General features: G+C 39.3%; 5 protein-coding genes and 1 pseudogene across 6 annotated transcripts; 5 read left to right on the forward strand and 1 right to left on the reverse strand.

Annotated features, from left to right (window-relative positions):
- Positions 1-12,414: 12,414 nt before the first annotated feature.
- LOC147505472 (chromatin remodeling protein SHL-like) lies at positions 12,415-12,975 on the forward strand. Its single transcript, XM_086605557.1, has one exon. The coding sequence runs from the start codon at positions 12,415-12,417 to the stop codon at positions 12,973-12,975; it is 561 nt and encodes a 186-aa protein (XP_086461683.1).
- A 4,427-nt stretch (positions 12,976-17,402) lies between these two features.
- On the reverse strand, positions 17,403-21,315 carry LOC147505473 (26S proteasome non-ATPase regulatory subunit 2 homolog B-like; annotated as a pseudogene). Its single transcript, XR_015220608.1, has 10 exons — positions 21,209-21,315; positions 20,043-20,167; positions 19,772-19,895; positions 19,609-19,697; positions 19,393-19,520; positions 19,001-19,292; positions 18,712-18,941; positions 18,234-18,290; positions 18,038-18,151; positions 17,403-17,941 (listed from the first exon to the last, which is right to left on the reverse strand). The product of XR_015220608.1 is annotated as a 26S proteasome non-ATPase regulatory subunit 2 homolog B-like (transcript).
- Positions 21,316-31,588: 10,273 nt separating this feature from the next.
- Positions 31,589-32,388, forward strand: LOC147505474 (uncharacterized). Its single transcript, XM_086605559.1, has 3 exons — positions 31,589-31,959; positions 32,068-32,266; positions 32,377-32,388. Exons 1-3 carry the CDS (start codon positions 31,589-31,591, stop codon positions 32,386-32,388), a joined length of 582 nt encoding a protein of 193 aa, XP_086461685.1.
- A 900-nt stretch (positions 32,389-33,288) lies between these two features.
- LOC147505475 (chromatin remodeling protein EBS-like) lies at positions 33,289-35,002 on the forward strand. Its single transcript, XM_086604140.1, has 3 exons — positions 33,289-33,437; positions 33,795-34,197; positions 34,358-35,002. The coding sequence occupies exons 2-3, from the start codon at positions 33,817-33,819 to the stop codon at positions 34,973-34,975; spliced, it is 999 nt and encodes a 332-aa protein (XP_086460266.1). The 5' UTR covers positions 33,289-33,437; positions 33,795-33,816; the 3' UTR covers positions 34,976-35,002.
- A 6,007-nt stretch (positions 35,003-41,009) lies between these two features.
- LOC147505476 (chromatin remodeling protein EBS-like) lies at positions 41,010-42,972 on the forward strand. The gene is made up of 2 exons (XM_086604141.1): positions 41,010-41,574; positions 41,686-42,972. Exons 1-2 carry the CDS (start codon positions 41,155-41,157, stop codon positions 42,313-42,315), a joined length of 1,050 nt encoding a protein of 349 aa, XP_086460267.1. The 5' UTR covers positions 41,010-41,154; the 3' UTR covers positions 42,316-42,972.
- Positions 42,973-68,278: 25,306 nt separating this feature from the next.
- LOC147505477 (uncharacterized) lies at positions 68,279-69,313 on the forward strand. The gene is made up of 3 exons (XM_086605560.1): positions 68,279-68,773; positions 68,828-69,013; positions 69,062-69,313. Exons 1-3 carry the CDS (start codon positions 68,279-68,281, stop codon positions 69,311-69,313), a joined length of 933 nt encoding a protein of 310 aa, XP_086461686.1.
- Positions 69,314-72,089: the final 2,776 nt, after the last annotated feature.

The following is a 72,089-nucleotide window of genomic DNA, read 5'->3' on the forward strand; positions in this document are numbered from 1 at the left end:
TTTTCAAAGTTTTTATATTGACTTTATATGTTTGGGAATCAAAGTAATGTCATTTCCTAATTTTGAATCTGACAGGTTCACATGTAGTGACTATCAGCAACTGGTGGCTATTTGAAATACAAGTTCCTCTTAGAAGATATATAGTTACTTATGAAGACTTATGTTTTTCACATCACATTTCATCTTATAATTTTTTGAGATTTTCAAAGTTTTTATAGTGACTTTATATGTTTGGGAATCAAAGTAATGTCATTTCGTTATTTTGAAATTGACAGGTTTATATGTAGTGACTATCAGCAACTGGTGGCTATTTGTAATACAAGTTCCTCTTATAAGATATTTACTTATGAAGACTTTTGTTTTTCACATCACAGTTCATCTTATAGTTTTTTTATATTTTCAAAGTTTTTATAGTGACTTTATATAATTGGGAATCGAACTAATGTCATTTTGTAATTTTGAAACTGACAGGTTCACATGTAATGACTATCAGCAACGTACTAGTGGCTATTTGAAATACAAGTTCCTCTTAGAAGATATTTACTTATGAAGACTTATGTTTTTCACATCACAATTCATCTTATAGTTTTAAGATTAACTTGTAACTGACTTGTAACTGTCATGGCGTTAGAAAAAGCTAACTGACTTGTAATTGTCAGCAACTACTAAAGTAGTGAGATTTTTCACAATATGAAGCATATGAAAACTAAGAAAGGTTTTGTAGCTCTTAAAATGGATATGTCTAAAGCCTATGATAGAGTAGAGTGGTCTTTTATTGATAAGATTTTCCAGAAATTGGGGTTTAATGAAAAGTGGAGGCTTCTCATCTCCCAATATTTGTCTACTGTCTCCTTTAAAGTGCTTTTGAATAGGGATCCTTTGGAAACTGTTATTCCTATCAGAGGGCTGAGACAGGGAGATCCTCTCTCCCCTTACTTGTTCATCTTGGTCTCGGAAGCTCTGTCTAGGATGATAGCTTCAGCTGAGCACAAAGGGGAGTTATATGGGATTAAGATTAAAAAAGGAGCCCCACCTATCACTCATTTATTGTATATTTGATGATCTTATTTTGTTTACTAAGGCTAATCTTACTGAAAATGGGAATTTGAAAAAGATTTTGGAAGATTATTGTGGGGTGTCGGACAAAAATTAATTATGAAAAGTCTAGTTTTTATAGCAAAGAGGAATGTGAATAATAAACATAAAAAAAATTTGAAAAAGTTTTGGAAAATGAGGTTTTTTGAAAGGAAAGATAAGTATCTAGGGGTTCCTATAGTCCTCTCAAGAAATAAAATAAAGGATTTTGATTACTTGGTTGATAAAATTCAAGGGAAGATTAAGGGATGGAGGGCTAAAGTTCTTTCCTTGGCTTAAAGAACTACCATCATCCAGGCTGTTGTACAAGCCACACCAATTTTTGCTATGACTACTTATCTTCTTCCAGCTTCTACTTGTGAGAAGATAGATAAGGCCTACAGGAATTTTTGGTGGCATGGTACAGAGGATAGTAAAAGCATCCACACCATGGGGTGGGATAGCATTTGTAGCCCTAAGGCCCAAGGTGGCCTAGGATTCAGAAAAACTCAAGATATGAATAAAGCTATGCTAGCCAAGTTAGCTTGGAAGGCTTTCACAGATAAGACTTCCCTGTGGGCAAAAACTTTTATAGCAGTATATGGAAGGCATTGGTTTGATGTTAAAGAAAACCCACCCCCTAATGATTCCTGGTTCTGGAAAGAGATACATAAGGTGCCAGTAACACTCACTGATAGGTGTGTGTGGAGTATAGGAAAAGGGAATGAGATTTCCCTGATGACTCAACCTTGGCTGAGCATAAACAAAAGGCATGTCAATATAAGTGAGCTGATGCCTATGAGGCAAGAGCTCCATAATCTTAAAGTTAAGGATATTATGCTGGAGGATGGGAGAGGCTGGGATACAAATAGGGTTGATCACCTATTTCCACCAGTTGTTAGCAATCTCATCAAGTAAGTGATCATCAGGCCTAAGTATGGTGATCAGGATAAACTCAGGTGGATGGGTACTAGAAATGGTACCCTTACTGTTAAGTCAGCTTATCAGAAGCTGATGGGAAATCAAGAGATAGCACAGTCCTCCTCAATCAACATGAGGATTGTTAAAGTTATCTGGAAAATACCTATCACAGCCAGTATACAGATCTTTCTTTGGAAGTTGTATATGGGCAGTCTTTTTACTGGAGATTTGCTTAGTAGAAGAGGACTGAAGGGTGACTTCTCTTGCCCCTACTGTGGAGAGGTCCAAGAGGATCCTGTTCATCTGTTCTTTCAATGTTAATGGGTTCAGTCGATTTGGTTTGGTTTGGTTTGGTCTGTTCTTTCAAGAGGTAGTTGGTAATACTGTAAGGGAGTGGCTGGATATGTTTGTTGAGTGGACCAAAGACCAAGATGATGGAGTAGCAGAAAAAGGGATTTTGGTTATGATCATAATGCAGGAGCTTTGGGATACAAGAAACAAAGTGAAGTTTGAAGGCAGAAGCAAGAATAGAGAAAGTTTAATAAGAAGGACTTTTGCAATGTGGACCATGGCCCAAAATATCACCGAGATATCCAATATCTCGCCGATATATCTCGGTAAATTGGTACACCGATATCGATATTTCCGACATATATCCACCGAATATTGAACCCCTTTTTTTCCGAGATATATCGGAATTTCCGATATGAAACTTTATATCGCCGATATAATCGATATTTCCGATATAATCGATATATATCGGTTGACTTTTTGACCATTTTTAAATATAAATCCGATATTTCCAATATATTTCCGATATTTCCGATATTATATGTCTGATATATCTGATATTTTCGATATTTTAAATAGTTTGGACTGGTCACAAAAAAAAACCGATATATCCGATATATCTCGGTTTTTGGGTACACCGATATATTAACCGATATCGATATTTTGGGCCTTGATGTGGACTAGGGTCCTTAAGGCATTCGAAGGCAAACAGGGAGTTGGTAGTCAACAGTCCCAAAATAGGGTTTGAATACTTTTAAATAATAGTCTTAGTGAAGATTTATTTCCTATAATTAAATTAGATACAGTAATAATAAGATTTGATGTTGCTTTCTTCAGGGATACTAGAGATGCCACAGCTGGAGCTATGGCATGGGACAATGAAGGAGGTCTAATAGGAGCAACTTCACGGAGATTTACAGCAAGGGATGTAGAGGAGGCAGAAATGGTGGTAGTAGAGGTTGCAGTAAAGCTGGCTATGAGTACAGGAGCTAACTCTTTCTCGTTCGAGGGAGATAGCAAGCTAGCTATTCAAAATGCTGTAAACTCTTTTGAGTCAAATCTGTGTAATTGGAGACTTGAACCTATAAAACTTGTGGTAGATGAGGTCTGTAGGTCTTTTGGGTTCTACAAGTTCCATTGGATTAGTAGGAAGGTTAACACGGAAGCTCATGAGTTGGCTAAATGGGCAGTATAGGGTCAGGATGTAAACCTACTGCCAAAACTCTTGATGGACTCTAGTGTGGTTCCAATGATGTTTTAATATATGGTTATGTTGTTAGCGGGAAAAAAAAAAAAAAAATTGTATTGGATAGAGAAGTCTTTTAGAAATAGTACGTATACCTTTTATTTTTATTTATTAATTTTTTAACGTAGAAACCTTATTCATAATAAATTATTAGGGGCGTCTTACAAATTGAGCTGCAAGTCCTCCTTTTCTCCTAAATACAAATTCATTAGGAAGTAAAAAACTAAAGACTGGGAATAAATGTCGAAAGGAAGTTCCATCAGTCGATTTGACAAAATGCTTGTTTGAACCGCCAATTTAGTGGGCAGATAGGAAAGCATGTTGACAAGGATTTCATCTGGAAGCACACTAATGTAATCAGTCTGTGTCTCCATAAAATTACATCAGATTGTGAACAAATAAACTTGTACGTCACGTCTCCAAATAAACTTGCCCACTAAGTTAATCGAGCAAAGTCTCTTTTCTCTCGCACGCCACGTCAAAAAAAAAAATGGAGCAAAGTCTCCAAGTTAATCTTAGGGTAAACACACCACCTTTTCAATCTATCAAGCATTGATCAAGGATTAATGTTCAATTTTTTAAGTCTAGTTTTTACTATCTTTTCATATCATACATACTCTCTTTAAAATACATCTCCCTTCAAAGCTTCTTGCACCTCTTCTCTTCCTATGTTAACACCACCACCACCTCTCTCACTAGCACCTCTTTTCTTTCCTCTATAGAACTCTCTTTCTCATTTACCATGGATAAGCATATTAATGAACAAATGCTTGAGCTTGAAGCATCTTTTAGTAGGGTTTTATCTCTACCGGGTGCGAAGATCACGGAAACAAAATTCCCACAAGATGTGTGGGATGAACTTGTAGAGCATGGGAAACATACAGGCGCTCAACCCAAGAAGCTACACCAACTTTCACCAGCACTTATAACCAGCAAAAGAACAGTCACTACCATTGTGGCTGAAGCAGGAACCATTTTCCTTGACACATACCAAACATGTGGGAGTTATGCTAGAATCAAAGTAAAGGTAAACCCTTTTCTCCCTTTGGTATTGGACAACAATTCCAAACTTCCTAATGGAAAACAGAAAATGGTCATTTTCCAATATGAGAAATCCAGTCCTATTTGCTTCAAATGTGCTATGCTAGGACACCTTGAAACACAATGTCAGAATCTGCTAGCAGCAGACAATCCAAAGGGTTGTTATTGGTTCTTGGAGGGGGATCATACAACTATGATTCAGTCTCCACAAACGAAAGCATCGCCAAAGTAGGCGAAACTGGCAAGAAGAAATGTTGAACGGATCAGCCAAGAATCATCAGGAAGTCAGCTGGTTGCAAGAAACCTTTTGCTGGACCTAGAAGCAGTGGAAGAAAAAGGAAGGTAGTAAGATAGCAGAAATTGATGCGAGGCACAGGATCCTTCTTGCTCCAATAGAACCGTTGGGCAAATAGCGTTAAGGATAACCAAGCACACGTTACGGTTAGTCAAGAACAAACACATGGCCGAAACATGTGCTTGGTCTCAAGTGTTCGGTGATAGAGACTTTTCACAAAGGCTCTAAAGAAAAAGCGGTTACGCACAGTCTACCTATTGTACTGTTGGAAAAGGCTTTTGTCTTTGGTGCTCTAAAATTAAAAGAGAATACAACTGAGAGAGAAGTCAACATCAATGAGAGAGGTAAGTCTCTAGACCAAACACCTACCCACGTGACTCCAAACGGTCCAAAAGTATCAAAGCCTATGCCTCCTAGGGCCCGCTGGAACCAAAATCATATTCATATGGACCTAATAAGTGAGACTAGCCCAATAAGTAGTAGTTTGGGCTCTAATTTTCCAGGAAATACTAATGAGTTTTTCTATACTGCCCAAAACCTATTCCTTTCTCCACCAAATACCCAAAAGCAAACCATCTATCCAAATATCTTCAAACCCCCATCGTCAACGCCCCCTATATTTCTAGTTACTCCTGGGATGAGTGATTGGTGGGAACTCACCCCTATTGCATGCCCACTAGCCATGGGTCACACTGAAGTTGTGGGTAGTGCAAGCCGATATGCTCATCTTTCAACCATTGCGAGGCACCGTCTTGAGATCGTAGACACACCAAATGATTTACTTGGCTCGGCAGAACTACCGGAGGAGCAAATGAACCTTGCAAACGCAGTCGCAGTAGGAGAGAAAAGGGACTTTGAGCACCTTCTGCTCGGTCATCAGGTTTGCAATTTATATATCTTTTTATGTTCAACTTTGAAAGCTTGGCATTTATATGATAATCACGGGATCCTTATCATAGTAATACCATCTTTTGCATATTGTTATTTCATAAGCACCGCTACATGCATGTATGTTCTTCTTAACTTAGGCGCTCTTTTTAGTAAGGTCATAATAGTAACTAAGAAAAATCTTTTAAAGAACCTAACTACTTGTTTAAATATATATTTGCTTGTGTCAACATGTTTTTATCCTTTATGTTTTAAGTTCATATGTATACCTTGGGAGCAAGCTGATGTGGAGCAAGAAAGTCTTCTTTCCTTGGGTTATGAGTCAGGTTCTGAGAATTGTGGTACTCAGCCAACTCCTTTAGCAGTTGATGATACTACTGTGGTGCGTCGGTTAGAATTTTATGGGAATTGCACTAAAGTAGGGGAAAGGTCAGATGTACAAAGCAAGCGAAATGAGGAAAAAGGTCAAGAAAAGGGTAAGGAGGTGTCGGAAGGTACGTCAAGCAGTGGGGGTCTGTGTGGTCCTCCCCCAGGTTTCGCGGTGGATGTGCCTCAACAGCTACCTCAAAAGCAATGATACACGCCTGGAATTGCCAGGGAATGGATTCCTCCACGGCAGTTCAAAATCTAAAGAATCTAGTACATCAGCATCAACCGGACATTTTATGTTTATCTGAAACTAAAGTTAGTGATAGTAGGGTAAGTATGTTAGGTAAGGTTATTAAGTATGATCACGTCTTCTGTGTTCCTGCTGCTGGGAGTCGGGGAGGGCTTGCTATTTTGTGGAAGGAGGGGGTGGATCTGGAAGTGATGGGAGCAACAACCAACCAAATCTTAGGTAAATTAAGCAATTATTACAGTAACGAACCTTGGTTTTTTTTCCTTTGTGTATGGTGAGCCTAATGCTAGTCTTAGGCACCGATTCTAGACAGAATTAAGGGATGTGGCACCGTACATTCCTGGTCCTTGGCTAGTCTTTGGAGACTTTAATGCTATTAAGTCCCTTGATGAGAAAATAGGTGGTAGATCTGTTTTTACAAAATGCATGATAGATTTCAATTCTGTTATCGATGATCTTGGGTTGGTGGACCTGGGGTATAAAGGTCCTAAGTTCACCTGGAATAATAATAGAAGGATAGCTGATAATATTTTGGAACGTTTGGATCGCGCTCTAGCTACATCTGATTGGATTAATATGTTCCCTAATATGCTGGTTCATAATATAGCTAATGCTACTTTTGATAATTTATCTCTGAAGATTACTCTAGAAGCTTGTGAAGATAAAGCTGAGAGACCTTTTAGGTTCTACAATATGTGGTTGCATGATGATTCTTGTATTCCTACTATAGATAAAGCTTGGAACTCTGTAACTCATGATTTACCTGATTGGAAAGTGATACATATGTTAAAAAATACTGCTGAGAGTCTTAAAAAATGGAACAAAAAAGTTTTGGGGAATATTTTCTATAACATAAAAAAAAAACTCAAAAAGATTTAGACAGAGTTTTACAAAAGTCTTTTAGTAATTCAAATCTTGAAAAAGCTAAGGTTTTAAAAAGTCAGTTGTTTGATTGGTATGAAAAAGAATAAGCTTTTTGGAAACAAAAATCTAGTCAACATTGGATTAAAGAGGGGGGGGGGGGGGGGGGGTAGAAATACTAAGTTTTTCCATTTATCTACTATATATAGAAGAAGAAAGAATAATATAGATAAGGTTAAGGATGATAATGGGGTTTGGCAAGAAGGGAGAGTGGGGGTTGGAAGTACTATTAATGAGTACTTTGATAATATTTTTGAATCTGGAAATCCTATAGATAATGAGGACATTTTTAATCTGTTTAAACCTTGTATTACTGATAGAGAAAATCAGATTCTTACCGCTTGTCCTTCTAATGATGATATTTGGCATGTTGTTAAGAAGTTGGGAGATCTCAAATCCCCTGGCCCAGATGGGTTTTAATGTATTTTCTATCAGCAATGTTGGAATGTGGTTGGGGAAAGTATCACTAATTGTGTTAAAGATTTTTTTATTAATGGTAGGATGAATGCTAGATTTAATGAGACTTTTATTGCTCTGATTCCAAAGATTTCTAATCCTGATCATATCTCTAAGTTTAGACCTATTAGTCTATGTAATTTTTGCAATAAAATCATATCTAAACTTCTGGCTAATAGATTAAAAGTACATATAAACAAAATAGTTTCTCCTTTTCAAAGAGCTTTCATAAAAGGTAGGAATATAGAGGATAATATAGGCTTGGCTAGTGAGATTTTCCATAATATGAGGCATATGAAAACTAAAAATGGGTTTGTAGCTTTAAAAATGGATAGCCTATGATAGAGTTGAGTGGTCCTTTATAGATAAGATTTTCCATAGATTGGGTTTCAATTAAAGGTGGAGACTCCTCATCTCCCAATGTTTGTCTACTATCTCTTTTAAAGTGCTTTTGGATGGGGCTCCTCTCGAGACTGTTATTCCTAGCAGAGGTCTGAGATAGGAGATCCTCTTTCCCCTTTATCTGTTTATCCCGGTCGGAAGCTCTATCTAGGATGATAGTTTTCAAATTTGAACACAAGGGGGAGTTACATGGTATTAAGATTAAAAAAGAAGTTCCTCCTATCACTCACTTACTGTATGCTGATGACCTTATTTTGTTTACAAAAACTAATCTCAAAGAGAGTGGGAATTTGAAAAGGATTTTGGAAGATTACTGTGAGGTGTCTGGTCAAAAGATTAATTATGAAAAGTCTAGCATATATAGCAGTAAGAATGTGAATAATAAACATAAAAAGATTTTGAAAAAGTTTTAGAAAATGAGGTTTTTTGATAGAAAAGATAAGTATCTAGGGGTTCCTATTGTACTTTCTAGAAAGAAAAGAGAGGACTTTGATTACTTGGTTTGCAAGGTACATGGGAAAATAAAGGGATGGAGGGCTAAAATTATTTCTCTGGCTGGAAGAACTACCCTCATTCAGGCTATAGTACAAGCCACACCTATTTTTGCAATGGCTACTTATCTTATTCCAGCTTTTACTTGTGAGAAGATAAATAAGGCTTGCAAGAATTTTTGGTGGCATGGCACAGAGGAGAGTAAAAGCATCCATACTATGGGGTGGGATAGCATTTGTAAACCTAAGGCTCAAGGTGGCTTAAGATTCAGGAAAACTCGAGATATGAATAGAGCTATGATAGCTAAGTTGGCTTGGAAGGCTTACACTGATAGAATTCTCTATGGGCAAAAACTTTCATGGCTGTATATTGAAAGAATTGGTTTGATGTGAAAGAAAACCCACCCCCTAATGCTTCCTGGTTCTGGAAAGGGATACATAGGGTGGCTATAAAGCTCATTGATGGGTGTATATGGAGTATAGGGAAAGGGGATGAGGTATCCCTGATGAATCAACCCTGGCTAAACATAAATCATAAGCCACTCACTATTAGTGAGTTGGTGCCTATGAGGTCTGAGTTACAAGATCTTAAAGTAAAGGACATTATGCTGGAGGATGGTAGTGGATGGGATACAAATAGGGTTGATCACCTATTCCCATCTACTATAAGCAATCTCATTAAGCAAGTTCTTATCAGACCAAGTTATGGTGGTAAGGATAAGCTAAAATGGATGGGTACTAGAAATGGTACCCTTATCATTAAGTCTCAGATATCATAAGCTTTTGGGAAACCAAGAGATAGCAGTCTTCTTCTTTTAACATAAGGATCGTTAAAGCTATCCGAAACTCCCAATCACATCACCAAACATACAAATTTTTATCCGAAACTATACATGGGAAGTCTTCCAACGGGATTTACTCAAGAGAAGAGGGATGAAGGGAGATTTCTCTTGCCCTTTATGTGGGGCAGAACAAGAAGATCCTGTACACCTGTTTTTTCAATGTGAATGGGCTAAATCGATTTGGTTTGCATCTAATCTTGGGGGCAAAGTAGAAAAGTTGGCTGACAATACTATAAGGGAGTGGCTGGACATATTCATACAGTGGACCAATGACCAAGATGAAGGAGTTGCAGAGAAAGGGATACTCGCAATGATCATATTGCGGGGAGATATGGGAGACAAGGAATAAGTAAAAAGTTTGAAGCGGGGATCAAGAACAGAGAAAGTTTGATAAGGAGGACCTCGACAATGTGGACTAAGATCATCAAGGCCTTTGAAGGCGACCAGGGAGTTGGGAGTCAAAAGTCCCAAAATAGGGGTTACATACAAAATAATAAATGGCTTAGTGAGGATTGGGAACGATAGTAATAAGATTTGATGCTGTATTTTTCAGGGAAACTGGAGAAGCGGCAGCTGGAGTAATTGTGTGGGATAATGAAGGATGTCTTAAAGGGGCAACTACTAGAAAATTCACAACAAATAGATCTGAGAAAAAGCTTTAAATGGTGGTTATAGAGGCTTGATGAAGCTAGCAAGGAGTCTGAGGAGACAACTCCTTTTGTTCGAGGGTGATAGTAAATTGGCTATTCGAGAATGTACTTAACACTCGGAGTCAAACTCATGTTGTTGGAAATTAGAACCTATTAAACCGATGGTAGATGATGTATGTAAGTCTTTTGGTTTTGTAAGTTTCATTGGATTAGCAAGAGGCATAACACGAAGCTCATGAACTAGCTAAATGGGTTGTTCAGTATCGGGGATGCCAACCTCCTCCCAAAACTCTTATTGGATTGTAGCGTGGTTTGCTTTTTATGTTTTAATATATATATATATATATATATATATATATATATATATATATATATATATATGTGTGTGTGTGTGTGTGTGTGTGTGTGTGTGTGTGTGTTGGAAAAAAAAAAAAAAAAAAAAAAAAAAAAACAAACAAACAAACAAACAAACATCACATCACATGCATGCACTCATACTTCAAAGTTACATCAATTTAGATAGCTTAATAGAAACTGATTTTTTCCTGCTCGGATAAAATGACAAGTGGAAATCTACAATTTAAAACCAAGAATGCTAGACCGACCCACTTATTTGACCTACTATTTGGACCTCTTGTTGTTCAAAAATCATAATCATTGATTTACATAGAGATACATGTCCGAGTGTATTGCAATGCAATGCAAAACCAACGTTATCTAAATAGTGAGTCGTAATAATAGGTCTAAAAAGTAGGTCCGTATAGCACTACTCTTTAAAAACTATATATATTTGTGAACTCACAAACCCCACAAAAAATTGACACCTGCAAACACAAGAAACCGGTAGATTTCAGCAATCTAAAATTTCAATTCCTCGTGTATTACAAATTTACAACTAAGAGACTAATTGTAAAAGTTTTTCGTGCAATAAAATACACTAACATAATTCCTTTTAGATCATGGTGATTTTGGAATATATATAAAGTAAAAGTGATCATCAATTTCTTGTGCTGGGTTGTACACCCAAGTAGAATTGACCAATGTCAGTCAAAGTTCAAAGTTGACCATAAGTTACCTCTTCAGGAAGCCTGTAACCTGACACTCTTTAGGAAGCCTAATATAACTTACCCTACCATTTCAAAACTGGGAAACCCACTCCCACCTTAAACGGCTTACCCACTTGCTACTACTGTCACCGCTTTGCTGAAGAAATGTGGACAAAGTTGCTGCCTTTCTAACCTTCAGCCGTAGCTCATTTGTTTCTTCTGCTTGTGGTTCATCATATCACATTCCTCAGAGGTACTCAGTCATCTCTACTTAATCATGTTACTCTATTTGTTTGACTATTATCCATGTTCTTATTAGCTGTTAGTTAAGTCTGTCTCAATCTTGTTTGGAGTTGGTATGTAGAATCACTTTTTGTTTGATGGACATCATGTTGATTTAAATGAAGTTTATCAGACAAAATAAAAACATTTCAGTAGTACCATTCTTATTAGCAGTGACGCCGACGCATAGATACTGTGGGTGCCAAAGAACACATTTGGTGCAAGTATGCATCCATAGTGAATTACAATTGGCATAATCTTGCACACAATTAAGTTCTTTTTATGTATGGTGAGCTTCTATGCTTATCGGACTTCTTTTTTTCAATAGAAACACGAGATCTTTGCAATCAATGGAACAAGAGATGGTTGTTGAGGTATACAAGGAATGCCAGAGGAATCGTGCTGCTGGGAGAGGTATGCATGCAACAGATGGATGTCAAGAGTTTGTTCGTGACAATTCAAAACTTAACGGAATGTACTGTGAAGCTTGCGGTTGCCACCAAAATTTCCACAACAAAGTTTTCATACAGGAAAGACGTCTAAGTGGTCAGGCAAATATGAAACAAAGTAGAAGCAGTAAGGTAAAAATGGAGTCACAAGTTTCAGTACAGGAAGCTCAAGGTGCGAAACCAAGTAGTAGTAGCAGCCAGGTAAAACTGGAGTTAGAAGTTTTGGTACAGGAAAAAGCTCAAGATGATCAGGCAAATGCAGAGGAAAGTAGTAGCAGCCAGGTAAAAGCAATTTCAAAACATAAGAGGTTATGTTGATTTTTTGCGGTTTGTTCATGATGTGAAAAATGAAACATGGATCTTTATCTTTAAGTTTTTCTGCTGTTTCTTTTTGTTGGTTTTCTTGTTGTTCCTGGTTGAAACAATGGTAAAAAAAGAACAGCGAGCCAAGAAGAAAACTACGCTGACTTCCTATACCATCAATAGGGGGGTTTGCATTAATGTTGGAGATAACGTTATCATACAGCCCTCCCAAGCGGGGCGCACTGTCACGGAAGGGTAGAGTGGAAGGTTTCAGAGAAGATCCAACAGATGGAGTTCAAGCAATGATCAAATTCTATTTTAATCCAGATGATGCTGAATATGGAAGAAGATCATTTCATGGGGAAAAGGAGGTGTTTCTGTCGGATATGACAAATGAGGTGCACGGAAAATCGATCAAATGCAAAATTAATGTATACCACTTGGATGAGTATCTTCAGCTTCGGAGTCTTAAGCAGACAGATTACTTCTACCGGATATACTATGATTATGAAAAGCAAACATTTAAAACTGTTGCATCGATGGGTGAAGTAATGGAGAATGGGGATCTGCGCGTTTATTGCAAGTGTTGTATGCCTGAGAACCCGGATGAATTTTGGATTGAGTGCAATGGGTGCTGTGACTGGTTCCATCCTCATTGTACTGGTACAACAAGGGAGGAAGTAGACAAACCAGGTTATACATACTTTTGCCCCGACTGTTCTGCTAAAGGTACTGATTGTTCAAAACTGATTCACTGAAAAGAGACATATTTTCCTTTGTGGTCTCTTCTCCAAATTTTTGGATGTGCCTTCCTAGTCTTTCTTTTGTTTGTAGTTTACATGGTGGATACTCTGTAGCCAGATGTCTGCGATAAACATTTTGTGTAGTATATATATAGTATATCAGATGTCACCTGAAAATGAAATACATTTGCCTTGACAAACACAAATGAAAAGTTCAATGTATAGTTTATACGGTGGAGGTCACACCTGCTAAGTTTGAAGAATTGGTGTCAGAGGCAGAGGCAAGAAACAATTTGATTCAGTTTGTTACGGGATTGGAGGATGTTGTAAAATTGATTGAATGTAACAACGCAAGAACCAGACCGCAGATTAATCTGGCAAGAGCCTGCTGTGTTGTAGAAATATTATTCTAATTTGATACTGGGGGTCTTAACTGAGAAATATTCATGGACAATATTTAGTTGGTAGAAACAAGATCATTTAGTTGGTAGAAACAACTTGGTCTTGTTAAAACAACTCTACTGGGGGTCTTAACAAGACCAAGTTGTTTCTACTGGGGGTCTTAACAAGACCAAGTTGTTTCTACCAACTGAGATCACCAGCATTCACTAATATTATTCACAGTCACACTTCACATCCATAAGATCACACAAATTCACATATTTTTAGTTCATTCAATTCCATAATGCATCTTGTTTAGTAATCACTTATTTACTGACCTCACCTTTAGTTCCTACTCCACGATTTGCATTTCACATATTTGCCAAATCACATATACCCGTGTGCCTCTTTCACACCGAGTACCACTACAAGACATGTCCCAAGCGGTGATATCGCCTCCATGAACATATTTACACCTTGCAAACTCGTAACTTGTGAGTCACAACCATCTTTGGACTTTCCATTCGCATAATCACAGCCTCTTATGGGCATTCAATATCTCAGGTCATTCATGGCACATTCAATGAATACCTTGGGTCATTCCCGCCACATTCAATGAATACCTATCATACACTAACAGGTTATTCATGGCACATTCAATGAATACCTTGGGTTATTCCCGCCACATTCAATGAATACCTATCATACACTAACAGGTCATTCATGGCACATTCAATGAATACATTGGGTCATTCCCGCCATATTCAAAGAATACGCATCATACACTAACAGGTCATTCATGTCACATTCAATAAATACCTTGGGTCATTCCCACCATATTCAAGGAATACCCATCATAATACTAACAGGTTATTCATGACACATTCAATGAATACCTTTCTATCACATGACATCTCAAGTCATAATATATCATTACCAAATCCTGATGAGGCGTGAAGAGTTCTAAAGGTGTGGTTGACTCGTTGAAAATATTATTCTCAGCTCACTTATCACTGCACTAGCATTAATCATGCACAACAATTGATCACACGTGCAGAAAGCTATTTTCATGCATCAATACAAATCAATCACGCATTTAAATATCATTGAACGCTACACGAATTGTCATCAATCAAATACAATTCAAACAACCACAATCACATACACAATTAAATACTAACATTATACGCATATAGTTATCACAAAAACTAATATATAATATATAATATAGTGGCTGCCCCTCATATATAAAGCTGCCTCGTGATCCAATCTTTCAATATTAGAATCAAGCCTTACGTAGCTCTTAACCAATACATATCAACATCCTTGTATGTACCTTTAAAGAAAACAACAATTTATACTATATAGAATCACATACAATAAGTTTCAAATACTCCTACAATCATATACGTAAAGTTCCATATCTAGAGATACACTATGAAGCTTTAAATCCAAAAACTCACAATCATATCTTTCTCTACTTTTTGATTCTAAAAAAACGATCTTATGAACCATGTCGGTTCCAAATAAAACCACAGTCTAAAAGTAAAGTACAAACATTATATAAAACACCTAAGAAGAATTTAAGAGACTCTTAGTTCATGACTAGACATATTTCCCAAAATAGGTTCATGCACATAAAGGATAACGTGATAGGTTTTCTAGCCAACTAGTCAATGCTATAGTTTTTCCTACATTCATCCAAATTACATGTAACTTAATTATTTAGAAACTAGGGTATTTTGACATACTTTTTCATGTAGAACTCGAAGTCCCAACCTTAGTCCATCTAGAAGAAAACTTAGGTTGAAAACGGTAAAAATCCTAATTTCAGCAAATTAGATTTCTGACGGACTATCTTCCGAATGGCATAATTCTTTCCACAGGTATCCAAATGTATTGAGGCTTTTTACGTCGAAAAGCTAACACATAGAAATTACTTTCTTATGTTTTACAAAAATATTCAATCTCATTCTAAATGTGCCAAAACTAGGCTCGAACACAGTGCACAGAAACTAATTTCTGACGCACTATTTTCTGTCAGTCAAACTTCTAGACGTCATAATTAATTCCACGGGCCTTCGAATGTGATGAGGCTAATTGTAATAGAAAGCAGACTTCCAGATCTTACTCTTTTATGTTTTATAAAAATTCTAACTCTCACCCTAACTATTTGGACTTGAACACAGTGCGTATAAACTGATTTCTGACACACTGTTTTCTGTCAACCAAATTTCCAGACCTTATATCTATCTCCACAGACTTTGGAATGCAACGAGCCCAATTGGGTTGGAAAGAAGACTCAGAAAACTCACTTTTTTATGTTTTGGAGAGAGTTTGAATCGAACCCTAACTATGTGAAAACTTGATTCCAAACCAGGCACAGACCGGATTTCAACAGTTAGAAAATTCTGACGTGCCAACTTCCGAAGGGTGTAACTCCATCAACGTAAACCAAAATGCTATGGGGATTTTTGAGTTTGAAAGTGGACAGCTAAAACTTAGTTAACATGCTTTAATCAAAACCTATATCAATTTCTAAAGACACTGAAAATCGTCTCCAAATCAGACAAAATTCCTAACTAGAACAGGAACAAAACAACAATATTAGAACTAAGTGTACGCCAATTTAAATACTTATCTAATTTAATAGAAGGGTTCATTGCTCATATAGGTCTTTTATACTAAAATAAAATTAAGAGATAAGTTTAAAACTGATGTAAAGGTTAGGCTTATAGCCTTGTATAAGTCTGACTTGTAGGTTCATTATACAAAAGAGAACCAATAGTTAAAGAGATTCAAAACTAATATATAGGTTAAGGCCCATGCACATTAATGTCTGACTTAGTTTAGCTTAACCTTATTATAACTAGGTGAGCAACAATTTAAGGTGTACCTCCTAGGTAGTCAAAACAGTTCCTGTTTGGACTTACAGAATTTAAGTCTACATATTCCTACATAATCATCACCACTTATTTCATATTTTAAATATCATGAAGGTTGCATAAGTTGTTACAATCAAATATTCCTTAGATCATCACCGACCATATAAGACACTTCAGTAGCAAATAATTCATACAAACGCTTCAACTACTTACTTCTCATACATATATATATATATAAGTCATTTATAATTCATAGACACTTCAAATGTTTATTCTTATATCTATAAGCCACTTCAAAAGTAAATAAGTGATGCAGACACCACCGGCCATATAAACTCATTTATATCAAAAGAAATCTCAACGTCAGTAACTTAACACAGTATAATGCATATAATAATCAATCAATTAAATTTTAAAATAATAAGGTTTAGACTACTCACTTGCAAATTAATCGGAAAAGCGAAAACCAGCGAAAATAAACGAAACCGAAAGTCACACCGTTCTGCAAAGGTTGTCTTCTCCCTCCGGCTTTTATCTCTTTCACAACCGTAAGCGCTCTCTCTCTTTTAGAGCACGTCTCTTCTCTGTTTGTTTTCTTTTTTCTTTAAAAAAAACTCTCCCTAAAACAAGAACGAGGGTTTGGTAAAACCAAAAAACCCCACTACACCAAAACAGCTTTTTTGTGACGCCTATTTGGCGTCACAATTAATATTTGTGACGCCAAATAGGCGTCACAATTTAGGCGTCTCAATTTGCGTCACAAAAATTTATGACGGCATATTAGCGTCAGTAATTTGTGACGGCATTTTGGCGTCAGTAATTTTGTGACGGTATTTTGAATTTGTGACGGCATTTTGGCATCAGTAATTTTGTGACGGTATATTGAATTTGTGACGGCATTTTGGCGTCAGTAATTTTGTGACGGTATTTTGAATTTGTGACGGCATTTTGGCGTCAGTAATTTTGTGACGGTATTTTGAATTTGTGACGGCATTTTGGCGTCAGTAATTTTGTGACGGTATTTTGAATTTGTGACGGCATTTTGGCGTCAGTAATTTTGTGACGGTATTTTGAACATAATAATACTGCCATATATTTAGAAACTACCTGCAAGTGCTCTAATCACTACCATACAATTGTTTCCATTCATCCATCCACATCTGATTACCACACAAATAAAAGAAGAAATCTTGTATTAAAAATATTTAATATATATAACATTGTATTCTCAAAAAACAATATAATTGTAACCCTGCTACATGCGTAGTCCCACATAGTAAATTTCACTCGACAATTATATTAACACACCTACACTTACAAAGAACCAGTTCTAACACTTACAAGGAACCAGTGGACAACAACTTATAAATCGACAAGAAATACCAGCCCACCATAGTTTGTCTTCATAGCCTTCTTTTGAACTTCTCTCAGCCAAGCTTAATGCAGGCTCACTACAGAATCTAACATTGAAGAATTGACTCTATACATACTGCCTTGTAACAAACTTGAATTGCTCCTTGTAACAAACTTGAATTGCAGAAGAAGCTTTACAGATCGAAGCTTCTCTCCTTTACGGTTGAAGAGTCTCATCAAAATATCTAGCTTTTTCACGTAAGTGGGCAGAGAGAGACCAGCCATTTTACCTTATTTGCATCGAAAATCCCTGGATTTGTAAGACGGGTAATCTGGGTCAAGAGACCTTGAGCAATCCGTACCTATACATACAAGATAACAAGAAGCGATCAAATAATTAAAACAACCAAAAAGTAAAATAAATGAACAAACTAATATAGTTTAAAGTAGCATCATACACAAAAGAGGAGACTAGCTTCTTTGTAGTAATAACTAGAGAGGTTGCAAAGCATGCCATCAATTCGAGCATTGTTGGTACCAGCGCCAATTAAACCCAGTGAGATGATTGCCGGCTGCAAAATCAACTCTATAGTCAATATTAAATCATTATAAGGTCACAACATGGATGGTGTTTTATGCTACAATAGAACAAACCATGGCTACATCTGAATCTGAGTCATGACTAAATCTGCTTAGGGTGTCCAACATTGACTGATCCAAAGACCCATTTAACATGTTAGCAAACCAGAAAACATAAAAAGAGAACATAAAGGAGTAAAAACCACATGTTTCTCTACCATGAACTAGAAGTTGGTCCAAGTTAAAATTTTTAAAAAAAGTAAGAAGTGCTTGAATATTGAACACCGAAGTTGAAAATTTCAAATAACATAGTGAGTAACAACCTTGATCAATTTCTCAACTCAAGCAATGTAGTCTGTTTGTATTGCTCACCCCTGGGCCTTGCTAGGGTGTACAAGAGAGGGAATGCCTATACCCAGTCTCATTGGTTGTCATGTAATTTCCATTATCAAGTTATTGATGGAATGTCATAATAATAAAACCGATTAAAAAGAAACAAAACAAAAATCTGAAAAACAGCCTTAAATGTTAGTGAAGCAAAAATCATTAAAACCACCTTTGGGTTGGATATGCCCAAAGTAGTCCAAGAGCCAAAGGGAACAGCTCGACGAATATTATGCTCTCCGTCTTTTGCAACAGATGCTCCGTGAATGTATCGCCATCTCAAGACCTAGTTCCTCAGCCATAGCAACCATAGCAATCCCAAGCACAGCCGAGGTCCCTAATGGGTCTCACCCTTATCCTTCTCGGATGTTGTGCACGATTGTCCGAGAAGATTCGCACCTGTTTGGATAAAGAAAGGTATCTTGTTAATGAGACTAATGGTAATCTTTAAGAAATACTTGGTTAAACAAGAAGGGATACCTTTAAAACATTGCCAGTTCTAGCATATGCACAAGACAAAAGAGTCATATCACAATATTTCCTAATCTTCTCATTAAATGTCTTCGAAACTTCAGCAGTGGCTTCCACCCTTGTTCTAGGACCCGGTGTATGCAAGACCCAGTCCCAGTCCCATAAATATTTCCTAATCTCATTCTGGGACCCGGCGTATGCAAGACCCAGTCCCATAATGGCTCCAATACGGATGGTTGAATCTTCTCTATCTATATAATCAGCGAGAAGTGCCAATGCCTAAAAGATGAGATTCAAAGGTCAAAACAACTACAAAAGAATAAGAAAAAAAGGTATCACAAAATATTTTAATGAATATAAGCAGCAGTGAAGTACTAACAGGATCACAATCATTGTTGACGATGCCAACTCCTAGTAATGCACTTGCAATAATATGGTTGTCATTGCTGTGGAAGTACTTGTCAATTTGTGCAAGACAAGAGTCAACATCCCATAAAAAATCATACCCTACAATCACAAGTATAAACATTTTTTAATTTTTTCGATTAAAAGCACAATGATGACGCATAAACTAATTGGTGATGAAGCAACATACAAGACTTTGTTGCAGCACTAGCTTTCCCATGTTCCTTGTTCTTGAAAAGCCAACTTCTGCAGAGCCACCACTTGAAGAATTGGAAGGTACTCGTCATCAACTTATCCGGAGAGCAAGGAAAGAGTCAGCAAAATGTCTATGTAACATTATATTGGCATTCTACTGAGGTCATATCTTACCCGACCAAAACCGCATTCACAAATGCATTAACAAAAGTTCTTTGCCAAGTTTTGTCCGGCCGAGTCAACACTAGCACCAGCACTTGCCCTTCCATCAATCAAGTGCACCTAACAAACAAGACCACCAACAAAAAACAATAAATCTCTGACAAACGACATGAATTTAGATTACGGTTTAAATTAGAACTCTTCTTCTAAGAGATTGGAAAAGAAAGATGAAAAGGATTAATAGTTCCATTCTTTAGAAACCAATACCTTATAAGATAGCGAGCAAGGTTAAGATAGCCTTCACTCAATTTAGCATTGTTAATAATTTTTTGCATTACCTCCCTCTCATCATAATCTGCAACCATATCTTCATCAAGCACGAAATCAACACCCTGGACCACAAACAAGTGTAAGCCAATACACAACTGAAAACATCCTATAAAATACAAACTACTAATAAGTGTCCGCTGATGTCATTAAAATGTATGTCTCTACAAAATTAACCAGACTAGAAGGAATATCGAGGTCTGGATTACAAACAAGTGTAAACCTACAAGTCATCATCAATAAATTTTCTAGCAATGTTTATAAACAAAAGCTTAGTCCACCTTTTGGAATAATATTTGTTAGTTAAACATTTATGTCATACCATTTCTTCAAAATGATATTTATTAGTATTTCAAAGATATTGAGGTCGAAGCACCTAGCGAAGTATAGTATTTCAAACGCAGTCTTAAGCTGTGAAGTATTAGCAATAAGTCAATAATGAGTTAAAACTTACATGTCGAAAGCAAGAATATAGCAAAGCCGCTTCTTCAGTAGCAATCCTATGACAAAAAATATAGCGGGTTGAAGTTTTGTCCGTGTATTTTTAATCTACTCCCCAATGTGTATAGCATAAAATAATACAACACAATGTAACATAGAAAGTAAAACCAATAAATAGTCCAGCCTACCACCAACTCTTGCCCATCAACTTTAAATTTGCTTCCCATGCGTAATGCACGAAGAAGACCTTCAGCGGACTCAAACTCACAAAACCCAAAGCCTCTTAGAGCTTCATTGCTTGGATCTTGGGCACGTTTCCAACTCTTTACAGGTCCACAAAGCTACACGAGAAATAGAGGCAATAATACTTAACGGCAAAAATCTTCATTACATCCCACCAACCATTACAACATCTTCTCATGGATACCACATGCATCCCTTAGCTAACCCACCAAGAGGACTTTCCACTCCCTCTCCGTATCCTTTCTAATTCAACTTCCATCCCACCAACCATTATTACAACAATAAAACAACACACCCATTACCCTATTTAAACTTAATTTCACATAGATCACAATGTCTAACAATCATATAACACAATATAAACAATAGAATTATTATTACACTATAACGAGAGAGGTATGAGGCGAAACGAAAAAACCCACCTGGAGGAGGAATTGGCCCTTGCATATTGGAATAGCCATTGGGCATTTTTCCACCATATTAGGATTGTTCTTATAATAAGTAACACCTCCACCCATAGGTGGCCTTAACGAAAACAAGAACAAAACCCGGTAATGCGGTGGGTCACATTACTTGAACTTGAAAATTAGGGTTGTGAGGATTAATAGGAGTGAATTGAGGAGGATGTGGGAAAGAAGGAGTATTTATGGGACGAAAAGAAGGTGGTTGAATGAAGGAAGGGAATTGAGGATTAGGGAAAGGGATTGAGGGTTGTGGAGATGGGGAATTAGGATCTGGTGGTGCGGGTTGTGAATTTATGATCAATGGGGTTTCGTTAGTTTTGGTGGATTCGGGTTTTGGTGTTAGGGTTAGGGAGGGTGATGGTGATGGTGACACCGCCATTAATTTTTTTTTTTAGAAGAAACGAGGAGGAAGAAAAAACAAACTGGTTTTCTGTAGGTCGTGTGTACGTGGAATTCGAACAGGTCGAGAAAGGTGGAGAAGAAGGGTTTCTCATTTGGTGTTCTTAAGTTGAGGTCGAGAAGAAATCGAAATCTTCGGACACAGTTTCATGTTGACGCCTCGTCCTGTCGCACATGCCCAACACGTGCCTTGGTATCTTTATTGAAATTAAATTCTTTGACGCCACCTTGCCGTCAGTATATTTTCTAAACATTTTTTAAAGAAATTAAATGAATTATTTGATTAATTGTGACGGAAAAACCCACACAGTGATGCTATAATGGCGTCACAAATTTTCTGACACCTATTTGGGATTTTCAAAGTTTTTATATTGACTTTATATGTTTGGGAATCAAAGTAATGTCATTTCCTAATTTTGAATCTGACAGGTTCACATGTAGTGACTATCAGCAACTGGTGGCTATTTGAAATACAAGTTCCTCTTAGAAGATATATAGTTACTTATGAAGACTTATGTTTTTCACATCACATTTCATCTTATAATTTTTTGAGATTTTCAAAGTTTTTATAGTGACTTTATATGTTTGGGAATCAAAGTAATGTCATTTCGTTATTTTGAAATTGACAGGTTTATATGTAGTGACTATCAGCAACTGGTGGCTATTTGTAATACAAGTTCCTCTTATAAGATATTTACTTATGAAGACTTTTGTTTTTCACATCACAGTTCATCTTATAGTTTTTTTATATTTTCAAAGTTTTTATAGTGACTTTATATAATTGGGAATCGAACTAATGTCATTTTGTAATTTTGAAACTGACAGGTTCACATGTAATGACTATCAGCAACGTACTAGTGGCTATTTGAAATACAAGTTCCTCTTAGAAGATATTTACTTATGAAGACTTATGTTTTTCACATCACAATTCATCTTATAGTTTTCAAGATTAACTTGTAACTGACTTGTAACTGTCATGGCGTTAGAAAAAGCTAACTGACTTGTAATTGTCAGCAACTACTAAAGTAGTGAGATTTTTCACAATATGAAGCATATGAAAACTAAGAAAGGTTTTGTAGCTCTTAAAATGGATATGTCTAAAGCCTATGATAGAGTAGAGTGGTCTTTTATTGATAAGATTTTCCAGAAATTGGGGTTTAATGAAAAGTGGAGGCTTCTCATCTCCCAATATTTGTCTACTGTCTCCTTTAAAGTGCTTTTGAATAGGGATCCTTTGGAAACTGTTATTCCTATCAGAGGGCTGAGACAGGGAGATCCTCTCTCCCCTTACTTGTTCATCTTGGTCTCGGAAGCTCTGTCTAGGATGATAGCTTCAGCTGAGCACAAAGGGGAGTTATATGGGATTAAGATTAAAAAAGGAGCCCCACCTATCACTCATTTATTGTATGTTGATGATCTTATTTTGTTTACTAAGGCTAATATTACTGAAAATGGGAATTTGAAAAAGATTTTGGAAGATTATTGTGGGGTGTCTGGACAAAAAATTAATTATGAAAAGTCTAGTTTTTATAGCAGTAGGAATGTGAATAATAAACATAAAAAAAATTTGAAAAAGTTTTGGAAAATGAGGTTTTTTGAAAGGAAAGATAAGTATCTAGGGGTTCCTATAGTCCTCTCAAGAAAGAAAATAAAGGATTTTGATTACTTGGTTGATAAAATTCAAGGGAAGATTAAGGGATGGAGGGCTAAAGTTCTTTCCTTGGCTTAAAGAACTACCATCATCCAGGCTGTTGTACAAGCCACACCAATTTTTGCTATGACTACTTATCTTCTTCCAGCTTCTACTTGTGAGAAGATAGATAAGGCCTACAGGAATTTTTGGTGGCATGGTACAGAGGATAGTAAAAGCATCCACACCATGGGGTGGGATAGCATTTGTAGCCCTAAGGCCCAAGGTGGCCTAGGATTTAGAAAAACTCAAGATATGAATAAAGCTATGCTAGCCAAGTTAGCTTGGAAGGCTTTCACAGATAAGACTTCCCTGTGGGCAAAAACTTTTATAGCAGTATATGGAAGGCATTGGTTTGATGTTAAAGAAAACCCACCCCCTAATGATTCCTGGTTCTGGAAAGAGATACATAAGGTGCCAGTAACACTCACTGATAGGTGTGTGTGGAATATAGGAAAAGGGAATGAGATTTCCCTGATGACTCAACCTTGGCTGAGCATAAACAAAAGGCATGTCAATATAAGTGAGCTGATGCCTATGAGGCAAGAGCTCCATAATCTTAAAGTTAAGGATATTATGCTGGAGGATGGGAGAGGCTGGGATACAAATAGGGTTGATCACCTATTTCCACCAGCTGTTAGCAATCTCATCAAGTAAGTGATCATCAGGCCTAAGTATGGTGATCAGGATAAACTCAGGTGGATGGGTACTAGAAATGGTACCCTTACTGTTAAGTCAGCTTATCAGAAGCTGATGGGAAATCAAGAGATAGCACAGTCCTCCTCAATCAACATGAGGATTGTTAAAGTTATCTGGAAAATACCTATCACAGCCAGTATACAGATCTTTCTTTGGAAGTTGTATATGGGCAGTCTTTTTACTGGAGATTTGCTTAGTAGAAGAGGACTGAAGGGTGACTTCTCTTGCCCCTACTGTGGAGAGGTCCAAGAGGATCCTGTTCATCTGTTCTTTCAATGTTAATGGGTTCAATCGATTTGGTTTGGTTTGGTTTGGTTTGTTCTTTCAAGAGGTAGTTGGTAATACTGTAAGGGAGTGGCTGGATATGTTTGTTGAGTGGACCAAAGACCAAGATGATGGAGTAGCAGAAAAAGGGATTTTGGTTATGATCATAATGCAGGAGCTTTGGGATACAAGAAACAAAGTGAAGTTTGAAGGCAGAAGCAAGAATAGAGAAAGTTTAATAAGAAGGACTTTTGCAATGTGGACCATGGCCCAAAATATCACCGAGATATCCAATATCTCGCCGATATATCTCGGTAAATTGGTACATCGATATCGATATTTCCGACATATATCCACCGAATATTGAACCCCTTTTTTTCTGAGATATATCGAATTTCCGATATGAAACTTTATATCGCCGATATAATCGATATTTCCGATATAATCGATATATATCGGTTGACTTTTTGACCATTTTTAAATATAAATCCGATATTTCCAATATATTTCCAATATTTCCGATATTATATGTCTGATATATCTGATATTTTCGATATTTTAAATAGTTTGGACTGGTCACAAAAAAAAACCGATATATCCGATATATCTCGGTTTTTGGGTACACCGATATATTAACCGATATCGATATTTTGGGCCTTGATGTGGACTAGGGTCCTTAAGGCATTCGAAGGCAAACAGGGAGTTGGTAGTCAACAGTCCCAAAATAGGGTTTGAATACTTTTAAATAATAGTCTTAGTGAAGATTTATTTCCTATAATTAAATTAGATACAGTAATAATAAGATTTGATGTTGCTTTCTTCGGGGATACTAGAGATGCCACAGTGCTGGAGCTATGGCATGGGACAATGAAGGAGGTCTAATAGGAGCAACTTCACGGAGATTTACAGCAAGGGATGTAGAGGAGGCAGAAATGGTGGTAGTAGAGGTTGCAGTAAAGCAGGCTATGAGTACAGGAGCTAACTCTTTCTCGTTCGAGGGAGATAGCAAGCTAGCTATTCAAAATGCTGTAAACTCTTTTGAGTCAAATCTGTGTAATTGGAGACTTGAACCTATAAAACTTGTGGTAGATGAGGTCTGTAGGTCTTTTGGGTTCTACAAGTTCCATTGGATTAGTAGGAAGGTTAACACGGAAGCTCATGAGTTGGCTAAATGGGCAGTATAGGGTCAGGATGTAAACCTACTGCCAAAACTCTTGATGGACTGTAGTGTGGTTCCAATGATGTTTTAATATATGGTTATGTTGTTAGCGGGAAAAAAAAAAAAAAAAAAAAAAAAATTGTATTGGATAGCGAAGTCTTTTAGAAATAGTACGTATACCTTTTATTTTTATTTATTAATTTTTTAACGTAGAAACCTTATTCATAATAAATTATTAGGGGCGTCTTACAAATTGAGCTGCAAGTCCTCCTTTTCTCCTAAATACAAATTCATTAGGAAGTAAAAAACTAAAGACTGGGAATAAATGTCGAAAGGAAGTTCCATCGTATCGATTTGACAAAATGCTTGTTTGAACTGCCAATTTAGTGGGCAGATAGGAAAGCATGTTGACAAGGATTTCATCTGGAAGCACACTAATGTAATCAGTCTGTGTCTCCATAAAATTACGTCAGATTGTGAACAAATAAACTTGTACATCACGTCTCCAAATAAACTTGCCCACTAAGTTAATCAGAGCAAAGTCTCTTTTTCTCTCTGCCACGTCAGCGAAAAAAAAATGGAGCAAAGTCTCCAAGTTAATCTTAGGGTAAACACACCACCTTTTCAATCTATCTCGTTACTGATCAAGGATTAATGTTCAATTGTTAAGTCTAGTTTTTACTATCTTTTCATATCATACATACTCTCTTTAAAATACATCTCCCTTCAAAGCTTCTTGCACCTCTTCTCTTCCTATGTTAACACCACCACCACCTCTCTCACTAGCACCTCTTTTCTTTCCTCTATAGAACTCTCTTTCTCATTTACCATGGATAAGCATATTAATGAACAAATGCTTGAGCTTGAAGCATCTTTTAGTAGGGTTTTATCTCTACCGGGTGCGAAGATCACGGAAACAAAATCCCCACAAGATGTGTGGGATGAACTTGTAGAGCATGGGAAACATACAGGCGCTCAACCCAAGAAGCTACACCAACTTTCACCAGCACTTATAACCAGCAAAAGAACAGTCACTACCATTGTGGCTGAAGCAGGAACCATTTTCCTTGACACATACCAAACATGTGGGAGTTATGCTAGAATCAAAGTAAAGGTAAACCCTTTTCTCCCTTTGGTATTGGACAACAATTCCAAACTTCCTAATGGAAAATAGAAAATGGTCATTTTCCAATATGAGAAATCCAATCCTATTTGCTTCAAATGTGCTATGCTAGGACACCTTGAAACACAATGTCAGAATCTGCTAGCAGCAGACAATCTAAAGGCTTGTTATTGGTTCTTGGAGGGGGATCATACAACTATGATTCAGTCTCCACAAACGAAAGCATCGCCAAAGTAGGCGAAACTGGCAAGAAGAAATGTTGAACGGATCAGCCAAGAATCATCAGGAAGTCAGCTGGTTGCAAGAAACCTTTTGCTGGACCTAGAAGCAGTGGAAGAAAAGGAAGGTAGTAAGATAGCAGAAATTGATGCGAGGCACAGGATCCTTCTTGCTCCAATAGAACCGTTGGCAGCAGCGAACGTTAAGGATAACCAAGCACACGTTACGGTTAGTCAAGAACAAACACATGACGAAACATGTGCTTCAGTCTCAAGTGTTCAGGTGATAGAGACTTTTCACAAAGGCTCTAAAGAAAAAGCGGTTACGCACAGTCTACCTATTGTACTGTTGGAAAAGGCTTTTGTCTTTGGTGCTCTAAAATTAAAAGAGAATACAACTGAGAGAGAAGTCAACATCAATGAGAGATGTAAGTCTCTAGACCAAACACCTACCCACGTGACTCCAAACGGTCCAAAAGTATCAAAGCCTATGCCTCCTAGGGCCCGCTGGAACCAAAATCATATTCATATGGACCTAATAAGTGAGACTAGCCCAATAAGTAGTAGTTTGGGCTCTAATTTTCCAGGAAATACTAATGAGTTTTTCTATACTGCCCAAAACCTATTCCTTTCTCCACCAAATACCCAAAAGCAAACCATCTATCCAAATATCTTCAAACCCCCATCGTCAACGCCCCCTATATTTCTAGTTACTCCTGGGATGAGTGATTGGTGGGAACTCACCCCTATTGCATGCCCACTAGCCATGGGTCACACTGAAGTTGTGGGTAGTGCAAGCCGATATGCTCATCTTTCAACCATTGCGAGGCACCGTCTTGAGATCGTAGACACACCAAATGATTTACTTGGCTCGGCAGAACTACCGGAGGAGCAAATGAACCTTGCAAACGCAGTCGCAGTAGGAGAGAAAAGGGACTTTGAGCACCTTCTGCTCGGTCATCAGGTTTGCAATTTATATATCTTTTTATGTTCAACTTTGAAAGCTTGGCATTTATATGATAATCACGGGATCCTTAGCATAGTAATACCATCTTCTGCATATTGTTATTTCATAAGCACCGCTACATGCATGTATGTTCTTCTTAACTTAGGCGCTCTTTTTAGTAAGGTCATAATAGTAACTAAGAAAAATCTTTTAAAGAACCTAACTACTTGTTTAAATATATATTTGCTTGTGTCAACATGTTTTTATCCTTTATGTTTTAAGTTCATATGTATACCTTGGGAGCAAGCTGATGTGGAGCAAGAAAGTCTTCTTTCCTTGGGTTATGAGTCAGGTTCTGAGAATTGTGGTACTCAGCCAACTCCTTTAGCAGTTGATGATACTACTGTGGTGCGTCGGTTAGAATTTTATGGGAATTGCACTAAAGTAGGGGAAAGCTCGGATGTACAAAGCAAGCAAAATGAGGAAAAAGGTCAAGAAAAGGGTAAGGAGGTGTCGGAAGGTACGTCAAGCAGTGGGGGTCTGTGTGGTCCTCCCCCAGGTTTCGCGGTGGATGTGCCTCAACAGCTACCTCAAAAGAAATGATACACGCCTGGAATTTCCAGGGAATGGATTCCTCCACGGCAGTTCAAAATCTAAAGAATCTAGTACATCAGCATCAAGCGGACATTTTATGTTTATCTGAAACTAAAGTTAGTGATAGTAGGGTAAGTATGTTAGGTAAGGTTATTAAGTATGATCACGTCTTACGCGGTTCCTGGCCTTTGGGAGTCGGGAGGGCTTGCTATTTTGTGGAAGGAGGGGGTGGATCTGGAAGTGATGGGAGCAACAACCAACCAAATCTTAGGTAAATTAAGCAATTATTACAGTAACGAACCTTGGTTTTTTTTCCTTTGTGTATGGTGAGCCTAATGCTAGTCTTAGGCACCGATTCTAGACATAATTAAGGGATGTGGCACCGTACATTCCTAGTCCTTGGCTAGTCTTTGGAGACTTTAATGCTATTAAGTCCCTTGATGAGAAAATAGGTGGTAGATCTGTTTTTACAAAATGCATGATAGATTTCAATTCTGTTATCGATGATCTTGGGTTGGTGGACCTGGGGTATAAAGGTCCTAAGTTCACCTGGAATAATAATAGAAGGATAGCTGATAATATTTTGGAACGTTTGGATCGCGCTCTAGCTACATCTGATTGGATTAATATGTTCCCTAATATGCTGGTTCATAATATAGCTAATGCTACTTTTGATAATTTATCTCTGAAGATTACTCTAGAAGCTTGTGAAGATAAAGCTGAGAGACCTTTTAGGTTCTACAATATGTGGTTGCATGATGATTCTTGTATTCCTACTATAGATAAAGCTTGGAACTCTGTAACTCATGATTTACCTGATTGGAAAGTGATACATATGTTAAAAAATACTGCGAGAGTCTTAAAAAATGGAACAAAAAAGTTTTGGGGAATATTTTCTATAACATAAAAAAAAAAAACTCAAAAAGATTTAGACAGAGTTTTACAAAAGTCTTTTAGTAATTCAAATCTTGAAAAAGCTAAGGTTTTAAAAAGTCAGTTGTTTGATTGGTACGAAAAAGAATAAGCTTTTTGGAAACAAAAATCTAGTCAACATTGGATTAAAGAGGGGGTAGAAATACTAAGTTTTTCCATTTATCTACTATATATAGAAGAAGAAAGAATAATATAGATAAGATTAAGGATGATAATGGGGTTTGGCAAGAAGGGAGAGTGGGGGTTGGAAGTACTATTAATGAGTACTTTGATAATATTTTTGAATCTGGAAATCCTATAGATAATGAGGACATTTTTAATCTGTTTAAACCTTGTATTACTGATAGAGAAAATCAGATTCTTACCGCTTGTCCTTCTAATGATGATATTTGGCATGTTGTTAAGAAGTTGGGAGATCTCAAATCCCCTCGCCCAGATGGGTTTTAATGTATTTTCTATCAGCAATGTTGGAATGTGGTTGGGGAAAGTATCACTAATTGTGTTAAAGATTTTTTTATTAATGGTAGGATGAATGCTAGATTTAATGAGACTTTTATTGCTCTGATTCCAAAGATTTCTAATCCTGATCATATCTCTAAGTTTAGACCTATTAGTCTATGTAATTTTTGCAATAAAATCATATCTAAACTTCTGGCTAATAGATTAAAAGTACATATAAACAAAATAGTTTCTCCTTTTCAAAGAGCTTTCATAAAAGGTAGGAATATAGAGGATAATATAGGCTTGGCTAGTGAGATTTTCCATAATATGAGGCATATGAAAACTAAAAATGGGTTTGTAGCTTTAAAAATGGATAGCCTATGATAGAGTTGAGTGGTCCTTTATAGATAAGATTTTCCATAGATTGGGTTTCAATTAAAGGTGGAGACTCCTCATCTCCCAATGTTTGTCTACTATCTCTTTTAAAGTGCTTTTGGATGGGGCTCCTCTGGAGACTGTTATTCCTAGCAGAGGTCTGAGATAGGGAGATCCTCTTTCCCCTTATCTGTTTATCCTGGTCTCAGAAGCTCTATCTAGGATGATAGTTTCAGCTGAACACAAGGGGGAGTTACATGGTATTAAGATTAAAAAAGAAGTTCCTCCTATCACTCACTTACTGTATGCTGATGACCTTATTTTGTTTACAAAAACTAATCTCAAAGAGAGTGGGAATTTGAAAAGGATTTTGGAAGATTACTGTGAGGTGTCTGGTCAAAAGATTAATTATGAAAAGTCTAGCATATATAGCAGTAAGAATGTGAATAATAAACATAAAAAGATTTTGAAAAAGTTTTAGAAAATGAGGTTTTTTGATAGAAAAGATAAGTATCTAGGGGTTCCTATTGTACTTTCTAGAAAGAAAAAGAGAGGACTTTGATTACTTGGTTTGCAAGGTACATGGGAAAATAAAGGGATGGAGGGCTAAAATTATTTCTCTCGGGCTGGAAGAACTACCCTCATTCAGGCTATAGTACAAGCCACACCTATTTTGCAATGGCTACTTATCTTATTCCAGCTTTTACTTGTGAGAAGATAAATAAGGCTTGCAAGAATTTTTGGTGGCATGGCATGAGGAGAGTAAAAGCATCCATACTATGGGGTGGGATAGCATTTGTAAACCTAAGGCTCAAGGTGGCTTAAGATTCAGGAAAACTTCGAGATATGAATAGAGCTATGATAGCTAAGTTGGCTTGGAAGGCTTATTAATCGATAGAATTCTCTATGGGCAAAAACTTTCATGGCTGTATATTGAAAGAATTGGTTTGATGTGAAAGAAAACCCACCCCCTAATGCTTCCTGGTTCTGGAAAGGGATACATAGGGTGGCTATAAAGCTCATTGATGGGTGTATATGGAGTATAGGGAAAGGGGATGAGGTATCCCTGATGAATCAACCCTGGCTAAACATAAATCATAAGCCACTCACTATTAGTGAGTTGGTGCCTATGAGGTCTGAGTTACAAGATCTTAAAGTAAAGGACATTATGCTGGAGGATGGTAGTGGATGGGATACAAATAGGGTTGATCACCTATTCCCATCTACTATAAGCAATCTCATTAAGCAAGTTCTTATCAGACCAAGTTATGGTGGTAAGGATAAGCTAAAATGGATGGGTACTAGAAATGGTACCCTTACTGTTAAGTCTGTATATCATAAGCTTTTGGGAAACCAAGAGATAGCACAGTCTTCTTCTTTTAACATAAGGACTGTTAAAGCTATCTGGAAACTCCCAATCACAGCCAGCATACAAATTTTTATCTGGAAACTATACATGGGAAGTCTTCCAACGGGGATTTACTCAGTAGAAGAGGGATGAAGGGAGATTTCTCTTGCCCTTTATGTGGGGCAGAACAAGAAGATCCTGTACACCTGTTTTTTCAATGTGAATGGGCTAAATCGATTTGGTTTGCATCTAATCTTGGGGGCAAAGTAGAAAAGTTGGCTGACAATACTATAAGGGAGTGGCTGGACATATTCATACAGTGGACCAATGACCAAGATGAAGGAGTTGCAGAGAAAGGGATACTGGCAATGATCATATTGCAGGAGATATGGGAGACAAGGAATAAAGTAAAGTTTGAAGGCAGGATCAAGAACAGAGAAAGTTTGATAAGGAGGACCTCGACAATGTGGACTAAGATCATCAAGGCCTTTGAAGGCGACCAGGGAGTTGGGAGTCAAAAGTCCCAAAATAGGGGTTACATACAAAATAATAAATGGCTTAGTGAGGACTTATTTCCTAAAATAGAATTGGGAACGATAGTAATAAGATTTGATGCTGTATTTTTCAGGGAAACTGGAGAAGCGGCAGCTGGAGTAATTGTGTGGGATAATGAAGGATGTCTTAAAGGGGCAACTACTAGAAAATTCACAACAGTAGATGCAGAAGAAGCAGAAATGGTGGTTATAGAGGTAGCAGTGAAGCTAGCAAGGAGTACAGGAGACAACTCCTTTTTGTTCGAGGGTGATAGTAAATTGGCTATTCAGAATGTACTTAACACTCTGGAGTCAAACTCATGTTGTTGGAAATTAGAACCTATTAAACTGATGGTAGATGATGTATGTAAGTCTTTTGGTTTTTGTAAGTTTCATTGGATTAGCAAGAGGCATAACACAGAAGCTCATGAACTAGCTAAATGGGTTGTTCAGGGTCAGGATGCCAACCTCCTCCCAAAACTCTTATTGGATTGTAGCGTGGTTCTGCTTATGTTATATATATATATATATGTGTGTGTGTGTGTGTGTGTGTGTGTGTGTGTGTGTGTGTGTGTGTGTGTTGTGTGTTGAAAAAAAAAAAAAAAAAAAAAAAAAAAAACAAACAAACAAACAAACAAACTTGTACATCACATCACATGCAGTCATACTTCAAAGTTACATCAATTTAGATAGCTTAATAGAAACTGATTTTTTCCTGCTCGGATAAAATGACAAGTGGAAATCTACAATTTAAAAACCAGTAATGCTAGACCGACCCACTTATTTGACCTACTATTTGGACCTACTGTTGTTCAAAAATCATAATCATTGATTTACATAGAGATACATGTCCGAGTGTATTGCAATGCAAACCAACGTTATCTAAATAGTGAGTCGTAATAATAGGTCTAAAAAGTAGGTCCGTATAGCACTACTCTTTAAAAACTATATATATTTGTGAACTCACAAACCCCACAAAAAAATTGACACCTGCAAACACAAGAAACCGGTAGATTTCAGCAATCTAAAATTTCAATTCCTCGTGTATTACAAATTTACAACTAAGAGACTAATTGTAAAAAGTTTTCGTGCAATAAAATACACTAACATAATTCCTTTTAGATCATGGTGATTTTGGAATATATATAAAGTAAAAGTGATCATCAATTTCTTGTGCTGGGTTGTACACCCAAGTAGAATTGACCAATGTCAGTCAAAGTTCAAAGTTGACCATAAGTTACCTCTTCAGGAAGCCTGTAACCTGACACTCTTTAGGAAGCCTAATATAACTTACCCTACCATTTCAAAACTGGGAAACCCACTCCCACCTTAAACGGCTTACCCACTTGCTACTACTGTCACCGCTTTGCTGAAGAAATGTGGACAAAGTTGCTGCCTTTCTAACCTTCAGCCGTAGCTCATTTGTTTCTTCTGCTTGTGGTTCATCATATCACATTCCTCAGAGGTACTCAGTCATCTCTACTTAATCATGTTACTCTATTTGTTTGACTATTATCCATGTTCTTATTAGCTGTTAGTTAAGTCTGTCTCAATCTTGTTTGGAGTTGGTATGTAGAATCACTTTTTGTTTGATGGACATCATGTTGATTTAAATGAAGTTTATCAGACAAAATAAAAACATTTCAGTAGTACCATTCTTATTAGCAGTGACGCCGACGCATAGATACTGTGGGTGCCAAAAAGAACACATTTGGTGCAAGTATGCATCCATAGTGAATTACAATTGGCATAATCTTGCACACAATTAAGTTCTTTTTATGTATGGTGAGCTTCTATGCTTATCGGACTTTTTTTTCAATAGAAACACGAGATCTTTGCAATCAATGGAACAAGAGATGGTTGTTGAGGTATACAAGGAATGCCAGAGGAATCGTGCTGCTGGGAGAGGTATGCATGCAACAGATGGATGTCAAGAGTTTGTTCGTGACAATTCAAAACTTAACGGAATGTACTGTGAAGCTTGCGGTTGCCACCAAAATTTCCACAACAAAGTTTTCATACAGGAAAGACGTCTAAGTGGTCAGGCAAATATGAAACAAAGTAGAAGCAGTAAGGTAAAAATGGAGTCACAAGTTTCAGTACAGGAAGCTCAAGGTGCGAAACCAAGTAGTAGTAGCAGCCAGGTAAAACTGGAGTTAGAAGTTTTGGTACAGGAAAAAGCTCAAGATGATCAGGCAAATGCAGAGGAAAGTAGTAGCAGCCAGGTAAAAGCAATTTCAAAAACATAAGAGGTTATGTTGATTTTTGCGGTTTGTTCATGATGTGAAAAATGAAACATGGATCTTTATCTTTAAGTTTTTCTGCTGTTTCTTTTTGTTGGTTTTCTTGTTGTTCCTGGTTGAAACAATGGTAAAAAAAGAACAGCGAGCCAAGAAGAAAACTACGCTGACTTCCTATACCATCAATAGGGGGGTTTGCATTAATGTTGGAGATAACGTTATCATACAGCCCTCCAAGCGGGGCGCACTGTCACGGAAGGGTAGAGTGGAAGGTTTCAGAGAAGATCCAACAGATGGAGTTCAAGCAATGATCAAATTCTATTTTAATCCAGATGATGCTGAATATGGAAGAAGATCATTTCATGGGGAAAAGGAGGTGTTTCTGTCGGATATGACAAATGAGGTGCACGGAAAATCGATCAAATGCAAAATTAATGTATACCACTTGGATGAGTATCTTCAGCTTCGGAGTCTTAAGCAGACAGATTACTTCTACCGGATATACTATGATTATGAAAAGCAAACATTTAAAACTGTTGCATCGATGGGTGAAGTAATGGAGAATGGGGATCTGCGCGTTTATTGCAAGTGTTGTATGCCTGAGAACCCGGATGAATTTTGGATTGAGTGCAATGGGTGCTGTGACTGGTTCCATCCTCATTGTACTGGTACAACAAGGGAGGAAGTAGACAAACCAGGTTATACATACTTTTGCCCCGACTGTTCTGCTAAAGGTACTGATTGTTCAAAACTGATTCACTGAAAAGAGACATATTTTCCTTTGTGGTCTCTTCTCCAAATTTTTGGATGTGCCTTCCTAGTCTTTCTTTTGTTTGTAGTTTACATGGTGGATACTCTGTAGCCAGATGTCTGCGATAAACATTTTGTGTAGTATATATATAGTATATCAGATGTCACCTGAAAATGAAATACATTTGCCTTGACAAACACAAATGAAAAGTTCAATGTATAGTTTATACGGTGGAGGTCACACCTGCTAAGTTTGAAGAATTGGTGTCAGAGGCAGAGGCAAGAAACAATTTGATTCAGTTTGTTACGGGATTGGAGGATGTTGTAAAATTGATTGAATGTAACAACGCAAGAACCAGACCGCAGATTAATCTGGCAAGAGCCTGCTGTGTTGTAGAAATATTATTCTAATTTGATACTGGGGGTCTTAACTGAGAAATATTCATGGACAATATTTAGTTGGTAGAAACAAGATCATTTAGTTGGTAGAAACAACTTGGTCTTGTTAAGACCCCCAGTAGAGTTTCTACTGGGGGTCTTAACAAGACCAAGTTGTTTCTACTGGGGGTCTTAACAAGACCAAGTTGTTTCTACCAACTGAGATCACCAGCATTCACTAATATTATTCACAGTCACACTTCACATCCATAAGATCACACAAATTCACATATTTTTAGTTCATTCAATTCCATAATGCATCTTGTTTAGTAATCACTTATTTACTGACCTCACCTTTAGTTCCTACTCCACGATTTGCATTTCACATATTTGCCAAATCACATATACCCGTGTGCCTCTTTCACACCGAGTACCACTACAAGACATGTCCCAAGCGGTGATATCGCCTCCATGAACATATTTACACCTTGCAAACTCGTAACTTGTGAGTCACAACCATCTTTGGACTTTCCATTCGCATAATCACAGCCTCTTATGGGCATTCAATATCTCAGGTCATTCATGGCACATTCAATGAATACCTTAGGTCATTCCCGCCACATTCAATGAATACCTATCATACACTAACGGGGTTATTCATGGCACATTCAATGAATACCTTGGGTTATTCCGCCACATTCAATGAATACCTATCATACACTAACGGGTCATTCATGGCACATTCAATGAATACATTGGGTCATTCCGCCATATTCAAAGAATAACGATCATACACTAACAGGTCATTCATGTCACATTCAATAAATACCTTGGGTCATTCCCACCATATTCAAGGAATACCCATCATAATACTAACAGGTCATTCATGACACATTCAATGAATACCTTTCTATCACATGACATCTCAAGTCATAATATATCATTACCAAATCCTGATGAGGCGTGAAGAGTTCTAAAGGTGTGGTTGACTCGTTGAAAATATTATTCTCAGCTCACTTATCACTGCACTAGCATTAATCATGCACAACAATTGATCACACGTGCAGAAAGTTATTTTCATGCATCAATACAAATCAATCACGCATTTAAATATCATTGAACGCTACACGAATTGTCATCAATCAAATACAATTCAAACAACCACAATCACATACACAATTAAATACTAACATTATACGCATATAGTTATCACAAAAACTAATATATAATATATAATATAGTGGCTGCCCCTGTATATAAGGCTGCCTACGTATCCAATCTTTCAATATTAGAATCAAGCCTTACGTAGCTCTTAACCAATACATATCAACATCCTTGTATGTACCTTTAAAGAAAACAACAATTTATACTATATAGAATCACATACAATAAGTTTCAAATACTCCTACAATCATATACGTAAAGTTCCATATCTAGAGATACACTATGAAGCTTTAAATCCAAAAACTCACAATCATATCTTTCTCTACTTTTGATTCTAAAAAAAACGATCTTATGAACCATGTCGGTTCCAAATAAAACCACAGTCTAAAAGTAAAGTACAAACATTATATAAAACACCTAAGAAGAATTTAAGAGACTCTTAGTTCATGACTAGACATATTTCCCAAAATAGGTTCATGCACATAAAGGATAACGTGATAGGTTTTCTAGCCAACTAGTCAATGCTATAGTTTTTCCTACATTCATCCAAATTACATGTAACTTAATTATTTAGAAACTAGGGTATTTTGACATACTTTTTCATGTAGAACTCGAAGTCCCAACCTTAGTCCATCTAGAAGAAAACTTAGGTTGAAAACGGTAAAAATCCTAATTTCAGCAAATTAGATTTCTGACGGACTATCTTCCGAATGGCATAATTCTTTCCACAGGTATCCAAATGTATTGAGGCTTTTTACGTCGAAAAGCTAACACATAGAAATTACTTTCTTATGTTTTACAAAAATATTCAATCTCATTCTAAATGTGCCAAAACTAGGCTCGAACACAGTGCACAGAAACTAATTTCTGACGCACTATTTTCTGTCAGTCAAACTTCTAGACGTCATAATTAATTCCACGGGCCTTCGAATGCGATGAGGCTAATTGTAATAGAAAGCAGACTTCCAGATCTTACTCTTTTATGTTTTATAAAAATTCTAACTCTCACCCTAACTATTTGGACTTGAACACAGTGCGTATAAACTGATTTCTGACACACTGTTTTCTGTCAACCAAATTTCCAGACCTTATATCTATCTCCACAGACTTTGGAATGCAACGAGCCCAATTGGGTTGGAAAGAAGACTCAGAAAACTCACTTTTTTATGTTTTGGAGAGAGTTTGAATCGAACCCTAACTATGTGAAAACTTGATTCCAAACCAGGCACAGACCGGATTTCTACAGTTAGAAAATTCTGACGTGCCAACTTCCGAAGGGTGTAACTCCATCAACATAAACCAAAATGCTATGGGGATTTTTGAGTTTGAAAGTGGACAGCTAAAACTTAGTTAACATGCTTTAATCAAAACCTATATCAATTTCTAAAGACACTGAAAATCGTCTCCAAATCAGACAAAATTTCTAACTAGAACAGGAACAAAACAACAATATTAGAACTAAGTGTACGCCAATTTAAATACTTATCTAATTTAATAGAAGGGTTCATTGCTCATATAGGTCTTTTATACTAAAATAAAATTAAGAGATAAGTTTAAAACCGATGTAAAGGTTAGGCTTATAGCCTTGTATAAGTCTGACTTGTAGGTTCATTATACAAAAGAGAACCAATAGTTAAAGAGATTCAAAACTAATATATAGGTTAAGGCCCATGCACATTAATGTCTGACTTAGTTTAGCTTAACCTTATTATAACTAGGTGAGCAACAATTTAAGGTGTACCTCCTAGGTAGTCAAAACAGTTCCTGTTTGGACTTACAGAATTTAAGTCTACATATTCCTACATAATCATCACCACTTATTTCATATTTTAAATATCATGAAGGTTGCATAAGTTGTTACAATCAAATATTCCTTAGATCATCACCGACCATATAAGACACTTCAATAGCAAATAATTCATACAAACGCTTCAACTACTTACTTCTCATACATATATATATAAGTCATTTATAATTCATAGACACTTCAAATGTTTATTCTTATATCTATAAGCCACTTCAAAAGTAAATAAGTGATGCAGACACCACCGGCCATATAAACTCATTTATATCAAAAGAAATCTCAACGTCAGTAACTTAACACAGTATAATGCATATAATAATCAATCAATTAAATTTTAAAATAATAAGGTTTAGACTACTCACTTGCAAATTGATCGGAAAAGCGAAAACCAGCGAAAATAAACGAAACCGAAAGTCACACCGTTCTGCGAAGGTTGTCTTCTCCCTCCGGCTTTTATCTCTTTCACAACCGTAAGCGCTCTCTCTCTTTTAGAGCACGTCTCTTCTCTGTTTGTTTTCTTTTTTCTTTAAAAAAAACTCTCCCTAAAACAAGAACGAGGGTTTGGTAAAACCAAAAAACCCGAAACCCCATCCCTTATTTCCAGCAACTACTCATCTCACTTCCCATGTTTTTATGTTTTTATCTTTATCTTTATCTTTATCTTTATCCTTTTTTATTATTATTATTTAACTTTATATATATTTAATAAAAATGGTAATGAAAAATAGGGTTGTTATACAGTGCTTGTCCCCGGGCGATGTCAATTTTAAGCCCTTTGCCAACATAAAACAGGGTCTTTCTCCATTGATGCATCAGTGCATCACTACATCAGTCCATGAAATTGAAGAACAACCTAGCTTGATATAATTGTTTTCTAAGAGAAAAGTTTGTTATTGGGAGTAACAATATGCAATGTATTTATTGCTAAACATACATGCAATTGTTCTATAAGTGGTTACGAAAATGCTAGTGAGACAGCTACTGTGGTTGTACCAGGCTAATAGCCCAATCAAGTGAAGGGCACGTTACAGATGAAAAACTTATTACTCTTTCATCCGGTTCTCTCTCTCTCTCCCTCTCTCCCTTTTTTCTTTAGTTAAAGAAAATTAAGAAAAACAAATAACAATAAAACAAGGTATTTGTTATTGACAGAGCCATATTGTGTTGGGCAGACCTAAAAAAAAACAATTATTACAAGTGTGTCATTGGTTCCAAAAAGTCCAAAAAAAATTATTACAAGTGTGCCATTGGTCCCAAAAAATTGAATTCGAAAACCCCAAGTTTAAACGACCCGGCTAGGTCGTTCATTGTGCAAACCCAACGATATAGCCACACCGTTTGGACTAAGTCTCCAACGATATGGCCACATCGTTTGGACTAAATTCCAAACGACTTGGCCACACCATTTGGGACTTAGTCCAAACGATGTGCCCACACCAGTCAAGAGGCCAAGAAACAGAACTTTATATTTTTTAAAGTTCAAATCTCAAACAGTGTGGCCAACTAAGTCTCCAACGATATGGCCACACTGTTTGGACTAACTCCCAAACGGTGTGGCCAAGTCGTTTGGAACTTAGTCCAAACGATGTGGCCACACCGTTTGGACTAAGTCCCTAACGATATGGCCACACCGTTTGGGATTTGAACTTTGAAAAAATATAAAGTTACTTTTTTTGGCCTCTTGACCGATAAATGGCATCGTTTGGACTAAGTCCTTAAACGGTGTAATAAGTCGTTGGGACTTAATCCAAACGGTGTGGCCATATCGTGAATCATAGTCTTCAACGATATGGCCACGTTTTGGGACTTAGTCCAAACGGTGTAGCCATATAGTTGGGTTTGCATAATGAACAACCTAGCCGGGTCGTTTAAGCTTGGGGTTTTCGAATTCAATTTTTTGGGACCAATGACACACTTGTAATAATTATTATTTTTTGGGGTCTGCCCAACAAAATATGGGGTCTGTGAGTAATAGGACTCAACAACAAAAAGAAAACACACAAGCATTAATTCTCTTCTTCCCACTGTTGTTAGTAGAAAACCACTTATCTTTTTCAGTTTTGCTTAATCAAGTCATTAATATAAAGAAAGAACACTAATACCATGAAAACCAACTGGCAACAATACAAATTAAAGTTGTATTTTTCAAATAAAAATCATGTTTTTCTGTTGAATGCAATACAATCATTTGGATTTCATCTAGAAAATGAGCGATCTTGTATGCATACTGAAAGAATGTTTTCTCTAGGTGATTTGTTATTTAAGATATTTTTAAAATTATGCATTTATTTGGGGGTTTTTTTTTTTTTGATAAATATGCATTTATTTAGAAGTGGTGAAAGTCATGACTGTTTTTGGGCTACCATTGCCGTTCGAGTCGAAGACGAAGAGATACAACAACCATGGCTGGTACAGGTGAACAAGATGAATTCCTTGGTTTCTTTATCTTAATTTAATTTAATTTATTATTATTATTTTTTTTATAAGCTAAAATGTGAATTAGACTGAATGAGTAGCAAGTTTCTCTTGTAAGATGTGGCATTAGCCTATTGGGCTGTGAGCTAGATATAAGACAGTAGCTGTCCCGCCAGCACTACTCAAGTGGTTATTGTGAATACATATTTCTATGTACTTTGAGTTGAGAACACAAAGGATTAATGTAATAAACGAAGTTTGACAGCCTTACATAAATGAAGTTTAATTTTCAAGAAACTCGTAGTTATAACTGCAAATCTTCAATTTCAGCCAGAAGCTACAAAGAGAAAAACAAGAGAAACAAAAACAATTGGAGGAGATAGAGCGGCAGACTTGCTTCAGCAATAGAGTGAAAGCTTTTAGAGGGTTCAATGGAAGAAGAGATGATTAATAATGAGGTATACAAGGAATGTCAAAAGAATCATGCTGCTGGGTTAGGTAAGTATGTAACAGACGGATGCAATGAGTATGTTACCGATGGTTCAAAAGGTAATGGAAAGTTCTGTCAAGCTTGTGGATGCCACCAAAGTTTCCACCGCAAAGTTTCAGTACAGGAAAAAATTAGGCAAGATGTCATTGATCTTCCTGAAAATGAGATAGATCATTCAGATGCATCTAATACCAACACTAGAGCAGTTACCTTGAAAGGAAGCAAAGGTTCGGCTAAAGAGTCTACTAACAAGCTTTATTTAATAAGGGAAGAGGGAGATGAAGCGGAGAGAACTTCCAAAAAGTCCAATCAAAAGGAAACGGAGGATCATGCAAATGCTAAACAAAGTAGCAGCAGCAAGGCAAGTTATTAATCATTGTGAGGTTTTGGCGATTCTTTTAAATGCGGTTTGCTCTTGAAGTGAAAATGAAACACATCTTCTTTATATGTTGTTGTTTTTGTTGTTGCGCAGGTTAAAAAAATGGTGAAAAAAGAACAGCCAGTGAAGAAGAAAACTACGCTGACTTCCTACAACATCGATAGTGGCGATTGCATTAGAGTTGGAGATAGCGTTATCATACGGCCTTGCAAGAAGCGGGCAGGGTCAAGGAAGGGTAGAGTCGAAGGTTTCAGAGAAGATCCAAGAAATGGGGTGCAAGCAATGATCAAACATTATTTTGATCCAGAAGATGCTAAACATGGAAGAAGATCATTTCATGGTAAGAGGGAGGTGTTTTTGTCGGACATGACAAATGAGGTGCACGGAGACTCGATTGAATGCAGAATTAATTTATACTATTTGGATGAGTATCTTCAGCTTCAGTGTGCTGATGATGAGCTTGAGCATACGGATTACTTCTATAGGCTGTACTATGATTACGAAAAGCGAACTTTTAAGACTGTTTCATTGATGGGGGAAGTAACGGAGAATGGTGAACTACGCGTTTATTGCAAGTGCTTTATGCCTGAGAACCCGGATGAGTTTTGGATTCCGTGCAATGGGTGTGAGGATTGGTTCCATCCCCGCTGTATTGGGACGACGAGGAAAGAAGCAGAAACGCCAGGCTATAAGTATGTTTGTAGTCGTTGTTCTGCTGATTAAAGGTACTCTTGGTCACTAATGATTCCCTGAAAATGGACATTTTCACCAATTTGGCTCCACGCAAATTTTTTAACTTGCCTTAGTAGTATGTTTGTGTTGGATAACTTACTGGTTGAATCCAGACTTCGACGACCCTTTGCCAAAGGGAAATCGTAGTCTCAATTAAATGTTGTCGCACAGTCTTAGGGAAGTTAGCAGATTCACAAATAAAGCTTAGTTATTGTCACCAGCTATACAATTAGCCTTGTCATTTACTACAAAGTGGCCATTTTCTTAGACTTGTAGCTGTCTAAATTTTTGCATTTGCCGGTAGTGATATCCAAATCACAAGACAAAAGTCATTAAATTGGCACCACCTTTGCTTCATGAATGATTCACTTGCTTGCAAAATTGTTAATTAGTCTTGATTTTCCATAACTAGTTTTCAAAGGAACAGGGACTCAAATATCTGTTCGTTTTTCTTCAGCTCTGAATCTAGGACTTACGTTGAATACAGAGTACACCACTTTCGGGTGGCGTGTAATCCAAGATCGATTTGACAACTGATTTTTAGGAAGAGTTTTAATGCTGATTGAACTGCTGTTTTCAAACAGGAAATCTGGTTCAATACAACTTTTAGAAAACATACAAAAAGGAAAACCTGAAGAAAAGAGATAGAGGCATACTAATCAAGAAAACAAACAGAGCGATCAATGGAATTAATGTAGAGGTATACAAGGAATGCCAGAAGAATCATGCTGCTGGCAGGTGACAGATGGATGTTACGAGTACATTCGCGATGATTCAAAACCTAATGGAATGTATTGTGAAGCTTGTGCTTTTCACCGAAACTTCCACCATAAAGTTTGGTACAGGAAAAACGTCAAAGTTATCAAGTAAATGCGAGACCAAGTAGTAGCAGCAATGTTAAACTAGAATCCCAAGATGTCGTCATTGACCTTACTGAAAACTTTATAGATCCTATGAAAAACCCTAACCCCAACCCTAGAGGATTTATGATAAAAGAAGTAAAAAGTGAAGCTAGTACGGATAATAAGTGTGATGACGGAGATCTTTCTGCACAAAGGGAAGCGTATGGACTAGGGAGTGACGGCGAAAAGCCAGATGGAAAGGCAGCAGAGGATTCGAACACGACTAGGGAGCATGTTAGAGCATCTTTAGCAGAGCAACCAAAAAAACACCAAAATTTTGAACCAAACCAAACACCAAACCAAAAAAACACCAAGCAACTTTAGGAGCAACATCAAAAAAACACCAAGCAACTTTAAGAGCAACATTAAAAAAACACCAAGCAACTACGCGGTTTTGCCAAAACCGCGCTACTAAAGCCCAACTGACAGGCCCAAGCCCACGCGGTTTTGGCAAAACCGCGCGGTGTTCAGAACACCGCGTGCTACTTCTATATAAACAACTCCAAAGCCGCGTGGTTCAGTCACTTTCACCTCTTCTCACAATTATAAAACCCTCTCTTTAGTTAAAAAAAAAAAACAAAACCTACCTAAACTCTTAAAATTTGATATGGATCCTTTTGAACCTTTCGACGGTGATGATTGGCAATACACAGACGACATTGGCGATGAGGGAGAAGAACCTGAGGAAGTAGAATACGGTGGGGGAGAAGACAGTGGGGAAGAAGAACCCGAGGATGTCGCGCCGGCTGATAGACATCCTTATGTACTGGAGTATCAGATGAACGACTTTGATTGGCAATTTGCACCTGGAGAAGCACTTGATATGGAAGTTGTGTCTTCTACACGTGATACAAAACACGTGTCGAGTGTAGTGGCTAATACTTAGGTAATTAATTAGTTTTGATTAAATATTTTGAATATTAATTAGTTGAGTTGGACTAATTAATTATTTATCTTATACGCATTATTTTTTTTTTATAATATCAGCATGTTGTTGACTACCGAGTTAGATCGGCTTTACTTGGTATTAGAGAGTGGTGGAAGGTTATTAGGAGTTTGGATGAGTTTGTACATATTAGAGATAATATTTTGTATACACCTTTGGGTATTTTGATTGATACGGATTATGAAAAGGCTGATTGGGCAGTGGTCATAGCTTTAGTAGAAAGATGGTGGAGTAGAACTCATACATTTCATTTTCCTTGTGCGGAGTTAGGGTTCACACCACTAGACTTCACTATGATTTTTGGGTTGAGTATCGGTATAGGCCAACCGATACATTTTCATACAAATTATGAGAATATGGATAGTATGCTTATGAGTTTTCCTCGTTTGGGGTGCGGATGCTTATGATCTTCTGGGATTAAGCTATTCTCATATTAAGATTGCATATATGGAACCCCTCTTGCATCCTGATACACGAGCGGAGTTAGCTTTGACTGTTTTACCGGGTAGTGAGGGTGCTGATCAGTATGTTAGGGCTTTTTTGATGTTTTTTATTTGGCATGTTTTGTTTCCCAATGGTCATTCTACAGTACAACTGTGATATTATGCTTATGTATCTGATTTGCATACTATGAGAGATTATGAACTGGGTAGCTTAGTATATGCCACATTGATATCGGCGTTAGATAAAGCTTCACAGACATTCGGAAGTAGAAGTCCTCAGATTGCAGGATTCATGGGACTTTTAGAGATTTGGTTTTATGAGTACTTTCAATGTCTTTGTCCTAACATAGACATGATTGTTGATACTCGCCCTAGATTTGCTAGTTGGTCAGGGCCTCACTTGACTCGTAACAGAGGGCAGATTAGGAATAATATCTGTATGGCTCGTGCTCAGATTGATATTAGATCATTGTCATCTATTGAGTGGAGACCTTGGCGTTTGTCTCTCGCCTTTGTCGATCCGGTTATAAAGATGCTTGTGTGTTGTCACGTCACAGAGTTATTTTTGCCACACGTGACTATCAGGTTTGGTACTGTGGCGACAGATGTTGGAGGCAGATGACTGGACGTTATGGAGTTCCATGTGCTCCCATGCCAGATGTTAGTGATGCAAAGTCGTGGGGTAGAATTCAAGTTCATGAAGTTCATGCCAGTAGTGGTCCTTGGCCAGATGCGTCTTCTTTTGTTGTTGAGCAGACTGCTGATCAGTATTATAGATAGTGGAACCGTGTCTCTATGGGTCCGTTGTTGCCTCCTGTTGGTCGGGCTAGCAACTTCAAGTTTGTGGGCCTAGAAATGATGAGACGTGAGCTACGTATTCCTCATCCGCCACAGCCTGTTTACAACCCACAACCTCTGAATGCATATCGGCCGTGCTTCCGCCAAGTAATCTTGGATGTTTGTCGTGTATGGACGATGGGGAGCCTACTTATATTTCCATTCTTGAGGTGCCTCATGCTCGTTTCTCCGAGTTAGAGCGCGATATTGATCATTATACCATGGCGAGTTTAATTGTTTTATTTATCTTCTTCATTATATATATAATATGTACTCATTAATCGTATTTTCTTGGATTTTCGGTGAGGTTGGGGAAAGATATGAGAACCAGGTTCTTATGTTTGATGGGATGAGGACTGCCCTGTATCATTATAGCCAAGAAAGAGAGGAGGCATATTCTCAGACATATCAACAATCCCAGCGTGCGTATGACGAGACTCGGAAAGCGTATGAGGATATGCAGCAAGTGTACACGCAGCAATATTAGGGATATGAGGAACTTCAGGCTGAAGTAGTTAACCTCCGTGCAGACAGAGAAGACCATCAGTTTCAGATTAGGAACTTAGAGGAGCAGCTTCGGAACGTCCAAATAGAGAGAGGAGAGGGATCGAGTGGTAAGGGGCGTAAGAAGAGAGCTAAATAAATTTGATGTAATATGATAGGTTTTGGATTATTTTAGATATTAAATGATTATATCATAATCATAGATTTTGGACTGCATAATCATAATCATAGGTTTTTAATTTCTTTAATTTTTTCGATTTTGAATTACAATTCTTAATTTCTTTAATTGCATAATTGTTAATTTCTTAACTTCTATGCACAACTCATAATTTTTCAAGTTCTATGCACCACAGTTCTAATTTTCAGAAAAAACGCACGCGGTTTTGGCAAAACCGCGTCCATTGAAGCCCAAGCCCACGCGGTTTTGCCAAAACCGCGCCATAGAAGCCCATTTAGCAGTGAGAAGCCCGCGGTTTTGGCAAAACCGCGTGAGTGATTTGATACAGCACCAAACCTGGAACCAAATATTGGTCGATTTGGTGTTTGGTTTGGTGTTTTTTTAGTGTTTTCATCAACATGTAGTTCTCCTGAAGTTGAAAAAACATTTGATGCTAGGTTGATATCACTGCTAAAGATGCTCTTAGTACCTTCTTTGCAAATGAGAAAAAGCCTGCTGATAACGTAGAGAACGACTCAAACAAGCGTAAGGAGCCTGCTAGTACCTTCTTTGCAAATGACAAAAAGTCTGCTGATAACGCAGAGAATGAATCAAACAAGCCTAAGAAGCCTGCTAGTGTCTTCTCCTCTTTACCCAGCAAAAAGCCTACTGGAATGATAGGGAGAGATCCTAACAAACCTAAGACGCCTACCAGTGCTAATTTCATTTTTTCTTGGAAGAGTTCAGGAAAACATTTATTGAAAACAATCCTCACAACAAATTAATTGCGTCCATGGTAAAGGCGAGTGGAGTTAAATGGAAGTCAATGTCAGATGCTGAGAAAGCTATGTATGTAGCCAAGGCAGTTAAGAAGAAAATTGAATACAACAATTCAAACACTTGTAGGCTTACTACCAGAAACTGGCTGAAGAAAACTATGCTCAAGATGAAGAGGACTGTGTAGTAAGTGACGAGGACAATGAAGAAAGTTGTTAATTAGATTTTGGACTTGGTGGCTTACTAAATCAAGCTTAGTTGTAGTTTACTCTTCTTTTGTTTGATAACATCTTGCTCACCATCATCAACACGATAACTATGTTTTTGCAGTTTATTTTCATCATAATATGTTTGTTTAACACTGTTCACTCTGTAAAAATCAGAGCTTCATTGGAGAAGCTCTTATTTGTGCATTCGGCCACACCTTGTATCTTTTATTTTTTCCCCTAAGTAAGTTAAGAATTATATTAAAAGTAGTATAAGGGGATATATAATGTCATGAACTTGCTATGTCCATAAAAATCGGACTAGTTTACTTTCAAGTAGGTACCATAGGGACGGAGCCTCCCATTTATTGTTGGGGTTTATACCAATATCAATCGATTCCCCCACTACACAAATAATTTGTATTTGAACACAATTCAACTCCAGACAAATTCTAAATATCAACTACAACCTATACTAACATGCCCAACTCGCTAAATAACTATTAACAACAGATAATAATATAAAGCAGAATTAAACGCATACCACAACACAAAGACCTTACTAGATCACTCTTATCTCTTTACAGGGTTGTCTCTTGTCAAGCAATGTTTACAAAACCGGACCGGACCGGTGGTTGAACCGGAGTCCGACCGAAACCGCTAAATTTTTAGTTCGGGTCAGATATAACTTGAGTTTTTGGTTGGACCATTGGTTTAAGTTTAAACCGTGGTTGAACCGGTGAACCGGTTAAACCGGATCACCTTTATTATTATTATTATTATTATTATTATTATTAATGAAAAATTGATAATGTGGGGAGTTGAACCTAGCACCTAAACCAGATAGTCCAAACTCCAAACCAACATGCTACTATGTGTTTCTTGTATAAGAAATTCGTTTTGATATATAATACCAATTAATATTGCATTAAAACATGTATTTATTCATTTTATTATTGTAATTATTAAAAAATTTGCTAAAAAAACATCAATCGGTCCGACCGAAGTCGAACCATGGTTGAACCATTTTAACAAAAAATCGGTTCAATTACCGGTTCGATTTTCAAAACATTGCTGTAAAGCTTATCTCTCAATCTTGATAGCTTTCAAGATTGGGTTTTCTCTGACTTTTGTGCTGCCTCTCGTGTGTTTTCTAGGTGTTAGGTTTTGCCAAAAATTCTAACTCTTATTGCAAACTCGCAGTCCCAATTTTCTTCTGAAAATAGACTTGGGAGTGGGTCGCGCCTCGGATAAGCACAAGTCGAGCGCAGGTCGCGTTGAAAGTACTGGAAGTCTTCTATGGCATGGGCGCGGGTCATGCCTTGGTCAAGGCCAATCTGGGTGCGAGTCGCGCTCTGACATTTCCACGCATAATGAAATCCTTTCCTCCTCATGTGAGGGATAAAGCCAACAATCTCCCCCTCCCAAACAGTGAGGGAGGCTTCCTCCATGCAATTTCCAAATCAACGGGAGGAGTGTGCTGCCATTCCGGCAATAGCACAACAAACATCAAACTTACCTTTCGGTAAGACTTTGGTCATTCATATCCTACCCGTTTTTGTCGGTATGGATCTTCTCGATACACAAATGCTTGTCTTTCGAGTACTTCTCTAATCCAATGATAACGCACGTGTATGTGCTTGGATCTAGAATGAAAACTCTGATTCTTGCTCAAATGGATGGCGCTTTGACTGTCACATAGAACTACAAACTGTTTCTGCTTTAGCCCTAGTTCATCGAAGAACCTCTTAATCCATAGCAACTCTTTGCAACACTCAGTTGCTGCAATATACTCGGCTTCTGTAGTGGAGAGGGCAACACATTTTTGCAACTTTGATTGCCAAGAAACTGCTCCCCCTGCAAAAGTAACCAGATAACCAGAGGTGGACTTCATCGAGTCAACATCACCTGCCATGTCTGCATCAGTGTAGTATTCAAGTAAGGGCTTACTTCAACCAAAACACAAACACGATTTGGAAGTGCCTTTGAGATATCTCAATATCCACTTAACACCTTCCCAATGCTCCTTCCCGGATTTGACAAAAATTGGCTTACAACGCCCACAGCGAAAACTATATCCGGTCTTGTACACACCATTGCGTACATCAAACTGCCCACTGCAGATGTATAAGGAATCTTTTCCATCTGACTCTGCTCATGCTCACCCTTTGGACACATCTCTTTGGTCATGTGGAACTGGCCACCAAGCGGACAATTGACTGGCTTCGCTTGATCCATGTTGAATATTTTCAATACATTCTCAATGTAGCTTTCTTGAGAAAGCCATAATTTTTCACTCTTTCTGTCACGAGTGATCCGCATCCCAAGTATCTGTTTTGCTTGACCCAAATCCTTCATCTCAAAGGACTTACTCAAGTCTTTCTTCAGCTTGGATATCTTGTTGATGTTTGGGCCAACTATCAACATATCATCTACATACAGTAATAGCACTATGAAATCCCCATCTGGAAATCTCTGAACAAACACACAAATGATCGGAAGCAGACTTCTTGTATCCTTGCTTCGCCATAAAGGAATCAAACTTTATGTACCACTGTCTCGGTGCTTGCTTCAACCCATACAAGCTCTTTATCAGCTTGCATACTAGGTGCTCCTTGCTTTTTACCTCAAACCCTTCTGGCTAGTCTATGTAGACATCTTCTTCAAGGTCTCCATGAAGAAAAGCTGTCTTAACATCTAGTTGCTCAACCTCTAGGTTCATCCTTGCAGTCATACCCAATACCACCCGGATAGAAGTCATCTTCACTACAGGAGAGAAAATCTCATCAAAGTCAATCCCTTTCCTTTGACCGAATCCCTTCACAACAAGGCGAGCTTTATGCCTTGGGTGAGGATTGTTCTCTTCATGCTTAACTTTGTATATCCACTTATTCTTGAGAATTTTTCGTCCTTGCGGTTTCTTAACTAACTCATAAATGTGATTCTTATGCAAAGAATCCATCTCGTCATGCATGGCCTTCAACCACTTCTCCTTGTCTGTACCCTCAAGTGCCACTTGATAGTACATAGGTTCTCCACCATCCGATAGTAGCACGTACGTATGTGGTGGATACCTAGTTGAAGCTAGTCTCTCTCTGTCTGACCTCCTTGCCCCATCTGCTGGTGCCTCAGGAGGATGCACTTCTGCTTGCTCTAGTGGTGGTTCATGCATCTCATCTGCATCTTCTATACCAATAGGTTCTATCCCATCATGAGCAATAGGATTCTCATCATGAGCTTCAAGCTCATGGTTCTCTGCATTTTCAATGCCTTCTGCACGTTCCACAGTAGGAACTTCTGGTTCTGAATCAACAAGATCATTGGTGAACGCCTATAGCTTCTCTCCCTCCTTAAAGTCTGATATGGTTTGCTCTTCCAGGAACACAATATCTCGACTTCGGATTACCTTTTTTTTAATCGGATCATAGAGTTTGTAACCAAACTTTTCATCTCCATAACCCAGAAAAATGCACTACTTGACTTTGTCATCAAGCTTGGATCTCTCATCCTTCGGAATATGCACAAATGTCCTGCACCCAAATACCCTCAAGTATCCATAATCAACATCTCTGCCTGACCATACTCTCTCTAGATAGTCACTATTTAGAGGCTTCGACGATGATAGGTTGATCACATACACGGCTGTACGCATTGCTTCTACCTAGTAGGTTCTAGGTAGCTTAAAGTGAGATAACATGCATCTCATCCTCTTTACAATGGTACGGTTCATTCTCTCTACTATTCCATTATGTTGTAGTGTCTTGGGAACGGTCTGCTCATGACGAATCCCATGACTCTAGCAATACTCTTCAAATGGCCCAATATACTCACCCCCATTATCTGAGCGAATACACTTCAACAACTTTCCAGTCTCTCTTTCCACCATGCTATGGAATTTCTCAAACATGCCAAGTACTTCATCTTTGGTCTTCAGACTATAGGCCCATATCTTTCTTGATGCATCATCAATGAAGGTCACGAAGTATGAAGCTCCCCCATGGGGCTTCACTTTTATAGGACCACATAAGTCTGTGTACACTAGTTCAAGGACATTGTCCTTTATGTGAGACGGGAATCTTTAGAAAGACACCCTGTGTTGCTTTCCTACCAAACAGTGAATACATGTATTTAAATGTGTACCTTTGATGTCTGGCAAGGCCTTTTGCTTAGCAAGAACTTCCATCCCTTTTATGCCCATGTGACACAGTCTCTTGTGCCACAGTTCGAAGGAAGCTTCTTCTTCTGCCGCATTCACTTCTGCTTTACATAAACTAGCATGTGTTTTGTAAAGAGAACATGTTTTCTTCCCTCTGGCTGCTACAATAGAACCTTTGCTCAGTTTCCATTCCCCGTTACCAAACGAGTTTACAAAGTCATCGTCATCTAATTTCCCAGCCGAAATTAGGCTTAACCGTATGTCAGGGACATGCATGTCTTACATCTAGGGCAGGGATCGGGTCGGGTTCGGGTCGGATATGGCTATATCTGAATCCAAATCCGAATAGTTTCATAATATCCAAACCCAAACCCGATTATATCCGAAATTTAATATCTGATGACCCGACCCAAACCCGACCGAATCCGACTAACCCAATTGGATAACACTAAAAATTCAAAAAAAGTCCAATTTTTTTTCTGAACTTGAACCCTAATCCGACAAACCCAAACCCGAACCCGACCAGAATAATTAAACAGATATAAAAATTGACTCGAACCCGAACTATTTGGGTCGGGTCGGATTCGGATCAAACCCGACCCGATTCCTTGCCCTACATATATCCTTGAGTGTCAAGGTGTAGCCAACATTGGTTTCTACATGAACATCTCCAATGCCTATAATCTTCGAGACGCCACTGTTACCAATCCTTACTTCACCATATTCACCACAGTTGTAGGTAATGAAGAATCCCCTGTGCGGTGTGACGTGATAAGATGCTCTTGTATCTATCACCCACTCTGTATCCTGACATGAGGTACTAAGACAGCACACACCACAATCTGACACAATTCCCACTAGGTCGTCAACTAGTGCGGTAGTATCTCGCTTTTGTGTTTTCGTTCCTCGCACCATGTCTTCATGTACCACGGTTATTCTTCTCATCCCTCTTGATTGTTACGCAGACTCATATATGAAGTGACCCTTGGTGGCACAATAGTAGCATTGCCTCTCTACCTTAGGAGTTCTAGCTTCACTCCTAGATTTACTTCTGTCATCACCTCTAGAACGAGATGGTTTTCTGCTTTTACCTCTCCTCCGTTTCTCTATGAAAAGGATCTCTGAGTGAGAGGAGCTGCCTTTTGAACTCCTTTTAGTCTTCTCATTCAACAAAGACGTGGTATCCATCTCCATGGTAACTATTCCATCCTTGGCTGCTCCGTGTAGAGAGAGTACTAATGACTCCCAACTTTTGGGTAGAGAGCCTAATAGAAACAAAGCCTCAACTTCATCTCCCAAATCTATCTTCATCAAATGCATCTGATTGATGGTACTCTGTAATTCGTTAAGATGCTTAGACATTGAAGAACCTTCTTGGTACTTCTTGTCGGCAAACTTCTTAACGACCAGCACTTTGTTTCCACCCGACTTCCTCTCATAGAGGTCTTCGAGTTTCTTCCACAAACTGAAGGCTGTAGTCTCTTGGGACACATGGTGAAAGACACTGTCGTCAATCCACTGTCGAATGTATCCAATTGCTTTTCTGTCAAGCTTTTTCCACTCAGCCTCATCAGTCTTTTCTGGCTTTACTCCCCCATTCCCAATGGGTAGTGCCAAGTCCTTGCAGTATAACATGTCTTCCATCTTGGCTTTCCAGATGGTGTAGTTTTTCCTATTCAGACTCGCCATGCGAGTGTTCACGGACTTGTCCATCTCTACAAGTTATTTAAACTCAAATCTTCTCTTAGGAGTTTTGTCAAACACCTTCCAACCAAGATTTGGATAACACCCTAGGCTAATCTAACCAAGGCTCTGATACAACTTGTTGGGGTTTATACCAATACCAATCGATTCCCCCACTACACAGATAACTTGTATTTGAATACAATTCAACTCCAGACAAATTCTAAATATCAACTACAACCTATACTAACATGCCCAACTCGCTAAACAACTATTAACAACAGATAATAATGTAAAGCAGAATTAAACGCATACCACAACACAAAGATATACCGTGGTTCGGCCAATGGTGCCTACTTCCACAAGAGCTAGTTCTTTATAAAGTGGGAAGGAAGATTACAATCTCTCCTTTCAATCTCTCACCTTACTAGATTACTCTTATCTCTTTACAGGGTTGTCTCTCTATAAAGGTTATCTCTCAATCTTGATAGCTTTCAAGATTGGGTTTTCTCTGACTTTTATGCTGCCTCTCTTGTGTTTTCTGGGTGTTAGGTTTTGCCAAAAACTCTAACTCTTATTGCAAACTCACGGTCCCTATTTTCTTCTGAAAATAGACTTGGGCACGGGTCGCGCCATGGGCAAGCACAAGTTGAGCGTGGGTTACGCTGAAAGTACTGGAAGTCTTCTACGGCATGGGCGTGGGTCACGCCTTGGTCAAGGCCAATCTGGGCGCGAGTCGCGCTCTGACATTTCCACGTAGAATGAAATCCTTTCCTCCTCATGTGAGGGATAAAGCCAACATTTATGCATCCATGGGGGCTTCCCATTACAAGAGAAACTCTCAAACTCATCAAGTCTAGAAGCACGCTTAGCTGCCAAGTCAGCTAAAAAGTTTGCTTCCCTCGTAGTGCAGCCTTGCAATTCTCCCTTTACTAACTTCAAATCTGCCCTTGAGTTTCCAGTGCATTGATCCCTCATTGGCTACTGTGACTGCAGCATCATACTCAATCCAGACGTTAGGCCAATCTTCTTCTACAGCAAGCTCCATAGCCTCTGCTCAGGCCAAGCTTTCTGCCCAAAAATTTGTGTTGTTGCCCAAGTTTTTGCAAACAACCTTCAGGAACCTACCCATATGATTTCTAACGGCAATACCATATCCCGAAGGACCTGGATTCCCTCTGCCTGCCCCATCGATATGAATTTTTATTTGATTCGGAGCCGGCTGCAGCCAAATGCATTTAGTGGTCTTTGGGGCTCTTCCAAGTCTTTGCAAGGCATTCCATTCTGCTAACAGCTCATTATCTTCAGTGCAGCTATTGGACGTGGCCTTCGATAGTTGGAGAGTGTAACTTATCTATCTCCCAATAAAATTGTTGCAGTACTAGGGGTTCGGTGACTTGTTGTCAAAGACAATGAGATTCCTGTGTCTCCATAGGGCCACCATACTGCTCAATATACCAATTGTCCTCGGCCACACTTTGTAGTGTATCCTGAATCATACACTACTAATAGTTCAACATTACGTATTGACGGTATTGTTCATATAATTCATCAAGGCGGCATGGCAGTGAGTATGGCCGGCCTAGAGCAGGCTGGGGAAAAAAAAGAAAAGAAAAAATCAATCAATCATTTCCAAATTCAAATTCCAATTAATATCTAAGTTTTTACTTGGAGACTTTGACATGAGTTTTAATTTCCAAGGTCAACGAAATGGCGATCAAACAGTAATTTTTACTCTGAACTAAAGAAGTGGAAATAGATCTATTCCGGTTACTGCAGGGTTTGAACCACCTGAAGCACTCTCATTCCTAAGCGCTTTGCCTTTTGATAGCTAAAGATTTAGTGGACATACTTCTTATTGCAACAAACAACGCCGCAATAATCTGTAAGATCAATTGGAAAAGCTGGATTTTATCAAGAAGCACATTGATAAATTAGATTTCACGTTGAAGTACAGGGCATGTCGACACGAGCATAGATGTTCAAGACCCCACTTTACCACTCTGTGAGGGACTAATATACACAATCAATGTATATTATACACATGTCCAGCATAAACAGAAATATCCTACCGACCTCATGTCCTCGTCCTCCGAGCTCGCTTCATTAGCAACTCGCCTCGTGTAGATGGTCCACTTCAGCTCGTACTACAAGCAACAACATCATCACCCGATCTAAGATGTTCGCCCTACCAGCTCGCTCCAGAAGTGCGCAAGTCGCACGGGCGATCTCACACAGAACGCTTTATCTTATGACATCATCCATCTTCTAGATGCAATCATTACTAAAGCTGCACTTACATAAACCACTGCCGCAAGCTACTAACCATTACAACAACCACTCCCAATCTTCACATATTTCCTACCAAAACCAACCTAACACTCATTTTTAATCTCCACCCCACACTTGTACATGACAATACACGTGTCTCGTGGATCTACACTCTCAATATCTATAAATACCACCTACATGAACTACGTCAGACCTGATTCTTCTCTCCCCACAGAATCAAGAGAAGATACGTAGGCAGTTCGCTCATCAACGAACTCGGTCTTTACCATATTCTATCCCATTCCCCCTCTCCCTCCTTGTATGTAAAGGTAAACCAAAATGCTTCTTTACATTGGCGCAGTCTGTGGTCTCGATTTCTTGATAAACCACTTTACATAAACAAAAATTCTCAAGCCCACGAAACATGGCAAGCCTCGAAGCTCAAATCCACGATTTGCAAATGTACGATGGCAGCACATGTCCCGGTCAACACGTAGCTCGATACATTCAAAGCATTGTGCTCTATAGTGCAGTTATTACATTCTATGCATTTCCAGAATTACTACCGCATCTATGGTGTTAGCTCACATTTTTTACAGGTTGATCAAGCTCCAAACTAGGGCCTGGGAGCTAGCCATAGCCATCTCCGGACTGGGGCTCATTACTGCCATCTAAACATGTTCAATTATGTTATTATGCTCCATGCATCTCCAAAATTACTACTGTTAGTTCGTACTAACTCTTTAGTGCTAGCTTGCATCTTTTACAGGTCAATCCAGCTCCAAAGCTAGGGCTAACTATAGTCACGCCAATTCAAGGCTAACTATCAACTGCATCCCTAAAGGTTGCCTCCGCTCCTATTATCAAGACCCCAGAGGTCGTCTCCACTCCTGTTGACAAGACCCCAGAGGTCGCCTCCACTCCTATTGACAAGACCCCAGAGGTTGCCTTCGCTCATATTGTCAAGACCCCAGAGGTCGCCTCCGCTCTTATTAACAAGACCCCAGAGGTTGCCTCTGCTCCTATTGTCAAGACCCCAGAGGTCGCCTTCGCTCTTGTTGACAAGACCCCAGAGGTCGCCCCAGATCCCGTTGTCAAGACCCCAGAGGTCAATCAAAGCTCCAAAACTAGGGCCACCTATAGTTAGGCCAATTCAAGGCTAGCTATCAACTGCGATCTCCAAATCAGGACGCTCACTAGAGCCGCCAGCTCACTAGCGCAGGCAAACTCACTCGAGTCACGACGCCCACTTGGGTAACACGCTCTCCGCAAGCAGCACACTCTCTTGAGCTCATAGGCTCCAGAGCCTCTCCAATTCTCACTAGTTTAGGACTTATAACTCTAGGATCAACTCAGTGAGAACGCTCTCTGTGAGCAATACACTTTCATAAGCTAACACGCTTTCCGCGAGCAGCACGCTCTCTTGAGCTCATAGGCTCCAGAGCCTCTCCAATTCTCACTAGTTGAGGACCTATAACTCTAGGATTAACTCAGTGAGAACGCTCTCCGTGAGCAATACGCTTTCATAAGCTAATACGTTCTCCGCGAGCAGCACGCTCTCTTGAGCTCATAGGCTCCAGAGCCTCTCCAATTCTCACTAGTTAAGGACCTATAACTCTAGGATCAACTCAGTGAGAACGCTCTTCGTGAGCAATACGCTTTCATAAACTAACACGCTCGCTTGAGCTCATAGGCTCCAGAGCCTCTCCAATTCCCACTAGTTGAGGACCTATAACTCTAGGATCAATTCAGTGAGAACGCTCTCCGTGAGCAATACGCTTTCATAAGCTAACACGCTCTCCACGAGCAACATGCTCTCTTGAGCTCATAGGCTCCAGAGCCTCTCCAATTCTCACTAGTTAAGGACCTATAACTCTAGGATCAACTCAGTGAGAATGCTCTCCGTGACCAATACACTTTCATAAGCTAACACGCTCTCCGCGAGCAACACGCTCTCTTGAGATCATAGGCTCCAGAGCCTCTCCACTTCTCAACTAGTTGAGGACCTATAACTCTAGGCTCAACTCAGTGAGAACGCTCTCTATGAGCAATACGCTTTCTTAAGCCACCACACTCACTCGAGCTACCAGGCTCCATAGCCTCTACAGTTCTTACTAGTTGACGACCTACAACTCTAGGCTCAACTCAGCAAGAACGCTCTCTACGAGCCGAACAATCACAAATGCAAGCACTACCTCCAGGACCTCGTCAAGTCGGGACCTATCAAGCATTATACCAACATTGCTGATGGCGACCTGCGCCATAAACTCATGGCCCGTAGATAAAGTAGCAGATCTCCAGCTCTCTATAATCGCCATGATGTCCAAGCTCGCTCTCATAGCAGAGGGCGTCCCAGCGATCGATCCCGTCAGGACCGCTGTCCGCACTCATCAGACAGAGATAACGACAGAACGATCCACATGATCACCCTCCAAGATGATTCTGTTACATCCAACAGAGGAAAACAGAGACGCGTAGGCACTCTCTAGGAAGTCTACCAGTTCTCCTCTTAGGCAGCACCTGCCCCACGCAATTCACAAGTCCCCAGAGTCACTCCACAAGTCAAGACCCTAGAGGTCGCCCCAATCCCTGTTTCTAAGACCCCAGAGGTCACACCAACTCCTGTTGCCAAGATCTCCATTCCTCAGGTCGAGAAAACATCACCCGAGACTAGCTCCGCTGAAGTCACTTCATCTTCTAAAGCCGCAGTTCAGAATGAGGAAAAAGAGAAAGTGAACCTAGGAACGGAGGACGCACGCACAGCTCATTCTCTATAGAGCAAAACACTCTCAGGAGTTTAAACATTCTCAAGCACAAAATGCTTACTCGAGCTCAAGGGCTACATAGCCCACCACTTCTTACTAGTTAAGGACTTATGCTTCTAAGATCAACTCAGTGCAGAACGCTCACTAAAGCATCCGGCTCACTTGAGCTCCAAGGCTCCCTCGAGCTACAACTTTCTTACTAATTGAGAATCTACACTTCTAGGATCAATTCAGTGCTTGTCAAACTAGCATCTCTTGCATCTTCAGTTACTACTCCGCGTGCTTCCCACGTGTGAAATTACTCTCTCATTAAGTCGCCCCCACAGAATTGGAATGACCTAATGAGAGGGGGCTGTGTGAGGCACTAATATACACAACCAATGTATATTATACACATGTCCAGCATAAACAGAAATATCCTACCGACCTCATGTCCTCGTCCTCCGAGCTCGCTTTATTAGCAACTCGCCTCATGTAGATGGTCCACTTCAGCTCGTACTACAAGCAACAACATCATCACCCGATCTATGATGTTCGCCCTACCAACTTGCTCCAGAAGAGCGCAGGTCGCACGGTCAATCTCACACAGAACGCTTTATCTCATGACATCATCCATCTTCTAGATGCAATCATTACTAAAGCTGCACTTACACAAACCACTGTTGGAAGCTACTAACCACTACTACAACCACTCCCAATCATCACATATTTCCTACCAAAACCAACCTAACACTCATTCTTAATCTCCACCCCACACTTGTACATGGCAATACATTCTCAATATCTATAAATACCACCTACATGAACTACGTCAGACCTGATTCTTCTCTCCCCACAGAATCAAGAGAAGATACATAGGCAGTTCGCTCATCAACGAACTCGGTCTTTACCATATTCTATCCCATTCCCCCTCTCCCTCCTTGTATGTAATGGTAAACCAAAACGCTCCTTTACACACTCCATATACATCTCGCTTGACATGCATTACTCAACAAGTAAGTCGCTACAATTGAGTTTGTTTTGCTAATAGCCATCACTACATGTTATGTTATTTGAATAAAAAAGCAGTTTTGGAAAACCTTCTTGTTGTGAATAGAACAATGTGGAAACAACGTTACCTACAACAAATAGATCAATCCTACACACTAGACAAGACTTCAACACCCTCCAAAGTAATCCCAACACTTCTCAATGTCAAACAAACAAGCATATAAAGTAAAACAATTAATGCTAAAGAGGAACAAATCACAAGACGAGATATATTATGGTTCGGCAATTTGCCTATGTCCACACTGCGAGTTCCAAGTTTTACTAGATGTCTGGAGTAACAGATTCTCTCAATTCACTCACAAAGAATGAACAATCAACTCACAAAGAATTGCTCTCTTATAATCTCTCTCTTTCTTGGTTTTGGTTAGGTTAGGTTTTTACAGAAAAAGCCTTTATTTATATTGTTTCAGAAAAAACTTCCGGAACAGTCTTTCTAAGCTGAAATAATGTGGAGCGCGGGTCGCGCCTAAAGTACTGGAGTTCACCAAAGGCATGAGCGCAGGTTGCGCCTTGTCCAAGTGTAACTAGAGCGCTGGTCGCGCCCTTCACACTAGAGAGACAAAAACGCCTTTTTTCTCTACATTCTCCACCTCAGTGAGGTTTTAACACATAAAACCGAGCCGAACACATCCATCAAGAACTCGAAGTCAACCGCCCCGAAGGGCCATGCCCACAAATGGCTCATTCAGGCATGTAGGATTTGGAGCAAGTCCAAACAGTATTGGAACTTAACTCCGGTGACAACCTTTATCAACATATCAGCAGGATTGTCATGGGTGTCCACTTTCTCAAGTGCTACATCACCATCCTCAACAACATCCCGTATAAAGTGATAACGGACATTAATATGTTTGGTCCGAGCACGATGAACCTGGTTCTTTGCCAAATGAATAACACTCTGACTATCACAATACAAAGCAACACTATTCTTCTCAATACCCATATCATCCAGAAGACCTCAAAGCCATAGTGCCTCTTTCACTGCCTCTGCCACTACCATATACTCTGCCTCAGTAGTAGATAGAGCAATTGTAGCCTGTAGTATAGACCTCCAACTAACCGGTGCACCATGCATCATAAACACATAACCAGTAGTCGATTGTCGTCTATCTAGATCACCTGCATAATCTGAATCTACATACCCACTAACATAACAAGTGCCTCCACCATAAACTAATCCCACATCCAAGGTACCCTTCAAGTACCTTAATACCCATTTCACTGCCTCCCAATGCTGCTTCCCAGGATTTGCCATGTACCTGTTTACAACATTAACTGCCTTTGAAATGTCTGGGCGTGTGCACACCATAGCATACATCAAACTGCCCACGACACTTGCATAAAGAACATTAGCCATATGCTTTTGTTCCTCTACCGAACTAGGAGAGAACTTAGCTGAAAGCCTAAAATGGCCAGCTAAAGGTGTAGAAACCGACTTTGCATTCTCCATACCAAATCGAGAAATTACTTTCTGAAAATATTTCTTCTGAGATACAACTATCCGTCGCTTCTTCCTATCTCTGTCAATCTCCATGCCCAGTATCATCTTGGCTCCACCTAAGTCTTTCATCTCAAACTCAGAGCTAAGTTGAGATTTCAACTTGTCTATCTCCACCATGCTTTTGGAAGCAATAAGCATGTTATCCACATAAAGCAGGAGATAGATGAAGTCATTACCACGAAATCTACGAAAGTAAACACAACAGTCATATTTACTTCGGGTGTACTCATGTTGCATCATGAATGTGTCAAAGTGCTTGTACCATTGCCTGGGCGATTGCTTTAACCCATACAATGACTGATTCAATTTGCATACACGATCTTCTTTCTCAGCAACAACAAACCCTTCAGGTTGTCTCATATAGATCTCTTCCTCCAAGTCCCCATGCAAGAAAGCAATTTTCACATCAAGTTACTCTAACTCCAAGTCGAAGTGAGCAACTAAACTCAATAACACACAAATGGAAGTATGTTTGACCACCGGGGAATATACCTCATTGTAGTCGACTCCTTCCTTCTGTGAGAAACCCTTTGCTAGCACTTTTGCCTTGTACCCAATACTGTCGGACTCAGGAAGGACCTCTTTCTTTCTGAACACCCATTTACTATCGATAGTCTTTTTGCCCTTTGGCAATAAAACTAGATCCCATGTGTGATTTTTATCAAGAGACTTCATCTCTTCTTGCATAGCAACCAACCAATCTCTATAATGAACATCTCTAACTTGAAGCTATCTGGCTCATCATCTTCGATATTCAGTAGATATGCCACTAAATCCACCTGACCATAGTATTTCACCGGCTTCTCGTGCCCATACTTGTGCACTTTTTTAACTTGTCTCTTTGGCCTAGGGTCAGCTACTACAAGTTGCGGATGTTCATGCTCTTCTTTCTGTTGTTGTGTGGTTCCATGATTTGGTACCTCATCATGAACCAACCAGTCATCTGCTGTATCAGACAACTCAAGCTCAGTAGCTTGAATTTCTATAGACTCGCCCATACGCCCTGACTCTTTCCAAACTTCTTGAAAGATAACATGAAAGTCTCATCAAAGGTAACATCTCTGCTGACCAAGAACTTGTGGTCTTCTAGACACCACAATCTGTATCCCTTTACCCCATTTGCGAAGCCTAAGAATATGGTTTTCTTAGCTCTAGGATCTAGCTTGCTTTCCCCCACATGGTAGTAAGCAGTCGATCCAAACACTCGCAAAATACTATAATCAGCTGGGTTACCTGACCACACCTCATAAGGTGTCTCGCAATCTACAGCTAGAACTGATGACCTATTATACAGGTAACATGCCATGGACACTGCATCTGGCCAATACTTTTTGCCTAGACTGGCATTAGACAACAAACATCTTGCTTTTTCAAGCAAGGTTCTATTCATCCTCTCTGCCATTCCATTCTGCTGAGGCGTGCCCCTGACTGTCAAGTGTCTGGCAATTCTTTATTGCCCACAAAACTCTTGGAAAGGCCCATAGGTATACTCAGTACCATTGTCAGACCGTAGTGTCTTTACCTTTCTATCTGTGCGATTCTCAACCCTTGCCTTCCACTTCTTAAATGTCCCAAACACTTTATCTTTCGTTTTCATCATATACACCCACACATAGCGGGTATGATCATCAATGAATGAGACATAATAGCGGTTACCTCCTTTTGAAGCCACTCTGGAAGGTCCCCAAATATCCGTATGCACATAGTCAAGGATGCCTGTTGTCGTGTGCTTGCTTGACTTGAACTTGACTCTGCACTGCTTCCCATAGATGCAATGCTCACAGAACCCCATACTTGGCTTCTTCAAGTCCTTCAAGAACCCTCGCTTGCACAACTCAGACAAACCCTTTGCACTTATATGCCCTAGTCGCATATGCCACATCTTAGTGCATTCAGAATCATCACTACATACAACCACTGCTACATCGCCTATCACCATACTACCCATCAAAGTATACAATATTTCATGTCTTTGACCCTTCATAACAGTTAAAGAGCCACTGACAATCTTTAGGACTCCACCTTCGCCCACAAACTTGTGGCCTTTGGAATCCAAGGTACCAAGAGAAATAAGGTTTTTTTTTTTTAGCTCAGGAACATGCCTCACATCAGTTAAAGTCTTCACTATACCATCATGCATCTTGACCCGTATAGTTCCAATTCCTACTGTCTTACAAGCAACGTCATTACCCATCAAAACGGAACCACCATTAATACTCTCATAAGAAGTAAACCACTTTCTATTCGGGCACATATGGTAGGAACATCCAGAATCAATAATCCACCTTTCGGCCATATAGTCTTTTGTGGACACACAGAGACTCAACTCGTCCCCCTTGAGGCACGAAGCATAACTTGCCTCAATTTTTGCCTTACCTTTCTTCTTACCATCTCTCTTGTTCTCTTTCTTCGAGTGAGGACAATTACTTGCGTAATGTCCATTTTCATCGCAATTGTAGCACTTCACATGTGTCAAAGGCTTTTTTGACTTGGACATAGACTTCTCATTACTTATATAAGTCTTTTCATACGACCTTCCTCTTGCCACTAGCCCCCTGACCTGCATCAATGTTATTCTCTACACGTGTCTTCTTCATCAACTCATAAGAAAGAAGAGCACTCTGAACTTCGTCAAGATCAACGTCTTCTCTGTTCATAAATGTAGTCATTAGATGCTCATAGCTTTCTGGCAAGGAGAATATTAAACATGTCGCTTGATCTTCATCATCCATCTTCATGCCGACATTCAAATAATCCGCTAGGCTTCGACGAAACTCATTAACGTGCTCTTGCATCGTTGAACCATCCACCATCATGTACCGATAAAGACGCTTCTTAAGGTACATCTTGTTCGTCATGCTCTTGGTCATATACATAGACTCTAGTTTGAGCCAAATAACGGCAGCGGTATTTTCTCCCATAACACTATACATGACCTCATTAACAAGACATAACCAGATTAATGAACAAGCTTGAAGATCGAACTCTTCCCAATCATCATTACTCATACTCGCCGCCTTAGATTTAATCCTCTTTAAAGCCTTGTGCAAACCTTGTTGGATGAGGATGTCCTTTACTTGGACTTGCCAAATCCCAAAGTTATTCTTCCCATTAAACTTCTCTACTTCAAACCTTGCGTTTGACATCTTGGGAGCCATCTTTCAAGTTACACACAATAACCCAAAAAAACAATTTCACTTTGGAATTTAATCGAACATCTTGTCTACACAAATTTCGAGCACTAAACTTAAAACCCTAGGTCGTAAACATACGCTCTGATACCAATTGTTGTGAATAGAACAATACGAAAACAATGTTACCCACAACAAATAGATCAATCCTACACAAAGATCAATCCTACACACTAGACAAGACTTCAACACCCTCTAAAGTAATCCCAACACTTCTCAATGTGAAACAAACAAGCATATAAAGTAAAACAATTACTGCTAAAGAAGAACAAACCACAAGACGAGATATATCGTAGTTCGACAATTTGCCTACGTTCACACTGCGAGTTCCAAGCTTTACTAGATGTCTGGAGTAACAGATTACAAGTCTCTCAATTCACTCACAAAGAATGAACACTCAACTCATAAAGAATTGCTCTCTTATAATCTCTCTCTTTCTTGGTTTTGGTTAGGTTAGGTTTTTACAGAAAAAACCTTTATTTATATTGTTTCAGAAAAAACTTTCGAAACAGTCTTTTCAAGCTAAAATAATGTGGAGCGCGGGGCACGCCCTCGACCAGGCAAAGTCGAGCGCGGGTCGCGCCTAAAGTATTGGAGTTCGCCAAAGGCATGAGCGCGGGTCGCGCCCTTCACACCAGAGAAAGAAAAACGCCTTTTTTCCCTACACTTCTCTTAACATAATAGATTCCGTTTTGGAATTGGAAACTACCAAACCTTGTGAGCTCCTTTCTAAAGGGGTAACTGTATCAGTAAGAATATTGGTTTGATTATTGTACATTTACATATCAAACATTTACATTTTATTTTTTGCACCGTTTTACATTTTTGCCCTTATTCTTTCTCTTTTCTTTTAATACAAGTTAGGCTATTAATGTAAATTAATGCCAATCTTAAGTCCGCCATGATTTGAGTGTTTTACACAAGAATTAGTATTATCAGATGCTCCCGTTCACTGAATTCGTAAATCTTGCTCCTGTTAAAACAAGTTAACAAGTGTATGTTTTGATTATTTTCTGTGTTATGCTTTAGGGGTAGTAGAATTGTACTTATGTCACATAAAGCTTGAAACATAGAATTGTAGTGGTCATATTCGTGACATAAGAGATTATTGGTAGTGGGTGGACCAAATGCGAAATAGTGAAGAAAGGACATGCTGCAGCGGATCAAGTCCACGAAACCCTAACTACCGAGAATATTGAGGCCACACGTGGAAAGGTAGAGAACGTAGGATAAAGGGAAGATCAACGAACATGAAGAGAGGAGGGAAGTTGGAGAGAAGATAAGTTATAAAGAGAGAGGCAAAAGAAAGAGAAAGGGGAGAAAAACGAGACCGAGAGAAGAGGAAGGGAGAGGAAAAAACGTCTTAATATAAGTGAGTTCATAGGTTGTAATATTTGATTATATATTTGGCGCCATCTGTGGGGAATTAGTTAGCAAAATGGCCACCATAGCGAAAATAGGGTAGAAAGACCTAGGAAAGAAGCAGTTTGAGAGGCGGTAGAGGAAGCAGCGAGCGTAGAGATGGAAGGAGTAGGAGAAGAAGAGATATCGGACGTGGCGGCAGACGCAACCAGACTTCTTTAGGAGGAGATAGTGAGGCTAAAGAACGAGAACGATGAGTTGAGAAAAGAAAGGGAGACCACACAGGGGGAAACAGAGCGGGGGGATCATCGAGGTAGTGAAATGGAAGGGAAGAATGAGGAATATCCCACCCATGGGTGTGGAACAAATAGCGGGCATCACGCTGGAGGTTGTACAAGCGATGATTGAGAAAGATAGGGAAGTGAACCGCATAGCAGAAAGAGCGAACCAAAGTGTCGCGCAGAAAGAGGTTGCGAGTCTAAATAAGAATCGACTGGCAGATTCGATATGGAATTCGGAAGTGCCTAAGAGGTTTAACCAACCAAGGTTTGAAAGGTATGATGGGAAAGGAGACCGACAGATTATCTGCATCATTTTCGGCAACAGATGCCGTTATGGCAGGAAAGTAAGTACGATGGACTTCGATGCATGATGTTCCCTGCCAATCTTAAGGGGGGAGCCTTAGACTGGTATTATAGGTTGGCCTCGAGGAGTATTAATAGATTTGAAGAGCTAGAGCGCACCTTTTTCGATCACTTCATACACCATAAAAGGAGGGTGGTTGATATCACGGCCCTATTCAACATCAAGCAGAGGTCAGCGGAGTCATTGAGGGAGTTTTTGTGTAGATTCAAGAAAGAGACACTAAGAGTGGAAATTTTGGATGAGCATACAGCGGTCATAGCCTTCCAACACGGCTTGAGGCAGGGAACTAGAGTCCACGAGTCAGTGCCCAAGATAGAAATCACCACTTTGCACGCTCTGTACCGGAAGGTAGAAAAATACATACGATATGAGGACATAATGCAGAGGAATGCAAAGGAACAAAAGAGATCGAGGAAGACAGTACAGGTTGTGGACAGAGATGACTGAAAGGATAAGAGCAGAAGAGAGGAAAGATAAAAGGTATCATATAGAGGGGAGAACAGAGGACCAGAGAGGACTGGGGATCGTGGTAGGAGGGATATCCGAGAAAGGAAGCCATACCGCGAGCTAGAGCAAACTCCGCTTAACAGGCCGTTAGAGGAGATCTTGCCGTTAATTAAGGGGCGGCAGTACTATGAGGGTCCGCGGAGTACTCCAGGTGAGATAGAAGGGAAACCATTTTGTGCATATCATCAGATCAAGAACCACGCTTCTAATGAATGTTATGCCTTGAAGTGGTTGGTGGAAAGGATGATTGAGAAAGGGATTTGAGGGAATTTGTCACTGAGGTTCATCAAGCCGAGAGAGTGCCGGCTCCGGCTAGAATCTTAGGAACTATCAATGTCATTTTTAGTGGGGAAACACTTGGGAGAAATGCACACAGAGACAAGATTAGAAAAACAGCAAGTTTGCAGCAGGTCAATGAGGTGGTGAGCATACCGCGGTTAGTAAGTGGAACCGTGACGGGCGAGGAAAACATAATGTTCACTCCAAAGGACCTAGAGTCAATAATTTCACCGCATGAGGATGCATTGGTAATCACTATAGCGATGGGAAACTATCTGGTAAAGAAGGTGTTGATAGACTGCGGAAGTTCAGTGGATTTGTTATTCAAAGGGGTCATGGAGGAAATGAACATCGACAGAGACCAGTTGAAAGCCCCTCAAACGAATTTGTTTGGTTTCAATGGTAGTATGACCGAGCCCATGGGGGAACTAGTATTACCAGTAACAGCTGGTCCGACGACTGTATTCACAAGATTCATGGTGGTGGACACTAACTCCCAGTATAATGCAATCCTAGGGAGACGATGGATCCATGAAATGAAGGCAATTCCATCGACATATAACCAGGTGATTCACTTCCCCACAAATGGGGGGGTGTATGAAATCAGAGGGGATCAAGTGGTCGCGCAAAACATCCATCAGGTCACCGTGAAAAGTATGGTATGAGGAACGAAAGGGGAGGGCTCGGCTCGTGAACACGGAGCAACATAGCAATTATAGGATGCGGCTGTGAAAGCAGTATATGAGCCTCCACCCGGGCCTAAAACTTTAGATGAGATTGAGATAGTGAACCTGGGGGTAGGAGACGAGGAGAAATTTACATCGGTTGGGTCTGAATAGCCAGATGAATGGAAAGGTAAGCTAGTACAATTTTTGACAGAGAATAAGGATATATTTGCATGGGTGATAGAAGATATAACAGGGTTAGACCCAAAGTTTGCCTGTCATCGCCAGCATATGAATGAAGATGCAAAGCCAGTAAGGCAGAAAATAAGAAGCGTGAGACCTAAGTACGCTGAGGGGATTCGTGAAGAGGTTATAAGGTTGAAGGGGGTCGGGATAATTAGGAATGTAGAGTTTATAGAATGGTTGTCCAATGTGGTCGTGGTTCCAAAGAAGAATGGCAAAGTCAGAATGTGTATCGACTTTACGAACGTAAACAAAAAATGCCCTAAGGATTGTGTTACCCTATGCCTCGGGTGGATGAGCTAGTAGACATAACGTCAGGGTTCAAAATATTCTCTTTCATGGACTGCGTCCATGGGATACAATCAAGTCACGATGTTCGGTCCAGATCAAGAGAAGACAACCTTCGTGGTGGAAGCTAGGTGGTACCTACTGCTATACGAGGATGCCCTTTGGTTTAAAGAATTGAATGCTGGGGCCATATTTCAGCAGTTAGGAGAAAAGATGTTTGAGGGCAAGATTCAGAAGGGGATGGAGATATATATTAACGACATGGTGGAAAAAAACATGTCAGAAGAGGAACACTTAAAGGGTCTCCAAGAGACTTTCCTCATACTGCGGAGGCATAAACTGAAACTTAACCCCGAGAAATGCACCTTTGGGGTAACTTCAGAAAAATTCTTGGGTTACATAGTCATGCACCGCAGAATAAAGGCGAATCCCGAGCAGATTAGATCACTAATAGAAATGTCGTCCCCCCAGAATGTGAAAGAGGTGCAACGATTGGCTGGAAGAGTCGCAGCATTGAATAGATTTATTTCCAAATCGTTGGACAAATGCTGACCGTTGTATCGTTTGTTGAGGAAAATGCCAGATTTCCAATGGACAGCAGAGTGTGAAGAAGTCTTTCAGTTGTTGAAGAGTTATTTGGGAAAAGCACTTTTACTGTCACGGCCGGAACAGGGGGAGAAGTTGTATTTGTATTTGGGAGTTTCAGAGTACGCGGTAAGCTCAGTCCTCGTACGAGTAGTGGAAAAAGTAGAAAAGCTAGTTTACTTCCAGAGAAAAACCATGCTAGACGCGGAAACCCGGTACAGCAGAATTGAAAAATACGCTTTAGCTTTGATATTTTCTTCTTTAAAGTTAAAGCCTTACTTAGAGGCCCATTCAGTGGTGGTGATAATGAATCTGCCACTAAAGCAAGCGTTGAAGGCAGAGAAGTTAGGCAAAATGCTAAAATGGGCGGTGATGCTCAGTTGTTATGAGATTCAGTACCAGATCCGAACGACAGAAAAGGCACAAGCCATGGCGGAGTTTTTGGCAGAATTTCCAACCGAGGACCCAACTTGTGGAGAGGAAATGGTCATGGAATAGGAAGGGGAACCAAATCGTGATCCCTTGGATCCTTGGGATCAGCGGAATGGGTGGAGAGTTTTTGCGGATGGCTCTGCTACAGATACAGGGAACGGAATTGGAGTCGTCCTGGTGACTCCTGAGAACAATCGGCTAGAGTTGTCGATGAAACTCGGATTTTCGGCTTCTAATAATGAATCTGAATATAAAGCAGTGATAGCAGGATTGGATCTGGCAAAAGATCTGGGGGTGAGTGAATTGTCTGTTTACTCTGATTCTAACTTGGTAATTTGTCAGGTAAATGGGGGATTTTTGGCCCGCTGCCCAAGAATGGCGAAATACCTAGAGGTCCTACAGAGAAAAGCAAACAAGTTTGATAAGATCAGGTTTGCCGCGGAGAGAACAAACACCGACGCATTGGCTTATGTGGCTGCAGTGCTTCCTGGAACAAAGGGTCAGTCTATTGAAGTGAGGGTGTTGAGCAAACCAAGTACCTCAGAGGAGGAAGGCGTTTGGCTCACCACACCGAGAAGGATCCGGGATGGATGACACCCATAAAGACTTTCCTGATGGGAGTAGAGATAGAAGACAAACATGAAAGACAAAAGATGGAACAGGTGAGTCAAAGGTACACTTTACTAGATGGGGATTTATATAAGAGAAACTTCAACGGACCAATGTTAAAGTGCATAGGGCCGCAGTAGATTCAAGAAGTTTTGGCCGAGGTACACGAAGGTGACTGCGGAAGTCACTCGGCGGGGCATACAACAGCCCACAAATTGATATCACAGGGGTACTTTTGGCCTCATATGAATAGGGATGCCATAGAGTATGCCAAGAGATGTGGGAAGTGCCAGAGATTTGCACCGCTCATACATTCACCAGTAGAACCATTACATAATGTGTTCAGCCATTGGCCATTCGCCATGTGGGCACTGGATATAGTTGGACCGCACCCCATGGCGAGCGGCAAAAGGAGGTTTATGTTGGCCGCTACTGATTATTTTACCAAGTGGGTAGAGGGAGTGGCATTACAACAAGTTAAGGAAGAACGAACATGAGAAGAAGTTTCTGTGGGAGAATATCATATGTAGGTTCGGGTTGCCACATACGATCATCGCGGATAATGGAACCTAATTTACTTGGGGAAAGGTGCGAGAGTTCCTTCAGGCGTTCAGGGTGAAGCAAGGGTTCTCAGCCCCCTACAATCCGGAAGGAAATAGGCAAGCAGAGTCATCAAACAAAATTATAATGGATAATATAAAAAGAAAAGGAGTGGAAAGGAGCATGGGCTGACGAACTAAATCACGTGTTATAGGCTTACCGCACAACACCACGAACCTCCACTAATGAGTCACCATTCGCAATGGCGTATGGGGTAGAGGCAGTCATACCAGTGGAAATGATAGTGTCAACAACAGAACCAGAGCTGTGGAATTGGGAATGAATGAGAAAATATTAGCCACTGAGTTGAATCTCATAGAAGAAAAAAGAGAAATAGCCCGCATACGGTTGGAAGAATATCATCGGAAGTTACAGCGGCAGTATGACAAGCGAGTGAAGCCACAAACCTTCAGGGTTGGGGACTTAGTGCTAGGACGAGTTACCCCAGCCACCAGGAAGGAGAATAAAGGTAAACTAGGGCCCAACTGGGAGGGACCTTATGTTGTGATGGAAAAGGGCACCTCTGGAACTTATCGATTGCAGACTTCAGCTGGGGAAAAGATCGAGAAGTCGTGGAACATTAGAATGTTGAAGAAATTCCATGTATGAGTCTTTGTTTCATTGTCTAGTTGAGAGAAAGAAAAGTGCTTTTAGATAGAGCTATATGAGAAGAGGAATGATAGTTTATGTTACATATTATGTAAATAAAGAGTGCACTTCTTCCAATTGTCTTAGGAGTATTGGCATAGGAGCAAAAATATCTGGGGGGCAAAATAAACTGCCCCCACAAGGTCATTGGGGCAAAGATAGCGAGGGGGATGAGCCCATCGCAGACTATACGTCCGAATCAAACTGAAGGCAAATTGAGTTACTCCCTCCAGGCTTCACAGTCGTCCAAAGACAGCTGGGGGGATGAGCCATTCACGGATTATATGTCCGAATCAAATTGGGGGCAAATTGAGCTGCTCCCACCAGGATTCACAGCCGTCCAAAGACAGCAGGGGGATGAGCCATTTGCGGACTATACGTCTGAATCAAACTGGGGGCAAAGTGAGTTGCTCCCATAATGCTTCACAACCGTCCAAAGATAGCGGGGGGGATGAGCCCTTTGCGGACTATACGTCCGAATCAAACTAGAGGCAAATTGAGCTGCTCCTACTAGGCTTCACAGCCATCCAAAGACAGATGGGGATGAGCCTTCGCGGATTATACATCCGAATCAAACTATGGGCAAATTGAGCTGCCCCACCGTCCAAAGATAGCAGGGGGGATGAGCCCGTCGCGGACTATACGTCCGAATCAAACTAGGGGCAAATTGAGCTACTCCCACCAGGCTCCACAGCCATCCAAAGATAGCGGGGGTGATAACACTTAGCTGACCATATCAAACATCTTAGTTGGGTATATAATTCCAGTAAAGACAGGTGCAATATCTTTGGATAATTAGACTCAAGGGTCAATGTAAAAGAGGATTGATATGAGAGAGAATAGAAATCACGCATTATAAAAGGTTGTTAGCTAAAGACTCATAAACATTAGAGAGAGAAAACCGAGTTAGTTAATGACCTGCTGGGAAAACCCAGAAATCCAGGCTAAAAGATGTAAGTACAAAACACCAAAAGTACCAATATCTGAAGTAAAAACATGCAAAGAAGAAAGATACAAAATTCACTTCTATCCCTCAGACGCCTCCACTTAAATGGGAACCCCCTCCACATCCACAGTGGTGGTGTGATCATCAGCCACCTCAATAGGGGAGGTGTCCGTGCTGGGAGAGACAAGAGTATCTACCGGTATAACGGTCTCAGGAGTGACAGAGGTGGGTGCTACAGTAGGGGGATATGAAACTGGAGGTGGAAGTAGACGGTCAGCCGCACTTACACTTTCAAGTTGTTGTGTGAATTCCCAGGCAATCTTCTTCATCGCTAGGCTTCGAAAACGATCTGCGGCCTCTTTCAGAGCTTGGTCTACGGCAGCCTGGGTGGCGAGCTTCGCCGCGTCCTGTTGGCTTTCCAGTTTGGAGGCTACTCCCGCTACATAGTCGCGGTGTTTCTCCTCAGCCCGCTAGAGATCTTTTTGTGCCTTCAGGACCGCGATGCGAAGATCGTCCCTGTCCTTTTCCAACTTGGCATATTTAGCTTTCCAGCCATCAAGACCATGA

The sequence above is a fragment of the Coptis chinensis genome, chromosome 4 (genome assembly GCF_015680905.1).
Source record: "Coptis chinensis isolate HL-2020 chromosome 4, ASM1568090v1, whole genome shotgun sequence".
Lineage (NCBI taxonomy): Eukaryota > Viridiplantae > Streptophyta > Magnoliopsida > Ranunculales > Ranunculaceae > Coptis > Coptis chinensis.

Coding starts and splice junctions, on each gene's coding strand:
- LOC147505474 (XM_086605559.1), top strand. CDS start 31,589: ATGAAGGGAGATTTCTCTTGCCCTTTATGTGGGGCAGAACAAGAAGAT. Junction 31,960..32,067: donor CAGGGAGTTGGGAGTCAAAA/GTCCCAAAATAG, acceptor TGTATTTTTCAG/GGAAACTGGAGAAGCGGCAG.
- LOC147505477 (XM_086605560.1), top strand. CDS start 68,279: ATGCCAGATTTCCAATGGACAGCAGAGTGTGAAGAAGTCTTTCAGTTG. Junction 68,774..68,827: donor CAACTTGTGGAGAGGAAATG/GTCATGGAATAG, acceptor CCTTGGGATCAG/CGGAATGGGTGGAGAGTTTT. Junction 69,014..69,061: donor ATCTGGCAAAAGATCTGGGG/GTGAGTGAATTG, acceptor GTAATTTGTCAG/GTAAATGGGGGATTTTTGGC.
- LOC147505475 (XM_086604140.1), top strand. CDS start 33,817: ATGGAACAAGAGATGGTTGTTGAGGTATACAAGGAATGCCAGAGGAAT. Junction 34,198..34,357: donor AGGAAAGTAGTAGCAGCCAG/GTAAAAGCAATT, acceptor AAAAAAGAACAG/CGAGCCAAGAAGAAAACTAC.
- LOC147505476 (XM_086604141.1), top strand. CDS start 41,155: ATGGAAGAAGAGATGATTAATAATGAGGTATACAAGGAATGTCAAAAG. Junction 41,575..41,685: donor AACAAAGTAGCAGCAGCAAG/GCAAGTTATTAA, acceptor GTTGTTGCGCAG/GTTAAAAAAATGGTGAAAAA.
- LOC147505472 (XM_086605557.1), top strand. CDS start 12,415: ATGTTGGAGATAACGTTATCATACAGCCCTCCCAAGCGGGGCGCACTG.